This window comes from Salmo trutta, chromosome 18 (genome assembly GCF_901001165.1).
Source record: "Salmo trutta chromosome 18, fSalTru1.1, whole genome shotgun sequence".
NCBI lineage: Eukaryota > Metazoa > Chordata > Actinopteri > Salmoniformes > Salmonidae > Salmo > Salmo trutta.
The window spans coordinates 29,574,885-29,646,973 of record NC_042974.1 but is presented as its reverse complement, the minus strand read 5'-3'; the positions used below and the strand labels follow the sequence as shown (position 1 = coordinate 29,646,973).

Sequence of the window (72,089 nt, the reverse complement as noted above, 5' to 3'; positions counted from 1 at the left end):
CCAGCCAACTTCCACCGACTAGCAGCACTGTAGAATCTATTACATTACAACGGAACGACTTGACTAGTGTAGTGTTAGTGAGCCAGCTACATAGTTGTCTTTGCATCTAAGATAATTGTGTAGTTTAGAGTAATTATTAGTAACTAGCCAGCCGCGACGCCAGACTTAGTCAACACACCTAGTCTTCATTAACCCACTGCTAGCTAGCTAGCCAACAGCTAGCCAACCGTTACCGACTAGCAGCGCTCTAGACACTAATACTTTACAACGGAACGACTTGATTAGTGTAGTGTTAGTGAGCCAGCTACATAGTTGTCTTTGCTGTCTTTGCATCTAAGATAATTGTGTAGTTTAGAGTAATTATTAGTAACTAGCCCGCCGCGACGCCAGACGTAGTCAACACACCTAGTCATCATTAACCCACTGCTAGCTAGCTAGCAAACAGCTAGCCAACCGTTACCGACTAGCAGCGCTGTAGATACCAATACTTTACAACGGAACGATTTGACTAGTGCAGTGTTGGCTAGCTAGCTACATAGTTGTCTTTGTCATAGCTTGATAATTGTGTAGTTTAGTAATTACCGAGGTTAGCTAGCCAGCTATTGCCGTCCCCCACGACGCCATTTTTTCCAAACCCAGCCAACTAGTAACACTGTAGAAACTAAATACATTACAAAGGAACGTCTTGATTAGTGTTATGTTAGCTAGCTACAAAGTTGCTTTTGTATCATGACAAGGTGTAGTACTGAAACTATCGAGGTCACCTAGCCAGCTACACCTAGCCAGCTACACGGTCAAACAAAGTCAACAACGCAGCCACTGCTAGCTAGCCTACTCCACCAGCAGTACTGTATCATTTTCGTCATTTTAGTCAATAAGATTTTTTGCAACGTAAGCTTAACTTTCTGAACATTCGAGACGTGTAGTCCACTTGTCATTCCAATCTCCTTTGCATTAGCGTAGCCTCTTCTGTAGCTTGTCAACTATGTGTCTGTCTATCCCTGTTCTCTCCCCTCTGCAAAGGCCACACAAACGCTTCACACCGCGTGGCCGCTGCCACTCTAACCTGGTGGTCCCAGCGCGCACGACCCACGTGGAGTTCCAGGTCTCCGGCAGCCTCTGGAACTGCCGGTCTGCGGCCAACAAGGCTGAGTTCATCTCAGCCTATGCTACCCTCCAGTCCCTAGACTTCCTGGCGCTGACGGAAACATGGATCACCACAGATAACACTGCTACTCCTACTGCTCTCTCCTCGTCTGCCCACGTGTTCTCGCATACCCCTAGAGCATCGAGCCAGCGGGGTGGTGGCACTGGAATCCTCATCTCTCCCAAGTGGACATTCTCTCTTTCTCCCCTGACCCATCTGTCTATCTCCTCATTTGAATTCCATGCTGTCACAGTTACCAGCCCTTTCAAGCTTAACATCCTCATCATTTATCGCCCTCCAGGTTCCCTTGGAGAGTTCATCAATGAGCTTGACGCCTTGATAAGTTCCTTCCCTGAGGATGGCTCACCTCTCACAGTTCTGGGTGACTTTAACCTCCCCACGTCTACCTTCGACTCATTCCTCTCTGCCTCCTTCTTTCCACTCCTCTCCTCTTTCAACCTCACCCTCTCACCTTCCCCCCCTACTCACAAGGCAGGCAATACGCTTGACCTCATCTTTACTAGATGCTGTTCTTCCACTAATCTCATTGCAACTCCTCTCCAAGTCTCCGACCACTACCTTGTATCCTTTTCCCTCTCGCTCTCATCAAAAACTTCTCACTCTGCCCCTACTCGGATGGTATTGCGCCGTCCCAACCTTCGCTCTCTCTCTCCTGCTACTCTCTCCTCTTCCATCCTATCATCTCTTCCCTCTGCTCAAACCTTCTCCAACCTATCTCCTGATTTTGCCTCCTCAACCCTCCTCTCCTCCCTCTCTGCATCCTTTGATTTTCTCTGTCCCCTATCCTCCAGGCCGGCTCGGTCCTCCCCTCCTGCTCCGTGGCTCGACGACTCACTGCGAGCTCACAGAACAGGGCTCCGGGCAGCCGAGCAGAAATGGAGGAAAACTCGCCTCCCTGCGGACCTCGCATCCTTTCACTCCCTCCTCTCTACATTTTCCTCTTCTGTATCTGCTGCTAAAGCCACTTTCTACCACTCTAAATTCCAAGCATCTGCCTCTAACCCTAGGAAGCTTTTTGCTACCTTCTCCTCCCTCCTGAATCCTCCTCCCCCTCCCCCCCCTCCTCCCTCACTGCGGATTACTTCGTCAACCATTTTGAAAAGAAGGTTGACGACATCCGATCCTGGTTTGCTAAGTCAAGCGACACCGCTGGTCCTGCTCACACTGCCCTACCCTGTGCTTTGACCTCTTTCTCCCCTCTCTCTCCAGATGAAATCTCGCGTCTTGTGACGGCCGGCCGCCCAACAACCTGCCCACTTGACCCTATCCCCTCCTCTCTTCTCCAGACCATTTCCGGAGACCTTCTCCCCTACCTCACCTCGCTCATCAACTCATCCTTGACCGCTGGCTACGTCCCTTCCGTCTTCAAGAGAGCGAGAGTTGCACCCCTTCTGAAAAAACCTACACTCGATCCCTCCGATGTCAACAACTACAGACCAGTATCCCTTCTTTCTTTTCTCTCCAAAACTCTTGAACGTGCCGTCCTTGGCCAGCTCTCCTGCTATCTCTCTCAGAACGACCTTCTTGATCCTAATCAGTCAGGTTTCAAGACTGGGCATTCAACTGAGACTGCTCTTCTCTGTGTCACGGAGGCTCTCCGCACTGCTAAAGCTAACTCTCTCTCCTCTGCTCTCATCCTTCTAGACCTATCTGCTGCCTTTGATACTGTGAACCATCAGATCCTCCTCTCCACCCTCTCCGAGCTGGGCATCTCCGGCGCGGCCCACGCTTGGATTGCGTCCTACCTGACAGGTCGCTCCTACCAGGTGGCGTGGCGAGAATCTGTCTCCGCACCACGTGCTCTCACCACTGGTGTCCCCCAGGGCTCTGTTCTAGGCCCTCTCCTATTCTCGCTATACACCAAGTCACTTGGCTCTGTCATATCCTCACACGGTCTCTCCTATCATTGCTATGCAGACGACACACAATTAATCTTCTCCTTTCCCCCTTCTGACAACCAGGTGGCGAATCGCATCTCTGCATGTCTGGCAGACATATCAGTGTGGATGACGGATCACCACCTCAAGCTGAACCTCGGCAAGACGGAGCTGCTCTTCCTCCCGGGGAAGGACTGCCCGTTCCATGATCTCGCCATCACGGTTGACAACTCCCTTGTGTCCTCCTCCCAGAGTGCTAAGAACCTTGGCGTGATCCTGGACAACACCCTGTCGTTCTCCACTAACATCAAGGCGGTGACCCGATCCTGTAGGTTCATGCTCTACAACATTCGCAGAGTACGACCCTGCCTCACACAGGAAGCGGCGCAGGTCCTAATCCAGGCACTTGTCATCTCCCGTCTGGATTACTGCAACTCGCTGTTGGCTGGGCTCCCTGCCTGTGCCATCAAACCCCTACAACTCATCCAGAACGCCGCAGCCCGTCTGGTGTTCAACCTTCCCAAGTTCTCTCACGTCACCCCGCTCCTCCGCTCTCTCCACTGGCTTCCAGTTGAAGCTCGCATCCGCTACAAGACCATGGTGCTTGCCTACGGAGCTGTGAGGGGAACGGCACCTCCGTACCTTCAGGCTCTGATCAGGCCCTACACCCAAACAAGGGCACTGCGTTCATCCACCTCTGGCCTGCTCGCCTCCCTACCTCTGAGGAAGCACAGTTCCCGCTCAGCCCAGTCAAAACTGTTCGCCGCTCTGGCACCCCAATGGTGGAATAAGCTCCCTCACGATGCCAGGACAGCGGAGTCAATCACCACCTTCCGGAGACACCTGAAACCCCACCTCTTTAAGGAATACCTGGGATAGGATAAAGTAATCCTTCTAACCCCCCCCCCCCCCTTTAAAAGATTTAGATGCACTATTGTAAAGTGGTTGTTCTACTGGATATTATAGGTGAATGCACCAATTTGTAAGTCGCTCTGGATAAGAGCGTCTGCTAAATGACTTAAATGTAAATGTAAATGTAAAGGACAGATTTCCACCAGTCTAATGTCCATTGCTCGTGTTTTTTGGCACAAGCAAGTCTCTTCTTCTTATTGGTGTCCTTTAGTAGTGGTTTCTTTGCAGCAATTTGACCATGAAGGCCTGATTCACGCAGTCTCCTCTGAACAGTTGATGTTGAGATGTGTCTGCTACTTGAACTCTGTGAAGCATTTATTTGGGCTGCAATTTCTGAGGTTGGTAACTCTAATGAACTGTTCCTCTGCAGCAGAGGTTACTCTGGGTCTTCCTTTCCTGTGGCGGTCCTCATAAGAGACAGTTTCATTATAGCGCTTGATGGTTATTGCAACTGCACTTGAAGAAACTTTCAAAGTTCTTGAAATGTTCCGCATTGACTGACCTTCATGTCTTAAAGTAATGATGGACTGTAATTTTTCTTTGCTTATTTGAGCTGTTCTTGCCATAACATGGACTTGGTCTTTTACCAAATAGGGCTATCTTCTGTATACCACCCCTACCTTTTCACAACACAAATGATTGGCTCAAACGCATTAAGAAGGAAAACATTTCACAAATTAACATTTAACAAGGCACACCTGTTAATTGAAATGCATTCCGGGTGACTACCTCATGAAGCTGGTTGAGAGAATGCCAAGAGCGTGCAAAGCTGTCATCAAGGCAAAGGGTGGCTACTTTGAAGAATCTCAAATATTTTCTCGTCCTCCTGGTTTTGACCCTTGCCTGTCCTGACTCTGAGCCCGCCTGCCGCCGTGTACCATTTTGGACTCTGCCATGGCTATGAACTCTTGCCTGTCCCCGACCTGCCTTTTGTCTATCCCTTGGACTATAATAAATATCAGAGCTCAAACCATCTGCCTGCATCTGGGTCTCGCCTTGTGTCCTTATAGTGCAACACTGTAATCAAGGCAAGGGGTGGCTACTTTGAAGAATCTCAAATTTAACATATATTTTGATTTGTTTAACACTTTTTTGGTTATTACATGATTTCATACGTGTTATTTCATAGTTTTGATGTCTTCACTATTATTCTACAATGTAGAAAAAAGTAAAAATTAAGAAAAACCCTGGAATACCCATTCCAAACTTTTGACTGGTACTGTATAGTGTGCAGAAGGATTTTATCTAACAAAACGACTATGCGTGTTGTAGCTGGGCCCCTTGGTATTGCAAACAGAGGAATATTTTCAAAAAGTAAGTGATTATTTAATCGCTTTTTGTGATTTTATGAAGTCTGTGCTGGTTGAAAAACATGTTGATGTGGAGCGCCGTCCTCAAACAATCGCATGGTATGCTTTCGCTGTAAAGCCTATTGTAAAATCAGGCAATGCAGTTAGAATAACAATAATTTAATCTTTTAACCGATATAAGTCACTTGTATGTTCATAAATGTTTAATATTACGATTCTTTATTTGAATTGCGCACCCTCCAATTTCACCGGATGTTGTCGACAGGTGTCCCGCTGACGGGACGCCTAGCTCTAACACAATGTATTATTTACAATGAAGGACAGAGACCTGGGCCAACACTTTCACATCCATCATTCTACAGTCAGTAGGTCATCATCACATGGTTCAACTTCCTATACACATATAAAAATTATGAGTAGTAGGATTTTGCACCTTTTCCCTCGATGCTGAAGCAAACAACTGATTGCACAACTATGTCATCACACTAACCGTGCGGGTCTGCATCTCACACTTCCTTAAAACCTGTCTGGGATAGTGGGCAGTATTTTCACGGCCGGATGAAAAAACATACCCGATTTAAACTGGTTACTACTCTTGCTCAGAAACGTGAATATGGATATTATTAGTAGATTTGGATAGAAAACACTCTGAAGTTTCTAAAACTGTTTGAATGGTGTCTGTGAGTATAACAGAACTCATATGGCAGGCAAAAACCTGAGAAAATTCCAAGTAGGAAGTGGCCTGTCTGAGAATTTGTAGTTCTTCTTTTGATTCTCTATCAAAACTACAGTATCTGTGGCACTTTCTAAGGCTTCCATTGGCTCTCTAAAGCCTTCAGAAAGCGGATTGAGGCGTCTTCTGTCTCTGGGTAGAGTATAGTAGCTCAGTTTGTCAGTGGTCTGCCTGGTGACAAAGAGATTGGATATGCGTGTTCAGGTGAGCACGCTGTTTTTTATTTTCCTTTTTGAATGAATACACTATTGTCGAGTTGGAATATTATCGCTATTTTACGAGAAAAATTGCATAAAAATTGATTTTAAACAGCTTTTGACATGCTTCTAAGTACGGTAATGGAACATTTTGAATTTTTTTGTCTCGAAATGCGCTCGCGCGTTACCCTTTGGATAGTGACCTGAACGCACGAACAAAACGGAGGTATTTGGACATAACTATGAATTATTTGGAACAAAAACAACATTTCTTGTGGAAGTAGGAGTCCTGGGAGTGCATTCTGACGAAGATCAGCAAAGGTAATACTATTTTTCTAATAGTAATTCTGAGTTTAGTGTGCCCAGAACTTGGCGGGTGTCAAAATAGCTTGCCGTGATGGCTGAGCTATGTACTCAGAATATTGCAAAATGTGCTTTTGCCGAAAAGCTATTTTAAAATCTGACATAGCGATTGCATAAAGGAGTTCTGTATCTATAAGTCTTAAAATAATTATTATGTATTTTGTCAATGTTTATGATGAGTAATTTAGTAAATTCACCGGAAGTTTTGGGTGGGAATGCATGTTCTGAACATCACATGCCAATGTAAAAAGCTGTTTTTGGATATACATATGTAACAGTGTAGGTTCCGTCCCTCTCTTCGCCCCGGGCTCGAACCAGGGACCCTTGCACACATCAACAACTGACACCCACCAAAGCATCGTTACGCATCGCGCCACAAAAGCCACGGCCCTTGCAACGCAAGGGGAAACCCTACTTCAAGTCTCAGAGCGAGTGACGTCACTGATTGAAATGCTATTAGCGCGCACCACCGCTAACTAACTAGCCATTTCACATCGGTTACACATATGAACTTGATTGAACAAAACATGCATGTATTGTATAACATAATGTCCTAGGAGTGTCAGCTGATGAAGATCATCAAAGGTTAGTTCTTCATTTAGCTGTTTTTGGGGTTTTTGTGACATATATGCTTGCTTGGAAAATGGCTGTGTGATTATTTTGGTCTATGTACTCTCCTAACATAATCTAATGTTTTGCTTTCGCAGTAAAGCCTTTTTGAAATCGGACAATGTGGTTAGATTAACGAGAGTCTTATCTTTAAAATGGTGTAAAATAGTCGTATGTTTGAAAAATTGAAATTATTGCATTTTGAGGTTTTGTAATTCGCACCATGTGATCCCATTGCCTGTTGGCCAGGGGTTCCGCTGGCGGAACGGGGTTCCGCTAGCGGAACGCCTAGATGTAAGAGGTTTAACCCATTTCTTGACAAGAGCTCTACAGTCGTGGCCAAAAGTTTTGAGAATGACACAAATATAAATTTTCACAAAGTCTGCTGCCTCAGTTTGTATGATGGCAATTTGCAAACACTCCAGAATGATATGCGAATTACAATTAATTGCAAAGTCCCTTTTTGCCATGCAAATGAACTGAATACCCAAAAAACATTTCCACTGCATTTCAGCCCTGCCACAAAAGGACCAGTTGACATGTCAGTGATTCTCTCGTTAACACAGGTGTGAGTGTTGACGAGGACAAGGCTGGAGATCACTCTGTCATGCTGATTGAGTTCGAATAACAGACTGGAAGCTTCAAAAGGAGGGTGGTGCTTGGAATCATTGTTCTTCCTCTGTCATCCATGGTTACCTGCAAGGAAACACGTGCCGTCATCATTGCTTTGCACAAAAAGGGCTTCACAGGCAAGGATATTGCTGCCAGTAAGATTGCACCTAAATCAACCATTTATCGGATCATCAAGAACTTCAAGGAGAGCGGTTCAATTGTTGTGAAGAAGGCTTCAGGGCGCCCAAGATAGTCCAGCAAGCGCCAGGACCGTCTCCTAAAGCTGATTCAGCTGCGGGATCGGGGCACCACCAGTACAGGGCTTGCTCAGGAATGGCAGCAGGCAGGTGTGAGTGCATCTGCACGCACAGTGAGGCAAAGACTTTTGGAGGATGGCCTGGTGTCAAGAAGGGCAGCAAAGAAGCCACTTCTCTCTAGGAAAAACATCAGGGACAGACTGATGTTCTGCAAAAGGTACAGGGATTGGACTGCTGAGGACTGGGCTAAAGTTATTTCCTCTGATGAATCCCACTTCCGATTGTTTGGGGCATCCGTAAAAAAGCTTGTCTGGAGAAGACAAGGTGAGCGCTGCCATCAGTCCTGTGTCATGGCAACAGTAAAGCATCCTGCGACCATTCATGTGTGGGGTTGCTTCTCAGCCAAGGGAGTGGGCTCACTCACAATTTTGCCTAAGAACACAGCCATGAATAAAGAATGGTACCAACACATTCTCCGAGAGCAACTTCTCCCAACCATCCAGGAACAGTTTGGTGACAAACAATGCCTTTTCCAGCATGATGGAGCACCTTGCCATAGGGCAAAAGTGATAACTAAGTGACTCGGGAAACAAAACATTGATATTTTGGGTTCATGGCCAGGAAACTTCCCAGACCTTAATAATCCCATTGAGACCTTGTGGTCAATCCTCAAGAGGCGAGTGGACAAACCAAAACCCACAAATTCTGACAAACTCCAAGCATTGATTATGCAAGAATGGGTTGCCATCAGTCAGGATGTGGCCCAGAAGTTAATTGACAGCATGCCAGGGCAGAGGTTTTGAAAATGAAGGGTCAACACTGCAAATATTGACTCTGCATCAACTTCATGTAATTGTCAATAAAAGCCTTTCACACTTATGAAATGCTTGTAGTTATACTTCAGTATTCCATAGTAACATCTGACAAAAATATCTAAATACACTGAGGCAGCAGACTTTGTGAAAATTAATATTTGTGTCATTCTCAAAACCTTTGGCCATGACTGTACACTTGGGTGCGAAACTCACATGTCATCTCAGCAACACTATAGGGGCTTTGACGAAGGGACAGGAGTCGTTTAGCGGCATCCTTTCCGCAGACCAGGTGGTCGAAGACTTTCTTCATCTCCTCCATGAATCTGGAGTAGGAGAAGCAGATGGGGGACTGTCTCTCCCACTCCGCTGTGGCCCAGGAAAGTGCTGCTCCATGGAGGCAGCCGATCAGGAAGGAAATCTTGGCCCGTTCGCTAGCATAAGAGTAGGGCTGTTGCTCAAATACTAGTGAACATTGCACTAAAAAAACTCTGCAATCTCCAAGGTTGCCATCATAGTGCTCGGGAGTTGGAACAAACGGCTCCCAGGGCGGAAAATAAGGACTTGGGACTGGTTGTAAGCTCTGGGCAAAGGTTCGGCCCTGTAGGTCAGACAGACTCCGTGAAAACTCCTTGATATGCTCCAGAAGGGCTTTCAGGGCTTGGTCATGTTGCCCGAGCAGGGCGTCTTGGCCAGCGAGGGTTTGGTGGAGAGGATCTGAGTTAACTGGGTTCAAGTTGTTGGCCAGATCGTACTGTTACGCAGAGTGGAACAGGGAAACCCAAGAGCAGACTCAGACGAGGAGACTAGAATGAAGTAACCAAGGTATTTATTGAAACACAGGGGGAAGATGGAATGCAGGCCAGGGGAAGCGTGGGCGGGATGCAGGAAACCAGGTGCGGAGGCTGAGGCTGGAGCGAGAGGGGTTGGGACAGGGTAAGCAGGTCCGGAGGGAAATCCAAGGGAGCAGTTGAGTGGGGAATCCAGGGCAGAGTAGCAGAATGAGGAGACGTGGGACTGGAGACAGGAACCAGAGTCAAAGCTGGCAGGACTGTAGCAGAGAGAAAAACCGTGTCAGGCAAGGAAAACAGGCACAACAGGATAACAGGAGCTAAATAGTAACAAACGGCTAGAAACGTAGACTGACTGAGCAGAGATTACGATCTGGCAGTGTGGAAGTGGCAGGACTGAATATTTGTAGAGGTCTTGATTATGGAACAGGTTGCAGCTGGTGGGGATCTGCTCTGACTCCAGCACACCTGTCTCCGCCCACACAATCACACACACACACACAGAGAGAGAGAGGGAGAGGGAGAGAGCACTGGGGGAGTGGCGGCAAGTCAAGGAGAAACAGGATGAGCAGTAGAGGGCGTGGCAGGAGCTGATGTAACATGTTCGTTCCTGACGCCGTCCGCTCCACGGTCCTGGAGTGGGCCCACTCCTTCAGGCTTGCCTGCCACCTGGGCTCCCGTCGGACCCTGGCTTTGTGCAACAAGGCGTTTGGTGGCCTACCATGGTCCCTGACGTATCCAGATTCGTCGCCGCTTGCACGGTTTGTGCACAGAACAAGACTCTGGCTGGTCTCCTCAAACCTCTGCCTGTTCCTCACGATCCCTGGTCAAACATCTCCCTGAACTTCCTCACGGGTCTTCCCCCGTTTGATGGCAACACCATCCTGACTATGGTGGATTGGTTTTCCAAAGAAGCCCACTTCATTCCTCTCCCCAAACTACCCTCTGACAAAAAGACAGCCCAGCTCATGGTGCAGCACGTCTTCTGGATCCATGGTCTAACTGTAGACATGGTCTCCGACCAGGGTCCTCAGTTCTCGTCCCAGTTCTGGAAGGCGTTCTGCACCCTCATTGGGTCGTCGGCCAGCCTGTCCTGATGGTTCCACCCCAGTCCAATGGCCAGTCAGAGCGAGCCAACCAGGACCTAGAGACTACTCTGCTCTGCCTGGTCTCTGCCAACCCCACCACCAGGAGACAGCAGCTTGTGTGGGTCGAATATGCCCGCGACACCCTTCCCTGCTCTGCCACAGGTCTAACACCTTTTGAGTGTTTGAGGTATCAGCCCCCGCTCTTCCCTGAGCAGGAAGAAGTGGTTGGCATACCTTCAGCCCAGATGTTTGTCTGCCACTGTCGTTGTACCTGGAGGAGAGCTCAGCCCGGCCCTCCTCAAGACCACCTATCGACGACAAGCAGATTGCCACAGGAACCCGGCTCCCCGGTATCGGCTAGGGCAGAAGGTATGGCTGTCCACCCGGGATCTGCCTCTCCAGGTTTAACCTCTTGCAGAGCGCCAAATTCAAAAACAGAAATACTCATTATAAAAATTGTTATGCATCGGTTTAAAGATTACCTTCTTGTCAATCCAACCACGGTGTCAGATTTCAAAAAGGCTTTACGGCAAAAGCATACCATGCGATTATCTGAGAACAGCGCCCAGCAGACAAATCATTACAAACAGTTACCAGCCAAGTAGATGAGTTACACAAGTCAGAAATAGCGATAAAATGAATCACTTACCTTTGATCTTCATATGGTTGCTCTCACAAGACTCCCATTTACTCAATAAATGTTCATTTTGTTTGATAAAGTCCCTCTTCATATCCAAAAACCTCAGTTTTGTTTGCGTATTTTGTTCAGTAATCCACAGGCTCAAAGGCAGTCCCAACAGGCAGACGAAGAATCCAAAAAGTATCAGTAAAGTTCATAGAACATTGTCAAACCATGTTTATAATCAATCCTCAGGTTGTTTTTAGTTATAATAATCAATAATATTACAACCGGACAAAAGCTTCAATATAAAAGGAAAACAAGAAAGGCGCGCTCTCGGTCGCGCGTATGAAAAACCTCTGGGACACTGCAGTGTCCACTCATTCAGAGTGGTCTTACTCCCTAATTTTTCAGAATACAAGCCTGAACCAATTTCTAAAGACTGTTGACAACTAGTGGAAGCCATAGGAAGTGCAATTTGAGTCCTAAGTCAATGGAATCTGTGTAGGCAGTCAATGGAAAACTACAAACATAAACAAATCCCACTTCCTGGATGGATTTTTCTCAGGTTTTTGCCTGCCATTTCAGTTCTGTTATACTCACAGACATTATTTGAACAGTTTTAGAAACGTTGTTGTGTTTTCTATCCAAATCTACTAATTATATGTATATCCTAGCTTCTGGTCCTGAGTAGCAGGTAGTTTACTTTGGGCACGCTTTTCATCCGGAGGTGAAAATAGTGCCCCATACCCTAGTGAGGTTAACTCATGTCTCATTAAACTCATGTCTCACAGCCCTTTGTCTCCTGTTTCCAGGCCCACACCTGTCCCCCGTCTCAACGACGGGCAACCGGCATACACTGTGAGCCGTCTCCTGAGGGTTCAACCTCGGGGCAGGGGGTTCCAGTACCTGGTTGACTGGGAGGGTTAAGGTCCAGGTAGGTTCCCCGCCAGGGAATTCTGGACCCAGGCCGTGGATTTCCAATGCCGGCACCCTAGTCAACCAGGTATGCGCCCAGGTAGGACGCCAGGTGGCACTTCTGGGGGGGTACTGTCACAACCTGATCTGTTTCACCTGTCCTTGTGCTTGTCTCCACACCCCTCCAGGTGTTGCCCATCTTCCCCATTATCCCGTGTATTTATACCTGTGTTCTCTGTTTGTCTGTTGCCAGATCGTTTTGTTTTGTCATGCCTACTAGCATTTTCCCCTCTGCTCCTGTCTCTCAATTGTTCCGGTTTCCTAGTTTTCCTGGTGTTGACCATTCTGCCTGCCCTGATCCTGAGCCTGCTTGCCGTCCTGTACCTTTGCCCCACCTTTCTGAATTACTGACCTTTGCCTGCCCTGACCCTGAGCCTGCCTGCCGTCCTGTACCTTTGCCCCACCTATCTGGATTACTGACCCCTGCCTGCCCTTGACCTGCCTTTTGCCTGCCCCTGTTCGATTAATAAACTGTTGTTACTTCGATGTTGTCCTGAAACGTGATAGTGGGGGCACTGTGTATAATGTTGAGTCATGAGAGTGCATAGACACACAGGCTTCTTGCCTAGTTAAATGAAAAATGAAAAAAATAAAAAGAAGCAGGGGTTGGAACCATTACAGGGAACAGAACTGAAAATCCAAAAATAACTAATGAAAGTGATCTCTAGTGTTCTGGAACATAACCGTTATTTTAAAATCTAGAGAACCGGTTCATAGTGTTATTTTTTGTTCCAAAAATATTCCTAATGTCTAATATATAATTCTATAATGCGGTGAAGTTATAATGCTAGCAATAGCCTAAACACTTTCCAGTTCACGTCATGTCATGATGTTCAGCGCTTCAAACAAAGCCCCTTCCATGTCCACCGGGGAAATTTCAGTCGCATCTCACACTTGCACTTATCTTACCAATCCATAGCAAGCTTCTCTATCTGTGCTAATTAAAAACTATGTTGATTTCACAAGTTCAAAAAAGAACGAAAATGAACTATGGACCGTTACTTTTTTTTGGTTCAAACCGGTTCAGACCTAGGGGTTCTGTTTGGAATGGAATGATTGGGGAAATAATTTCGGGTTCCAACCCCTGATTAGAAGTTATTCTCAAGACCATACCAGAATCTGATTATCTTTTTGTTCAAACTGTACAGGACACTTTCAAAGGCCCTCTGTGCTGGAGAGAGTTCTAAAGACACTGAGTCTGAGCTTTCGAGACCTCATTCGAGACCTCACATGAAAGTTGTGAGTTTTGTATCCTTTAAACTAAATAAAATGAAAGAATGACGAGCCCGTACTTACTCTGAGGGTGGACTCTGGAGAGGGTTTCAGTAGTTGTAAACATGACAAACAATATTTTATCACTTTTTGTCAATTTAGACAGACCGCTAATAGTTTCAATAAGAATAGCTTATTTTATTGTGAATGTTAAATTAAACAAGTGACCTTACATTTTAGGAAACTGTATGAGGCATTTAGATTTTCAAATGTATTTCTAGTAATTCACGCAAGAATAACTCCCTTCACCTGTTGTGAAATTCATATAAATATTAATAATTTCCAGATACATTCTAATTATAGAATTTAAAAAAATACATTATGACATCCCATCTTCCACACAGCCCACCCAAGTTTTGTAGTATGGGCACCGCTACTGAGGAGGTGGTTCTTGTATGCTGGTTGTTGATTTTGTTAAATGTTCAATACCTTTTTTATGTGTGATTCCACACAGCCCACCCAAGTTTTGTAGTATAGGCACCGCTATTGAGGAGGTGGTTCTTGATTTGGTTAAATGTTCAATAAATGTTTTATGTGTGAGTATTTTATGCTCCTCTGCAATAAATGTAACATAAGAAGCTAAGTTGTGCCCTGTTGCAAACATACCTACAAATAGTTTCAGTTCTCTGTCACTACAAATCTTTCCATCAAACAAATGGCATAGTCGCGCAAAGTAGGAGTGCTGCAGCTCATGGAATATTTATAACTGTCTGTGTGAAGGTTCGCCGTGCACACCTTATCTCTTCCCCAGCAGTGTGCTGGATGTCACCAGGGTGAGAGGGGAACAACCCCAGACCAAGCAGAACTCCCAGGACTCTGTACAGTTCTCGGCCCACTCAGCTGGCCTGAGTCCTGTTCACTAGCACCCCAGGGTCCTAGGTAAGTATGCCTCAAAGCATTTCTCAACACCTCAAATATACCATCACTGCATAATTTACACTGAAGTTCAAGTCCCAAGAACCAACTGGTCGAAAATTTCAAATCTACTTCTTTCTGTAGGAAAAAGCTCATATAGTGTAAGAACCAGTCTTGCTGTAGTTGTTTCTGATGATCACATGAATAATTACAGCAGCTCTGAGGCCCAGTGGCTTCATATTGTATTAAGCTGTGATGTCCTGATACTGCTGCTTGTTTTGTTTTGGGGAGGGAGGGAGTGCCTTACAGTATGAAGGATTACCATGGTGCAATTGATTTAAGTGAAATGAAATACTTTGTTCCCACAACCTGAGGCTTTGTTCAAATTTCCTTAATTGTGAAGGTGAAGCCCAAATTATTGACAGTCTTTGTTTGCACTGAGAGGATCCGCCAGCCAGCTTTTGTAGCCTTGAGCATATGCCAGAGCAAGTATGTCTTTTAAATTGGTCTGTCTAGACCAGTATTAACCTTGTAGCCTCCCAGTGAGCAATTACAGGGCACTGTGCCAGACTTTGTTTCCACTATTCCCCTCGCTCGTTGCTTCCCCAGACCTTCATGGACCAGGATCTTTTGGGCCAATGGGACCTCTCTTGTATCAGGCTGTACAGGTGTTATATGAAGGTGTTATTGTATTTTTCATGAAGAATCAATTGGTCACTATTAGCCATTTCAAACTAAAGAATTTCAAGCATGTAAATGTACAGCGTCGCTGCTGGCAGTGCTGGAGCTTTAGAATTGAGTCAAATGTGAGAACTCAAGATGGCACTGATAGAGATGGCAGCTTCGCTTCAAGTCCATAGGAAACTGTGCAGTATTTCGTTTTTTTATGTATTATTTCTTACATTGTTAGCCTAGAAAACCTAAAGTGTTATTACATACAGCCGGGAAGAACTATTGGATATCAGAGAAACGTCAACTTACCAGCACAACCAGCACTACGACCAGGAATACGACTTTCCCAAAGCGGATCCTTTGTCTGCACCTTCCAGGGCATTTGAACTGATTCCAGAGGCCGACCCAAAACAACGCCATCGGAGGAGACGGTGCCGGAGCGGTCCTCTAGTGAGTCTTCGGATGCGCGCACACCACCCACCGCTTCCGAGTATATTACTCGCTAATGTCCAGTCCCTAGTTAACAAAGTTGAGGAAATTAGGGGAAGAGTTGCTTTCCAAAGAGATATCCAGGATTGTAACATACTGTTTCACGGAGACATGGCTAGCTGGGGACAGCATGTTCAGCCAACGGGATTTTCAGTGCATTGCGCCGACATGAACAAACACCTCTCTGGTAAGAAGAAGGGCGGGTGTGTATGTTTCATGATTAACAACTCATGGTGTAATTGTAACAACATACAATAACTCAAGGCCTTTTGTTCACCTGACCTAGAATTCCTCACAATCAAATGCCGACCGTATTATCTCCCAAGAGAACTCTCCTCGGTTATCGTCCCCCCCTCGCAAGCGGATACCAAGACGGCCATCAAGGAACTTTACTAGACGTTATGCAAACTGGAAACCATATATCCTGAGGCTGTATTTATTGTAGTTGGGGTTTTAACAAAGCTTATCTGAGAACAAGGCTACCTAAATTCTATCAGCATATCGATTGCAGTACACGAGCAAGTAACACACTCAACCACTGCTACTCTAACTACTGCGATGCATACAAGGCCCTCCCCTGCCCTCCTTTTGGCAAATCTGACGATGACTCCATATTGTTGCTCCCCTCCTATAGGCAGAAACTAAAGCAGGAAGCACCCGTCCTTAGGTCTATCCAATGCTGGTCTGACCAATCGGATTCCACACTTAAAGATTGCTTTGATCACGTGGACTGGGATATGTTCCGGGTAGCCTCAGACAATGACATTGACGTATACGTGAGTTTATAAGAAAGTGTGATGTTGTACCCACTGTAACTATTAAAGCCTTTCCTAACCAGAAACCGTGGATTGATGGCAGCATTTGAGCAAAACTAAAAGCACGTACCATCGCATTTAATCATGGCAAGGCGACTGGAAACATGACCGAATGCAAACAGTGTAGTTATTCCCTCCGTAAGGCAATAAAACAAGCAAAGCGTCAGTATAGAGACAAAGTGGAGTCGCAGGGTCTACAGACAATCACGGATTACAAAAAGAAAACCAGCCCCGTTGCGGACAGCGATGTCTTGCTCCCAGACAAATTAAACAACTTCTTTTAGGACATCTCCGGGGCCCGCTGATGGACAATACAGTGCCACCGACACAGCCCGCTACCAAAGACTGTGGGCTCTCTTTCTTCATGGCCGACGTGAATAAAACATTTAAACGTATTAACCCTCGCAAGGCTGCTGGCCCAGATGGCATCCCTAGCCGTGTCCTCAGAGCACGCGCAGACCAGCTGGCTGGTGTGTTTACGGACATAATCAATCAATCCTTATCCCAGTCTGCTGTCCCCACATGCTTCAAGATGGCCACCATTGTTCCTGTTCCCAGGAAAGCAAAGGTAACTGAACTAAATGACTATCGCCCCGTAGCACTCACTTCTGTCATCATAAAGTGCTTTGAGAGACCAGTCAAGGATCATATCACCTCCACCCTACCTGTTACCCTAGACCCACTCCAATTTGCTTACCGCCCCAATAGGTCGACTGACGATGCAATCGCCATCACACTGCACACTGCCCTATCCCATCTGAACAAGAGGAATACCTAGGTACGAATGCTGTTCATTGACTACAGCTCAGCATTCAACACCATAGTACCCTCCAAACTCATCATTAAGCTTGAGACCCTGGGTCTCAACCCCACCCTGTGCAACTGGGTCCTGGACTTCCTGACGGGCCGTCCCAGGTGGTGAAGGTAGGAAACAACATCTCCACTCTGCTGATCCTCAACACTGACATTGTGTGGGGCAGCCTCTCCTGTACTCCCTGTTCCACCACGACTGCGTGGCCATGCACGCCTCCAACTCAATCATCAAGTTTGCAGATTACACTACAATGGTAGGCTTGATTATCAACAATGACGAGACAGCCTACAGGGAAGAGGTGAGGGCCCTCGGAGTGGGGTGTCAGGAAAACAACCTCTCACTTAATGTCAGCAAAACAAAAGAGATGATCGTGGACTTCAGGAAACAGCAAAGGTAGCACCCAACTATCCACATCGACGGGACAGCAGTGGAGAAGGTGGAAAGTTCCTTGATGTATATATCACCAACAAACTGAAATGGTCCACCCACACAGTGTGGTGAAGAAGGCGCAACAGTGCCTCTTCAACCTCAGGAGGCTGAAAAAAATATGGCTTGTCACCGAAATCCCTCACTAACTTTTACAGGTGCACAATCAAGAGCATCCTGTCAGGCTGTATCACCGCGCGGTATTACAATTGCACCGCTCATAACCGCAGGGCTCTCCAGAGGGTGGTGCGGTTTGCACAATGCATCACCAGGGGGCAAACTACCTGCCCTCCAGGACACCCGTTATCACAGGAAGGCAAAAAAGATAACCAAGGACAATAACCACCCGAGCCACTACCTATTCACCCCGCTACCATCCAGAAGGCGAGGTCAGTACAGGTGCATCAGAGCTGGGACAGAGAGATTGATAAACAGCTTCTATCTTAAGGCTGATAAATGGAACACTAGTCACTTTAATAATTCCAATTTACTAATGTTTACACAACTCGCATTACTTATCTCATATGTATATACTGTATCCTTCACTATCTATTCTTTACTATCTATTGCATCTTAGCCGCTCTGTCACTGCTCATCCATATATTTTATACTTATATATTCTCATCCCATTCCTTTACTAGATTGTGTGTATTAGGTTTTATTGTGGAATTTGTTAGATATTAGGTTTTGTTGTGGAATTTGTTAGATATTTCCTGTTAGATACTACTGCACTGTCGGATCTAGAAACATAAGAATTTCGCTACACTCGCAATAACATCTGCTAACCATGTGTGTGTGACCAATAAAATGTGATTTGATGTTTGGCACATCAGCTAGAGGTTAAGCTGTTATGCTAGGTGTTTCTTACGGACCAATTGGATTGGGATCAACCTGCCCTCAGAACGCCACAATGACCATCATGCTTAGTTGACCATGAGAATGGGCTTTTTTGTTTTCCCTCACCTGCACAAATTTGTTGGACTATTTTTGAAGTGAGGGGGAAATTTGAGAGCTAGTGTGACGTCCCGTAACCATTGTGTGGGGCAGTAATTGAGGATTTGGGCCTCAATTACTGGCACAATTTCCACTTGGAGCACAGCTGAAAGGTGAAATCTCCCAGGATTGTGTAGGAAATTCAATGTAAGTGACTTTTCTTTCTGCCATATTGTTTACATGCATGCAACTTACCTCCAAAAGCCTGTATGAGGATAAAGTGTCCTGTGTTAGATTTATCTTGCAGGGTCCTCAAGGGGATCAGACTTCATCTAAGACCGATTGGCTCCGCACATTCTACAACATTGTTGGAAGAGGTAGTCACTTTGTAAATTTTATTTAACTGCAGACTTCCCCTCAACAATGGCCTTGCAGACAGAGGGAGCCGTGGACAAGGGGACTTTGCATGGACCAAGGACTCGGAATTGTGCAGACTGACATGTTTTCTTATGGCCCTCCATTTTTGTCATGTTGAAGGAAGATAAGGTTAACTAAGACTTAACTCAGATAACGCCCAATGAGATGAGTGTCATTGAGCAGCAGACCTTGCTTGAGTAAGCCGCTCTACGTGTTGGACAGACAGAAAGCGAGACAAAGAGAAAGTAGAGGGATGGAAAGAGAGAGAGAAAAAATAATTCTTTAGTAATAATAGATATTATAGCAGAAAATGGTGCCACAGGCTGAGATTCAAACAATCTTTGCACTGTGATCCTGATTCCAAATGTGTAAAATATTTCCTTGTTTCCAAGTGTTAACTGTCAAGTACACATGTATATATATATATATATATATATATATATATATATATATATATATATATATATATATATATATATATATATATATATATATATATATATATATATATATATATATATATATATATATATATATACACACACACATACACACAGTACCAATCAAAAGTTTGGACACAACTACTCATTCAAGGGTTTTTCTTTATTTGTACAATTTTCTACATTGTAGAATAATAGTGAAGACATCAACACTATGAAATAACACATATGGAGTCATGTAGTAACAAAAAGGTGTTAAACATATCAAAATATATTTTCCAAAGTAGCCACCCTTTGCCTTGAAAGCTTGGTAGACTCTTGGCATTCTCTCAAACAGTTTCATGAGGTAATCACTTGAATGTGTGATCTGTGTAAACGTCTAGATCAAACCCCCTGCTCTGCCACAAGTGATGGAGAATGTGGGAAATCTGACAACGTGGTCAGACCAGGGTTGACGTTTATGCAGTATCATCATGAACGCTGGAAGAACAGCGTCTACAGAATGTCTGCCTTCTTGAGGAAGTCAGGAAGCTGCGAGAAGAAACAGACCGAATTGCATCACATTCAGTTTTTAATCAAGCTTTCGGAGGATAACGACATCGAGACCTACCTCTGCACGTTCGAATGGATAGCACTCCGGGAAGGATGGCCCAAGGCGAAGTGGGTAAGTCTGCTGGCCAAGGCGAAGTTGGTGAGTCTGCTGGTCCTGTTCCTGTCCGGAGACGCCAAAAAGGTGCATTATGGCCTCAACACCGAACAGGCAGCTAACTACGACTGTCTCAAGAGGGAGGTACTCAGCCGCTACGGTTACAGCCTGGCTCGTCGTGCCCAACTGGTCCACGACTGGAGGTTTGTGGCCGATGCTTCCCCCCAAGCCCAGGTGAGCAACCTACTGCGCATCACCAGAGCATGGCTCCTAACCGACGTAGCCACCCTCCCCGATATTGACAATGTGGTCATGGATCGCTTCTTCACGACATGAAGAGGGCGGCGAGCCTACGCATGCCCCAGACCTTGGAGGACCTTTTGGGAGCCGTGGAGACGCCCCATTATACCGAGGCCCTGCTGAAGAGGACACAGGCCAAGTCTGAAAGCTGTCGGAGGGGACGGAAGGACGACCCCACCACGTACTCCCCAATCTGACAGTCAGCCAGGCTAAAGGACTGCAGACCCGCAGAGAGACAGCCTGGGGAGAGTTGGTTGACCCACCGCCGATGACCCTAGGTAAATGGAGACCAAAGGAGGTGTTTTGAGTGTGGTGCCTGGTGACACATTGCATGGCATTGTCCGGGTCGATAGTAGTCAAAGCCATCAGCGGGCCCCAGAGATGAGCTGGGCCACGCAGTAAACTATGTGACCTCCTGTTGGACCCACAGCAAACCACCAGCACGCATGGTCCCGTTGAATGTCGACAGTCACGACACCCATGCGCTGTTGGATTCCGGGAGTGTGTTTACGCTCGTACAAGCGTGTCTGCTGGCCCATCCGAGCGACCGTGGTGAGGAGATGATGGTCTCCTGTGTCCATGGCAACACCAACTGCTATTCGACTGGGCAGGCCTACATCGTGACGCCACAAGGGAGCTGCCAGATGGTGGTTCCTGAGTTGCCGGTACCCCTCCTCATGGGACGAGATTGTCCGCTGTTCACGGCACTGTGGAAAAGAGCACGAACCGGCGATCAACAAGCAGACACGGAGCAAGCAGTTGCCAACCCCGTGTCTACGGACCCGGAACCAACCTCACCTGGTGAACAACCGGAGGAGGAGCCCATGCTCCCCCACCTCAAATTTCAAGGGACCTGCTGAGACACCTGAGAGGACAGTTCGGGACCGCCCAGTGGGAGGGTCCGAACTTGAAATCGGCCGAATAAATGCTGTGGAAGGTCATCGTGCGGGACAGGGAGAACTGGGACCGGCTACTACCCCACCTAATGTTCTCGATCCGAGAAGTGCACAGGACCACTGGTTTTTCCCCTTTTGAGCTCCTCTACGGGAGGAGACTATGCAGTCTTCTGGATCTCGCCAAGGAGGTGTGGGAAGCCCAGCCGACCCCCTTTACGCAGCGTGGTGGAACACAGAGAAGACGAGGGAGCGGATAACAGCCTTATGGCTAGTAGTAAGGGAACATATGGAGAAGGCCCAGCGCGCCCAAGCCAAGGTCTACAATCGGGGTACCCAGCCCCGAGAGTTCCATGTGGGTGACAAGGTGCTCGTTTTTGAAGTGCGTCAAGGTGGAACTGGACGCACTCAGGCAAGCCGGGTTGACAGCGAATGTCAAGAAATGCAATTTGGCGTTCGAGGATGTGGAGTACCTAGGGTATTTGATCGGATGGGGGAACGTCAAGCCCCAGGAGAGGAAGGTCCAGGTGGTTTGTGACTGGCCCGTTCCCCGCATCAAGACATGGCAAGTCCTACCGAAAACAGTGAAGTGGTCGGATGAGGCCGAAGCGGTGTTCAGGCGCCTGAAGGAAGCCTTGTGCTCCCATCCGATTCTCGTGACGCACAATTTCCAAGTACCGATGCTGGTGCAGACGGATGCCTGCGACACGGGACTAGGGGCCGTCCTGTCCCAGGTACACCCCATCATGTACGGAAGCCGGAAGTTGATACCTGAGCAAAGAAGTACTTGATTTTTCGAGAGTGTCTAGAGGTGAAGTGGGCGCTAGATACTCTTAAGTATTACCTGTTGGGCACCCACCCACCCTGGTCACAGACCATGCTCCTCCGGCCAGGACTAATTGAGGCTGATTGAGGCTGGTGAGTAATCAAGGGGCTGAATGCTCACCAGCCATACGGGGCCCATAAAGGTGCCAGGAGTGCAGCACACCGGAGGGTTGGAGGTAGCGCGAGGTTGCTACCAGATAACGTCCTCACAGTCTGCTAGAACCGAGGGGCTAGGTGTTCTACCCCAGGGGAGACGGCATTCCCCAGAGCCCAGAAGGCATTAACCCAGAAGAGGTCTCATGGAGGAGACTGGTTTCTTTTCTTTTTCTTTATTGTTCTAAATAAACACCCTTGAAACTGAGGCATCACACTTGTGTCCGTGCCTGATCTGTGTAAACGTCTAGATTAAACCCCCTGGTCTGCCACACCAGTCATATGAAATCCATAGATTAGGTCCTAATCAATTTATTTCAATTGACTGATTTCCTTATATGGACTATAACTCAGTAAAATCTTTGAAATTGTTGCAGGTTGCGGTTTTATATTTTTGTTCAATGTAGAAGTCACCGACAGTATCACCGACTATGGCAAGCTGATACTTGCTCTCCTTGGAGCTGCTGTTTTCAGCCCGTGGACAGCTCAACGGTTCAGTGTTGAAACCGAGTCGATGACCTGGTCAATACCTTTCCCTGCTTCCTTTTCAGCGATCTGCAGTCTGACATTGATTGACAAGCAGTAAATATTCTGCCGCTCAGGCCGGCCATGTAATTAACCGGAGCCATGCTGTGTCCCTATTTTCTATTTTGGCGAGAGCCATCTTTACCGCTCTCAATTTCTGTTGCCATCAGCCAATACAATGCAACTTTTTGTTGTTTTTCCCCCTAGAGGGATTGGCATTTAGGAATCCCCTTTTTAGTGTGTTTAGGAAACACTTAATTTAGCCTATTTTGTCAGTCATTTCATTTATTTTCCAAACAGAGTAATTGCCTGGTAGGGAGCCATGGCTGCTCAGGGCCAATGTACAGGGCTGCTTTGTCTGGCTAACCACACTCATTGATTAGAGGATGTCTGTAAATATCCCGTGTGCTCCCTCTCTCTTTCTTTCTCTCCTTCCTTGGTTTGTTTGGAGGTTCAGTAGATGGCTGTATGAACACACATAATATTCTCAAATGTTTAGCAACAATTTCTACTACATACATACCGTAGTAGATGAAGCAACGCTGAGCTAAGCACTTTGAGACCAAGTGAAATACAGTCTATTATGATACTTACAATCTTTTTTTGTAAGTTGATATTTCAATTTAAATGCAATTCTACTCATGGTAAAATGTTGTAATTACACAGGTATGCTTGATAATAGGAGTAATTGTGCTTTGTGCCATGTGCAGCTATTACAGATAGCTTACGTAGGCCTACGTAAATCAACGTTATCGTTTGAGTTGAAAAGAGGCATGAATGAAGGAAAACTCCCTTGACAGGCTCATTGATGTAGGCCATAAGTGCTCCAACACAGTTGTGTGCTGGTTCTCCCTGTCTATTGGTGCACAAAGCAGCTTTGAACTCTCTACTTCCCACTGGAACAACTGCCCCCTCTGTTACACTGGCGCAGGGGATGCCACAACTGTTTAGACCGGTGGTTTTGTCTTTAAAAAGGACTTAATTTCCTCTAAAAACTGTATTGTGGGGTTGGATGAGAATATGACAAATTATGAAGGGGCCCTTTCTCAGTGTGTTGGCTTTACTTGGTAGTCAGCATTGAGTTGCTGTATGCTTTAGGCAGTTTAGCATTCCTTTGCGTCGGCTCTTTCAGACTCATCTGTCATCCTCTCAACATTGCTTAAAAATATGTTTCCTCTATAATAACTTATATCAGCACTAACATGTTACATAAAGACATTGAGTAATAGTGAGTGCAACTAATATAAAATATTTTTCTGTCAGTATAAAACTATTCCAGTACTCCTAATTCCAGGATTTCTACTCGGGGTCCACCTGCTTTAAGCTTAAATGCCCAATGCAGCTAATTTAAATCTCAATATTAAATCATTTCTCTGTAACAATTATTATTGTTATAGATTTCCATTAAAATGGGCAAATGTATCTTTCTAGCAAAAAAACTATTTCTCAAGCCAGAATTTTGCTAGGACTGTCTGGGAGTGGACTGAGTGGGGAGAGGGAAACAGAAAATCCCACTTATCCAAACCTGCTGATTGGAAAGTGTGGAGATTGTATTTTAAATCAGCAACTATCAGGAATTAACACTGATCACACGTTTACAGTATTAGTTTCATGAGCTGTTGTACAATATGATCTAAAACACAGAAAAAAAACAAATTTGGACTGCACTGGGCCGTTAAAAGTGTTGAAATCCTTGGTCTTGCTCAGTGTCTCATCTATACTGAGCAAAAACTATAAATGCAACATGCAACAATTTCAAAGATTTTACTGAGTTACAGTTCATATGAGGAAATCAGTCAATATAAATAAATTAATTAGGCCCTAATCTATGGATTTCACATGACTGGGAATACAGATGCATCTGTTGGTCACATAAACCTTTAAAAAAATGTGCATTCAAATTGGCATTGATAAAATGCAATTGTGTTCGTTGTCCGTAGCATATGCTTGTCCATACCATAACCCCACCCCATACTGCCAAATTCTCTAAATTGACATTGGAGATAGCTTATGGTAGAGAAATTAACATTAAATTATTTGGCAACAGCTCTAGTGGACATTCCTGCAGTCAGCATGCCAATTGCACTCTGCCCCAAAACTTGAGACATCTGTGGAATAGTGTTACATGACATAACTGCACATTTTAGAGTGGCCTTTTATTGTCCCCAGTGTGAGGTGCACCTGTGTAATGATCATGCTGTTTAATCAGCTACTCGATATGCCACACCTGTCAGGTAGATGGATTACCTTGGCAAATGACAAATGCTCACTAACAGGGATGTAAAAAAATGTATACACAAAATCTGAGAGAAATAAGGTTTTTGTGCGTATAGAAAATGTCTGGGATCTTATATTTCAGTTCATGAAACTATTTATCTTCATACAAAAGACCTGCATCTGTCAATGCTGCAGTCAGCTCTCTGCTGAAGGAAAGACCTCGGAATACAAAGCCTGTCTGTTGTCCACACTACATTATACCAATAATGGAAAAATATTCATAAACCACACCAAAAACTATGGTTATGGTGACCACAGATGTATTTAAAAATATATATATATTCTTTGGAATTTGAAAATCTGTGTTTAAATATCATTTTCAGTTTATTTCAGAGTTTGCCACGCAAAAGTATTTTGATCAATTCAGTTTTGTTGCTAGGCAGACCAAGACTTCCTTTGGTTAGAGTGAAACCCATTTACACTAAGTGAAGGCTGAAAATCCATTCAAAAATGTAATGGTGTATCATTTAAATAGATTGTATGAGCTATTCATTTTATGTCCTGTAATTACATTATATTGATGTGAACATAAATAGAAAATGTCATTTGGAATAAAAACATGATGTTTTTTGTTTAATCCCCGAGAATATTATGTAGATGACTGCTCCTCCGTTTCTCCAACAAAGAGAGGAGATGTGTGTTGTTTTCTTGAATCTGCAGACAGGAAGAAAAAAAAAGGGAAATAAGTTGAATGGACAACAAAGACTTTAAAAAGGCCAAAGAGAAACTAGCCCCTGTATGACAGTCTATTGAACGAGTTCTGTAGAGGTCTGTGTACATTGAACATGCCCCTCCTTGCTCCAGGCCCCTCTATTCTAGGTCTGTGATGTTTTCTACTGCTTTGACAGTACTAAAAATATATATTCCACAGAGCCAGAACCAAACAGTATACCAGAGTCCTGTATATGCAATTGGTGCACAAGTTAATTCTTTATTTTATACAAAGATGAACTCGCTTTTCAGCAATTGTCTAATGTCCCTGTCCCTTTTTTGTGTGTGTGTGTGTGTGGGGGGGGGGGGGGGGGGGGGGCAGCGTAATTATGTGGCCAATTAACAGAACCAAGGTAGATATTTTTTTGCCAGCTCCTTCCCCCCCCCTTCATGATTCCTGACACACAGCTTCCTTTCACAGGCAGGGAGAGATGTGTTCTCACCAGCCAACCCATTACTGCCTCTCCTCCCCATAGCTTTGTCTAGCCTCCTCTTTCTACCGGCTGAAAAGACAAGAGAAGAAAAAGCCATACCCAGTATTCCCTGCTGGGCCAATTCTTCCTCTATAGAAATCAGACGGTTGTATTTAGTCAGCCGCTCTCCACGACTCAGACCTCCCAGTTTGACATACCCAACTCCCAGGCCTACGACCTGAGGGAGAGAGCGAAACGCACAATGACAACAGTTTACAGGCATAGAGCGCCAACATGCAACTGCTCATCAGCAAGGGAAAGACAAGACGCCGTCAGTTAGCTTTGTTGTAGTGTGAGTACACAATGACAGGCAAACTGTTTATGATATCTCTTCAACAGAGGTTATTGGGCCTTGTAAATACACACACTTGTATTGTCAAACTCGTGTAGAACAGAATACATACATAATTGCTGAGTTACTGCAATTGATTGTGGGTTGTTCCACGAAATGAGTGCCTTTTGCGTCCCTTGGATATTTTAAGAAGAAATTGCGTGCAAATATTTTATTAAAAAAAACCTTGTTATATAAAATTAAATGCCCTTTAATATAGACCACATTGAATATTCAATAAATCAGATTTTTTATATAATTAGACTTACTAAAGAGCCCAAATTCTGCATTTTGAAATCTCTGTGACTTCTAGGAAGATTTTAACCCAATTAACCCAAACACTTCTCCAAGTTTTCACCATCATTCTAAAGCACTAGTTATTTAGATGGGATAAAAATGTTTCAACAACTTTTTTGTGAAACTTGGATTCAATTGTTCCTCCCGTTGCACACCGGGAGGAGAGCTTCCATTCCCCATGTTACAAGGGGATTTATGGCTGATTTAAGATAAAGTTGTCAACCCTGTTATGGTCAACCCCGTTATACTTATTAGGCACTTACTATAGTTCTTTTTTTATTTATCCTCTTGTGAAGGAAAAATGTGTTTTTCAAGAAGTTGAACGTGCTTTTTATGACAGAAAGTAAAAAAATTGGTATAATAAAATGTTAAGAAATCATCAAGTTCCACTACGTAGCCCTTTACACTTGTACCCGTATACAGGTTGAAAATGGCAGATTTGGGCACTGGTAAGCTCCTAAATTGGAACGCAGTGGCTGTACAGTAACAAGCTATACATGACATCAGAGCTCAGGCTCTACGCTTCATTCACAGCATTCTTGGGTTTTGACTGACAGCCGTTCTGAACTTGGGCACAGCACGCGACAAGATGTTGCCCCAATCCCTCCGACTAATTGGTCAACTTTTGCATTTTTTTTGTAGTCTGAGTCAGGGAACTGCTGTAAAGTAAGATGACTCGTTGTATTCTGAAAGATGAGACGTTGAGGATTATAATAAATACCGCTTTGAAGTCATACAAGCAGCCAAACACCCGTGAGTCCAAACATGCACTTCACATTTCCATATCATAAAACTCATGTCATATACAGTGGCAGATTTTTTTATCCCTGTGTTAGATGTACAGTTACAAGATGACATGGTGTCATAACCTGAATGCACTCATGACTCCTTTCTAAACGCACCAAAATAACGATCTGTTTTTTTAATTGCCCCGTATGATCCTATTTCATAACTTAGCTAGTCATGTAGGCAATAGAACAAGCTTTCAAATTATGCCTACCTGACCCAGATTGCGATTTATAATGGGCTGTTTTTGGATTGCATAAACAACAGTAATTGTGTGATGGCTGAGATGCAGGGTTGTGTTCCAAACAAAACAACTACAAGCGTGCTTGTTCTAGTTCCTCAACGACACAGCTAGGAGAGCTCAAAAGCACTTTGTAGTTGTAGACTTCTTTGAGTCATAAAAGTGCATTGAAATTACTTAGGAACTGTGCACACTTTGGAGAGGTGTGTGTGACCACTTGGAGACACCAGTTAGTCCTCTCACTTTTTGTCTTATGTCGCACCTGCCCCACATTTTCCAGGAATATTCGTATCATGTTACTGAATGTATCCAGTGTATTTTCAGATGTTGTTATTAGCTAATGCGGTGAAAAGTACAGTAAATGTAAAATGCACATAAAATCAACAGTGTAATGTTTGGATTCAGTTTTGTGTCCCAGCTGAAATGTTGTGTCCTCAACTTTGGTCTAAAACGGTTCCCTTTCAATTGCTACCATGCTTATGCATATTATTATCATATTTCTTCTGTAAGAAACATTTCAATTGAGCCCTATACATATATGCCAATTCCCACGAGTGTAAAGGGTTAAAAAGGCACCTAATTGGTGGAACGACCCTTGTCAGACTTACAAAAGAGTTTCAGTCAAACAGATTGATAGATAAAGACACAGAGAGAGATAGACATGTAAACATATAGATGTAAAGAGACACACAAAGCCAGGGAGTAGATGACTAAACCTCACCACATCGGAGAGGGCGTCGTCACTGCAGGGCTCACCGCACGTCGTTCCAATTATCACTGCACCTGACATACAAAAGGTGACACACACAAGTCATTTACTGTACATGACCAGGTCAATTAATCAACTCTTTACACTATCTGTCATTACAGGGGTTCGTTCCCTCTTGAAATACACTGCATTCCCCAAAATAAACATGAACAAACTAACAAACCTTAGTTTCATATAGAAAAACATTCATTTGAGTGAGATCGTAAGAACAAAGGTAATCTCCGAAACCCGGAACTAAAATCTTGCGAAATTGTGTCAGATGCTCGGTTAAATCCTGAGGGGAGACATGTTAGAAAATATACTAACGAGACTAACGAAGCCCTCTAAGTGGAAACTATCGCGGTGAATCCCAAACAATCCCCTCGGCCCTACCAGAGATACTTCATATAAAGGTTGCGTTCCTCTGCTCAGACATTGCATGCATCAACCAACGGTTGCATGCCACGTCATTCGACTGTACCGTTGGGCACCAGATTGCTATAACATATGATGTGGTTAGCTGATACTTAAAATACCAATCCAGACTAGGGTTGAAAGGCGGGAAACCGGTTACAGAGATAATACCAAGAATTACCGCCCAAACAACTCCCTTTTCCCAGGATAAATCACTTAGAGAAACCGGTAAATTATAATAAATTATTTATATGAACAGCGTGACGTGAAATGGAACTGTTACATTTTATGCAATGTCTCAATCTGGATTCTCTAAGGCTTTCTGTCTGCTCTCTGCATGATCAATCATCAATGCTCAGGGTGGGGACAGACTGCCCATCTCAGAATGGAGCACAGTTCACAATGCATGTCAACCTATCATCTCATCATGGTAACTTTTTTTCATGTGACAGGTGGGCCTACATTTGCTGCAGCATAGTCTATGCTACAGTAATATAAAGACCGAATGCGTCTCTAATGTACACATCTCCATCTGGCTTTTCGGGGTCACATTATTTGTTTAATTTTAAAGATACATTTTTTTAAACTGCCTATCACTCGAATATCATTGCTTTAAAGTAGTGCACGTGCAAGCACTCTTGCAGCATTTCTCTATCCATCAGTAATGGACAATCCTGTTCAATATATACACACACACATACACATACACATACACATACACATACACACACACACACACACACACACACACACAGTACCAGTCAAAGGTTTGGACACACCTACTCACTCCAGGGCTTTTCTATATTTTTACTATTTTCTACATTCTACATTGTAGAATAATAGTGAAGACATCAAAACTATGAAATAACACACATGGAATCATGTAGGAACCAAAAAAGTGTTATACAAGTCAAAATATATTTTATATTTGACATTTTTCAAAGTAGCCACCCTTTGCCTTGATGACAGCTTTGCACACGCTTGGCATTCTCTCAACCAGCTTCACCTGGAATGCTTTTCCAACAGTTTTGAAGGAGTTCCCACATCTGCTGAGCACTTTTTGGCTGCTTTTCCTTCACTCTGTGGTCAAACTCATCCCAAACCATCTCAATTGGGTTGAGGTCGGGGGATAGTGGAGGCCAGGTCATCTGATGCAGCATTCCATCACTCTTCTTCTTGGTCTCATTCATATATATATATATATATATATATATATATATATATATATATATATATATATATATATATATATATATATATATACATACACATACACATACATACGCTGCATTCGGAAAGTATTCAGACCCCTTAACAGAGATGTTAGTTCGGGTTCAAGTCCGGGCTCTGGCTGGGCCACTCAAGGACATTCAGAGACTTGTTCCGAAACCACTCCTGCATTATCTTGGCTGTGTGCTTAGGGTTGTTGTCCTGTTGGAAGATTAACCTTCACCCCAGTATGAGGTATCTAAGTGCTCTGGAGTAGGTTTTCATCAAGGATCTTTCTGTACTTTGCTCCGTTCATCTTTTCCTCAATCCTGACTAGTCTTCCAGTCCCTGCCGCTGAAAAATATCCCCACAGCATGATCCTGCCACCATCATGCTTCACCAAAGGGGATGAGTGTGACGCTTGGCTATCAGGCCAAAGAGTTCAATCTTGGTTTCATCAGACTAGAGAATCTAGTTTCACATGTTCTGAGAGTCCTTTAGGTGCCTTTTGGCAAACTCCTAGCGAGCTATCATGTGCCTTTTACTGAGGAGTCGCTTACTTCTGGCCACTCTACCATAAAGGCCTGATTGGTGGAGTGCTGCAGAGATGGTTGTCTTTCTGGAAGGTTCTCACATCTCCACAGAGGAACTCTGGAGCTCTGTCAGAGTGACCATTGGGTTCTTGGTCACCTCCCTGACCAAGGCCCTTCTTCCTTGATTGCTCAGTTTGCCTGGACGGCCAGCTCTAGGAAGAGTATTGGTGGTTCCAAACTTCTTCCTTTAAGAATGATGGAGGCCACTGTGTTATTGGGGACCTTCATGGCTGCAGACATTTTTTGGTATCCTTCCCCAGATTTGTGCCTCGACACAATCCTGTCTCGGAGCTCTACAGGTAGGTTTTTGCTCTGACATGCACTGTCAACTGTGAGACCTTATATAGACAGGTGCATTTCCAAATAATTTCCAATCAATTGAATTTTCCCCAAGTGGACTCCAATCAAGTTGTAGGAACATCTCAAGGATGTTCAATGGAAACAGGATGCACCTGAGCTCCATTTTGAGTCTCATAGCAAAGGGTCTGAATACTTACGGAAATAAGGTATTTCAGTTTTTATTTTGAATACATTTGCACACATTTCTAAAAACAATTATTGCTTTGTCATTATGGGGTATTGTGTGTAGATTGTTTTTATTTAATCCATTTAAGAATAAGGCTGTAACCTAACAACATTTGGAAAAAGTGAAGTTGTCTAAATACTTTCCGAATGAACTGTACATGTATTGGATAACGATACAATCATTTGGGCTTTTTTGGGCTTGTGCTCATAAAATGTCTTTAATGTAGGGTTCATAAAAATGTATTTAATGTATGGCTCATCAGGCTCAGGTAGCATCAGGCTTGAATGTTCATTTAAAGCTCTTATCAAATCTAGACATAGGCCTATTTATGTGCTTAATATGCTTGTGAATGACACTTCCGGTTTTGGAGGGAAATACAAGGTTACCCGGGAGAAAGGTGATTTATTTACAGGATGGAACATTTGTAAAATACCGGGAAAATATTCAACCGTAATCCAGATGTTGCAAGATCTGGCATGTGTCCGCAATGCCTGGGCAGAATGCGCCCAATGACGAGATACTTGTGTCTCCACCCTAACAATGGAATTCGTTGTCCACAGAGTATTATTTGTATATTTTTATGAATATTCGATGAGGGGTGTTGATGTCAACTCCTTGTATTCTATGCTAGCCTCATGAACATGCATAGACCATCTCGAATTTCAACAGGACCAACTACGATAGTGTTTTTTCTCAGAGTTTCTGGCACGTCGCGTTCATCACACGTATATCAGTACACTCATAACAACCTAAGCATTATGAAACTTCTATTAGATCCAATAAGCCTCATGACTAAACTCAACATTATCATTGCCCCGATACAAAAACTCCACATTTGTATAATTTCACCCAGTCATTTCACCCGTTTTATGTACTACGCCATTAAATTGTGTACTACATCATCCATTTCGTATGCTATGTTACGTCCTGCAAAAATTATAATGATTATTTATAATTTTTATTCGTATGATATGTTACGAATTTGTTGTGCTTCAGTTCCTGGAGTGCATCTCTAACATGGACAGATTTTGGGCCCTTACCAACTCATTGTCACGTGTTGCTGACGGAACTCCAAGGGTGACTTCAAGAGTAGCGAGGGGATCAAATAAACCCAGCAACTTCGGAACGCACTCGTGATTCGAATGATGCAATTCATGTTCCACATTTAAATAATAACATTTGCATGAAATTCTAATTCCCCCTGTCATTTTACAATATATAAATCTCAGTTACAGTGAAATGTTTTACTTGGGATGCATTTATTTTGTTACATGTATCAAGCCTCTAAATCAGACAAACAAAATACACGTGGCTCATTAATTAGACTCGCCTTTCCATTCTGTTGTATTAAATTGCGCAAAACAACAAACATATCACAGTGCATGTTGGGATAGTATTTGGCTCTGGAGCCAGCAGATGGTCTAATTAACCCCTACCCCCTCAATAATGTTCACTCCCTCAGCTTTGAGAAACTTGTGCATACGGCAGAGGCGCGCGTGAAGGAAATGGAGGGTCGACAGGCGAGGGGAATGGGAAGGGACTGATTTGCGATTCATCCCAATTAGTCGTCCCATCCCAATCTCTTGACAAATGCTAAAACCATTTATGTTACGCACATCTGTCCACGAGAGATTAGAACAAAGGTAAATCGACTGAACATAATCTTTGGTCCCATGACCTATTACGGTATAAATATCATGGGGTTGCATCATTTGACAGATAGCTGGCTCTCGCGGATGACATTGATTTGGCTCCCTGTGATCTAAGGTTCAATTCGCGAGCATGCAAAAGGGGAAATCTTCCCACTAAGCATTTACCGATGTCTTTATCTTTTTTTTGTGCAGTCCGGACCGGTCTTGATTTCAACTTCCACAGACATCCAGTCCGGACCAGCCTTTTGGCCCAAACATAGACGTCTATAATTCGTTCAGATTGGGCCTGGTCTGTACCGGACCAAATCTGAACCAATCATAGACATCTACAGGTAATTGCCAAAATAAAGGATACACTAACATAAAGTGTCTTAATAGGGCGTTGGACAACCATGAGCCATGACAGCTTCAATGTACCTTGACATAGATTCTACAATAGTGAAGGGCATGAGTTATCGAGTACACAAACGGATGTCAAAACACGATCTTTAACCAGAGACTACATATTTTTGCTTTGTGGCTGCCCGAAAGAGCAAGTGAAATTTGGTCCCTATTCTGTGTCTGGAGCTCTATTGGAAGGATGTGACACCATTCTTCCACAATAAATTCCATAATTTGGTTTTATTGATGGAAAATGCTGTCTCAGGCGCCTCTCAAGAATCTCAAGTGTTCAATTGGGTTGAGATCTGGTGATTGAGATGGCATATGGTTTACATCATTTTCATGCTTATCAAACCATTCAGTGACCACTCGTGCCCTGTGGATGGGGGCATTGTCATCCTATGGGGCCATAGCCATGGTAGCAAAAATAATGGCCTGCCCAGCATTTTTATACATGACCCTAAGCATGATGGGATGTTAATTGCTTAATTAACTCAGGAACCACACCTGCGTGAAGCACCTGCTTGCAATATGCTTTGTATTCCTCATTTACTCAAGTTTTTCCATTACTCTGGCAGTTACTCTGGCAGTATGTTTCACAAGTTGACAGCACAGTACAGTACTGTACAGTAAAGAAAAGTAGAGTAGAGTACAGTACAATACAGCAGAACATATTAGAGTACAGTAAATAAAATAAAAGTAAAATAGTGTACTATCGTACCCTGCTATACTCTAATGTACTCTACTCTGCTGAACTAAACTGTACTATACTGAATAAAACTGTCCTATACCGTACCATAATGTACTGAATAAAACTACTGTCCTGTACCATACCGTACTGTACTGTACTGAATAAAATTCTACTGTCCTGTACCATACAATACCGTACATTACTGAATAAAACTACTGTCCTGTACCATACCGTACTGTACAAAACTCTACTGTCCTGTACCATACCATACCGTACATTACTGAATAAAACTCTACTGTCCTGTACCATACCGTACATTACTGAATAAAACTCTACTGTCCTGTACCATACCGTACATTACTGAATAAAACTCTACTGTCCTGTACCATACCGTACATTACTGAATAAAACTCTACTGTCCTGTACCGTACCGTACTTTACTGAATAAAACTCTACTGTCCTGTACCATACCGTACTGTACTTTACTGAATAAAACTCTGTCCTGTACCATACCGTACTGTCCTGTACCATACTGCATCGTACTCCACTGTGCTCTACTCTCCTAAACCGTCAGGCACTGTCCTGTGATGTTCAAACTTATGAAACATAGCCTAGACGTCTCTGATTAGTTCAGATTTGGATCTGATCTGCACCGACCAAATTTTGTTTGGGGGCGGAGCTCATTGGAATAATAGTGTTTGTTTCCATTCTTAGGCTTGAGTGCGGCTGCTCGGCCATGGAAACCCATTTCAATAAGCTCCCGACAAACAGTTCTGTGCTGACGTGGCTTCCAGAGGAAGTTTGGAGTGTTGCAACCGAGGATAGACGATTTTTACCTGCTAGGCTCTTCAGCACTCGGCGGTCCTGTTTTGTGAGCTTCTGTGGCCTACCACTTGTTGCTCCTAGACATTTCCACTTCACAATAACAGCCCTTACAGTTGACTAGGGCAGCTCTAGCAGGGCAGACATTTGACAAACTAACTTGTTGGAAAGGTGGCATCCTGTGATGGTGCCACGTTGAAAGTCACGGAGCTCTTCAGTGAGGCCATTCTATTGCCAATGTTTGTGTATGGAGATTGCTTGGCTGTGTGCTCAATTTTATACACCTGTCAGCCATAGGTGTGGCTGAAACAGCCGAATTCACTAATTGAAGGGGTGTCCACATACCTTTGTATATATGGTGTACATTATGTAACTGTTACTGAGAATGTTGTTGTAGTTGAAGTGGTCTGTTGGTTTATTCTGGATGTTTGACTACTATGAACGTCATCGCTGCTTTTGAAAAAGCTAACATAAGTCCATGTGACAGATATAATACATATTCTGTTGCAATCTTCAGCTAGCTCCTCTTTCTTATATTAAGAGGCTTGAAAACGTATTGTTGTGATATAATGCTTACTTCAATGAGAATGTATGGCCATAGAATTAATGACCGGGAAAAAAACGTATTTTCAACGTCCGGAAAATATGTATTTTCACCTTTCATTCAGCACCTAAAATGCACTGGATTTCAATGTCTGGTAAATATGTATTTTCAACATCCGGAACATGCGTCTTTTCGACATACGTAGAATACGCCATTGCACCTTTTATTCAGCACCTAAAATGCACCCGACTTCAACATCGGGAAAAGACGTCTAAAAGATTCATCCAACAGAATCCATCAGAGCAACCATGTATGTCAGCGTGAGTGAACTCCCCCCATCCCTTAGTAAAAATGTTTAGTTCCATCTCTGTGGTATACACAGTGTCTATTCAGTTTTGATGTTATGAAGTCAATTAATTTAGGTCAATCTGGCCAATATGTAGGCTAATTCCACTAGGATGGATTTGACATTCCCTCCATAAAACTATGCATACTATACATTTGACTTACAATAGGACAATGAGTCATGTATTAGTAAGCGATAGCTCTATGTAAAACTGACTCCATCAGTGGCTCCCTTACCTTTGTTCTCTGTGGTGACGTGGATCAGGTCGGTGACTGTGGTCTCATTGCTCTGATTGAGGATATACCCTCTGACCCCTGGAAGAGATGGGGCGTCTTCCCGTGAGCTGTGACACTGGGGCTTGGAGGAGATGTCAGAGAGCAGGCTACACGAGGCTCCAACCACACTGCTCAGTCTCTCCCACTGCTCCACATCCTTACACAGGGGTCACATACCATGAGCTTTCACAAGCACATTTGTACTCACCAACGCATGTCTTTCATTTACTGCGGTACTGTGTTCAGAGCTGTGTTCCCGTCTTACCTCTTTTCGCAGAGGATCGATCAGGGCTACGACTGCTGGGTATTTACTAATCAAAGCCTCATACATGTCCACTAGTTCATCAGGAGACTTGGGTGTTCCTGTAATAACTTCATACTTTCCTTTTGGCTGTAGAGGAGCAAAGACAGAATGAATACATAGAATTGTACTCATTGTGCAAGGGCACACTGCATGTTTTAACATTCTGTTTACATACATAGTCCATTAGGTTGTGAGCAGCACAGTTTACTGCTAAATGGATCCCCTTTCCAAGTGCCAATCCAAGATTGTTAGATGCTTCGGTAATTAGATCGAGAGGCTGCTCAGGACGCTCATACCCAACAACTAAGGCTCCAGAGTCAGACACTGTTGGCAGTACAGGCTGGAAAGAGAGAAGGGATGTTTGGTCAGCCGTCATAAATGCACACAAAGTGTCATTGTTAATAATATACCTATATCTGTGGAGAGAAGTGCTGAATCATCTATTTGCAGTTTGATAGTGCAACTAGTGCTTAACCATAAACAGATGGCATTGAATTGATTCAAGCCTTGAAAAATGTACGTTTTCATGTAATGTGTACAGCGCCTTCAGAAAGTATTCACACCCCTTGACTTTTTCCACATTTTGTTGTGTTACAAAGTGGGATTCAAATGGATTTAATTGTCATTTTTGTCAAGGATTTACACAAAATACTCTGTAATGTCAAAGTGGGAAAAAAATATGAAAAATAAAACACGAATATATCTTCATTAGATAAGTATTCAACCCCGAGTCAATACATGTCAGAATCACCTTTGGCAGCTATTACAGCTGTGAGTCTTTCTGGGTAAGTCTCTTTTTCTAAGAGCATTCCACACCTGGATTGTGCAGCACTAGCCCAAATTCTTCAAGATTTGTCAAATTGGATGTTGATCATTGCTAGACAACCATTTTCAGGTTTTGTAATAGATTTGCGAGCAGATTTAAGTCAAAACTAACTCGGCCACTCAGGAACATTCACTGTTTTCTTGGTAAGCAACTCCAGTGTAGTTTTGGCCTTGTGTTTTATGTTATTGTCCTGTTGAAAGGTGAATTAATCTCCCAGTGTCTGGTAGATAGCAGACTGAACCAGGTTGTCCTCTAGGATTTTGCCAGTGCTTAGCTCCATTCCATTTTTTTTTATCCTGAAAAACTCCCAGTCCTTAACGATTACAAGCATAACATGATGCAGCCACCACTATGCTTGAACATATGGAGTGGTACTCAGTAATGTGTTGTATTGGATTTGCCCCAAACATAACATGTTGTATTCAGGACAAAAAGTCAATTGATTTGCCACATTTTTGCAGTATTACTTTAGTGCCTTGTTGCAAACAGGATGCATGTTTTGGAATATGTGTATTCTGTACATGCGTCCTTTCACTCTCAATTAGGTTAGCATTGTGGAGTAACTACATGTTGTTGATCCATTCTCAGTTTTCTCCTATCTGTATCTTTGTAGTGACTGGGTGCACACTACCCCACTATGCTCAAAGGGATATTATATGTCTGCTTAAAAAAAATATATATATATATATAAAAATCTCCCAATAGGTGCCCTTCTTTGTAAGGCATTGTAAAGCCTCCCTGGTCTTTGTGGTTGAATCTGTGTTTGAAATTCACTGTTCAGCTGATTCACCTCACAGATAATTGTATGTGTGGGGTACAGAGATGAGGAAGTCATTCAAAAATCATGTAAAAACTATTATTGCACACAGACTGAGTCCATGCAACTTATGTGACTTGTTAAGCAGTTTTACTCCTGAACTTATTTACAGTAGTCTTGCTAAGGGGGTTTGACATTTCAGGTTTTCATTTTTAATTAATTAGTAAAAAAGGTTAAAATCATAATTCCACTTTGATATTATGGGGTATTGTGTGTAGGCCAGTGACATAAAATCTCAATTTAATCCTTTTTCAATTCAGGCTGTAACACAACAAAAGTTGGAAAAAGTAACATATTCAGTCTTAGAAATAAATCAAAAGATAACATATCTAAACTCAGCAAAAAAAGAAACGTCCTGTCACTGTCAACTGCGTTTATTTTCAGCAAACTTAACATGTTTGTATGAACATATCAAGATTCAACAACTGAGACATAAACTGAACAAGTTCCACAGACATGTGACTAACAGAAATGGAATAATGTGTCCCTGAACAAAGGGGGGGGGTCAAAATCAAAAGTAACAGTCAGTATCTTCAATAAGTACTGCAGTGCATCCCCTCCTCATGGACTGCACCAGATTTGCCAGTTCTTGCTGTGAGATGTCACCCCACTCTTCCACCAAGGCACCTGCAAGTTCCCGGACATTTCTGGGGGGAATGGCCCTAGCCCTCACCCTCCGATCCAACAGGTCCCAGATGTGCTCAATGGGATTGAGATCCCGGCTCTTCGCTGGCCATGGCAGAACACTGACATTCCTGTCTTGCAGGAAATCACACACAGAACGAGCAGTATGGCTGGTGGCATTGTCATGCTGGAGGGTCATGTCAGGATGAGCCTGCAGGAAGGGTACCACATGAGGGAGGAGGATGTCTTCCTTGTAGCGCACAGCGTTGAGATTGCCTGCAATGACAACAAGCTCAGTCCTATGATGCTGTGACACACCGCCCCAGACCATGACGGACCCTCCACCTCCAAATCGATCCCGCTCCATATTACAGGACCCGGTGTAACGCTCATTCCTTCAACGATAAACGCGAATCCGACCATCACCCCTGGTGAGACAAAACCGTGACTCGTCAGCACATTTTGCCAGTCCTGTCTGGTCCAGCGACGGTGGGTTTGTGCCCATAGGCGACGTTGTTGCAGGTGATGTCTGGTGAGGACCTGCCTTACAACAGGCCTACAAGCCCTCTGTCCAGCCTCTCTCAGCCTATTGCGGACAGTCTGAGCACCGATGGAGGGATTGTGCGTTCCTGGTGTAACTTGGGCAGTTGTTGTTGCCATCCTGTACCTGTCCCGCAGGTGTGATGTTCAGATGTACCGACCCTGCGCAGGTGTTGTTACACATGGTCTGCCACTGCGAGGATGATCAGCTGTCCGTCCTGTCTCCCTGTAGCGCTGTCTTAGGCGTCTCACAGTACAAACATTGCAATTTATTGCCCTGGCCACATCTGCAGTCCTCATGCCTCCTTGCAGCATACCTAAGGCATGTTAACGCAGATGGGCATCTTTCTGTTTTTCAGAGTCAGTAGAAAGGCCTCCTTAGTGTCCTTGACCTTAATTGACCTTAATTGCCTAGCGTCTGTAAGCTGTTAGTGTCTTAACGACTGTTCCACAGGTGCATGTTCATTAATTGTTTATGGTTCATTGAACAAGCATGGGAAACAGTGTTTAAACCCTTTACAATGAAGATCTGTGAAGTTATTTGGATTTTTACTAATCATCTTTGAAAGACAGGGTCCTGAAAAATGGATGTTTCTTTTTTTGCTGAGTTTATGTCCACCAAAATGTATTTGCTTTCTTTTCTAGAAGGTAGAGTAAGAAAGACAACATGTACTGTAGACCCTGACTCAATTGTGAGTCATAAGACACAAATAGAGCCCTATACTATACAGTAGATCCAATATACAGGGATCTGCCGCAATGTTCCTTACCCCTGTTTTTGAAGCAGCATTCATTATTTTCATCATCTCCTTTTGAAGCTTAAGGACCATTGTAATGATCTGTTGGGGGAGTTCACAGATAGTTTAAAGAAACATGTATCTAAGACAATGTAATACCAAATCTTGGCAGAGAAAACAATCAGGAACATTGGTTGACTTAACCTCGACACTCTCAAGACTAGTATTCAGTAAGTCCTGTATGGTCGTGTGCGCTGTAGTTGGTAGAGCATGGAGCTTGCAACACCAGGGTTGTGGGTTCGATTCAAGCGTGGGACCAGAACGAATGTATGCACTCTGGTGTATGCACTCGAATGTAAGTCGCTCTGGATAAGAGGGTCTGCTAAATTACTTTAATGTGTAAGTGTCCAGATAGAACACAAAGAATAAACTTGAGTTTTGATGGACTCTCCCAGTAATACTGGGCAGATCGAGAACAAAGTGTGTAACTTGAAATTGGAGAATAAAGGCTGAAAATATGTTGTGGTTGAGTGTCAATACTTGTTTGAGTCTTTGTCCAGCTTTAGGGATGACAATGACTTCCTCCAGTAAATTGAGTTTTCCTGGGGACATCTTGCCACAGCTCAACAAAGTTACCAAGGGCACAGGGATGTGCATCTCTTTTGGACACGGCTGTTAAAATAAAGAAAAAGCATAGTAAAGCATTTGGTGTTTTACAAATGTGACCCATTTCAAGAAGCGAGGCGTATGTCGCACGCCACTACTTCACAGGAGAGGCATTTGAACGTTTTTTTATTTAAAAAAATCTAAATGCGTTTTTTGGCAGAAATGCCTTCTGGAATATAAAAGACTTGGTAAGGTATTATTGAACACTTTAGTCACAGTAGCAGATTGTGGACATTATATGCCCAAGTCAAGAGAAGATGGTAAATAATATTACTCAGCACTTCTGACACTTTTTAAAAACTACTCACTACATGTTTTGTATGACAACTAGATGAAATTGCCTCCCTATACCCACACATACTGTATAGTATCTGGTATTGCCTTTAGGCCTATCATTACTGATCAATGACCTATTTCACATTGCATGACATTGCATGGTGTGTTTGTATGTGTGCAGGTATGTGTGTTGAAGGGGGGGCTCACTGACTTGTTGGTTTCTCAGAGCTTTGATGTACTTGTACAGCGGAATGCATTGTAGTAGAGCCCCAGTCTTGGCCACAGCCAAGGACACTGAACCAATGGCCATGCTGCCAGGCAGGACCAGCTCTGAGGGCTCTGGAGGCGGAATGGGCTTCTCTGTGCTGTTGCCTTTTTTGCCTGGAAAACCAGAAACAAACTTTATCTGCCTCAATGTTGTTACACAACTTGAGGAAGAAGAATTTCCCCCAGTGACTGACTGAGAGGCCAGGCCTCCCACGTGGACTCTCTTACAATACACGGTGGGCTTTATCTGTCACTAGAGAGAGGGGAGGAGACGGTTTACCACAGGGGGACCACTAGGAAAATAAGCAAGAGAGATGAGTGCATTGGACCAGCGCTTCAACCAAAACTTCTCTATGGAGCTGAGACCTAATACTGGCAGAGCTCTTAATATAACACCTCTCAATGTGTCTCCCAGGTGGAAACTTCAGTGTAACACTTGACCTGCACATAACCTCTGAGCACCAGTCTGTTTCTTTATGCATACTTAAAACATACACAGGGTCCCGTTGCTGTATTTTTATTGAGAACAAGCTAATGTTTTGAAAGAAAAGCATCCAGTGTTAATATGATGCGTGATGTCAGATTATCTGGCAGGCTGGCCCAGGGGAGAGGTTCGTTACCTTTGTCTCCACCCTTCTTGTCTTTGGGGGGTGCGGTGGGAGGGGATGCCTCAGGCACAGGCACACTAGGTGGCTGGTTCTCCTTCTCTCTGTTCCGAATGTCCTGGTCCTCCAGGTAGCGGGCCATGAAGAAATCACTGCCACACAAAACAAACACCACTTGGCCTTCATCCATAGGAGCAGCGTAGAGTTATCAAAAGCAGCATGCATGACCCTATTGGTTTGATCAGGACAAGGGCTTATTTTACCCTTGGATGAGCCATTGTATAGTAGGAGAAATGTCAGATATCGACCAAAGAGGTACTGATGGAGAATGGAACACACTCCTTATGTGACACCAGAATTACCAGAGCATTGCATTTGAGAGAGCACAGCAAACTATGTTCTGTCTCTGCTATTACAAAGCCACCATAAAAAAATTGAATTATTTCTGAATTAGGTACAGAGTAAACAAGCTTGCTTGAATGGCTATGTAAAAACAAAGCACAAGGTCTTATTTTCAGTTTATACATTTTAAACATGGAGGCTAATATTTTTGGAGGCTGTCATGTAAAGCTGGGAAGAACAACCGAAAATTATCGACACCGACAAACCAACCACTTATCGTAGACATTTTGCTGATGGTGTTCATTACGATAAATAGCCTATTTGAATAAATAACCCTACGAGAGAAATGTGAAGTTTGAAATGAAAAACAGTTTGCTAATATGGGTGATTGTTAATGGGACAATTGATAGCTACATCATTCAAAGTAGTAGGTGTAGTTTTAAGGGTAATATAAATAAAATAACTGTGGTGAACAGTTATAATTCAGTGAATGTATTGTGATATGGATTTTTGTCCATATCGCCCAACTCTACTGTCATGCTAATACCACATGACCTAATCCACTGTGTGTATGATCATAACTAACAGGAGGCAAAAGGCTCCAGTCCATCCCAAACTATGTGCAAAGGCAACCCTGCTGTTACTTCAATGAAATAGAATAGGTTGAGCTAAACTGACCGAGACGCGCCTCCAACAACACATAAAACCTCACATAATTCTTCCCAAAAACAGACAATTTCTCTCAACCAGTGGCATGTGGGCTTTTTAAGTGAGCGCTGTTGCCGCCATGAGATAAGCAGTGCCCACTTTGTCAAAAACAGGGATGCAAAATATTTATCATGTCCATTCCCAGTGTGCATCTCCAGGGTGCTGTTAGAGAGACGCATCACTGCAGCGCTCCACCAACATTCTGTCAAAAAACTAATCTAACAGAAATAATATAGAAGATATAGCATATCGTAGAAAGAGTATGGGCCCTTTTCTGTAGTCTACAGGCTGGAGATAAAATGAATGACAATAGCCTAACCTACAGTTGAAGTCGGAAGTTTACATACACCTTAGCCAAATACATTTAAACTCAGTTTTTCACAATTCCTGACATTTAGTCCTAGTAAAAATTCCATGTCTTAGGTCAGTTAGGATCACCACTTTATTTTAAGAATGTGAAATGTCAGAATAATAGTAGAGAGAATTATTTATTTCAGCTTTTATTTCTTTCATCACATTCCCAGTGGGTCAGAAATTTACATACACACAATTAGTATTTGGTAGCATTGCCTTTAAATTGTTTAACTTGGGTCAAACGTTTTGGGTAGCCTTCCACAAGCTTCCCACAATAAGTTGGGTGAATATTGGCCTATTCCTCCTGACAGAGCTGGTGTAACTGAGTCAGGTTTGTAGGTCTCCTTGCTCGCACACGCTTTTTCAGTTCTGCCCACAAATTTTCTATGGGATTGAGGTCAGGGCTTTGATGGCCACTCCAATACCTTGACTTTGTTGTCCTTAAGCCATAACTTTAGAAGTATGCTTGGGGTCAATGTCCATTTGGAAGACACATTTGTGACCAAGCTTTAACTTCCCGGCAGATGTTTTGAGATGTTGCTTCAATATATCCACATAATTTCCCTTCCTCATGATGTCATCTATTTTGTGAAGTGCATCAGTCCATCCTGCAACAAAGCACCCCCACAACATGATGCTGCCACCCCTGTGCTTCATGGGTGGGATGGTGTTCTTCGGCTTGCAAGCCTCCCCCCTTTTCCTCCAAACATAACGATGGTCATTATGGCCAAACAGGTCTATTTTTGTTTCATCAGACCAGAGGACATTTCTCCAAAAAGTATGATCTTTGTCCCCATGTGCAGTTGCAAACCGTAGTCTGGCATTTTTATGAATGTTTTGGAGCAGTGGCTTCTTCCTTGCTGAGCGGCCTTTCAGATTACCTCAATATAGGACTTGTTTTACTGTGGATATAGATACTTTTGTACCTGTTTCCTCCAGCATCTTCACAAGGTCCTTTGCTGTTGTTCTGGGATTGATTTGCACTTTTCGCATCAAAGTACTTTCATCTCTAGGAGACAGAACGCGTCTTCTTCCTAAGCGGTATGACGGCTGCGTGGTCCCATGGTGTTTATACTTGCGCACTATTGTTTGTACAGATGAACGTGGTACCTTCAGGTGTTTGGAAATTGCTCTCAAGGATGAACCAGACTTGTGGAGGTCTACAATTTTTTTTCTGAGGTCTTGGCTGATTTCTTTTGATTTTCCCATGATGTCAAGCAAGGAGGCACAGAGTTTGAAGGTAGGCCTTGAAATACATCCACAGGTACACCTCCAATTGACTCAAATTATGTCAATTAGCCCATCAGAAGCTTCTAAAGCCATGACAATTTTCTGGAATTTTCCAAGCTGTTTAAAGGCACAGTCAACTTAGTGTATATGTACAGTCGTGGCCAAAAGTTTTGAGAATGACACAAATATAAATTTTCGCAGTCTGCTGCCTCAGTTTGTATGATGGCAATTTGTATATACTCCAGAATGTTATGAAGAGTGATCAGATGAATTGCAAAGTCCCTCTTTGCCATGCAAATGAACTGAAACCCCAAAAAACATTTCCACTGCATTTCAGCCCTGCCACAAAAGGACCAGCTGACATCATGTCAGTGATTCTCTTGTTAACACAGGTGTGAGTGTTGACGAGGACAAGGCTGGAGATCACTCTGTCATGCTGATTGAGTTCGAAAAACAGACTGAAAGCTTCAAAAGGAGGTTGGTGTTTGGAATCATTGTTCTTCCTCTGTCAGCCATGGTTACCTGCAAGGAAACACGTGCCGTCATCATTGCTTTGGACAAAAAGGGTTTCACAGGCAAGGATATTGCTGCCAGTAAGATTGCACCTAAATCAACCATTTATCGGATCATTAAGAACTTCAAGGAGAGCGGTTCAATTGTTGTGAAGAAGGCTTCAGGTCGCCCAAGAAAGTCCAGCAAGCGCCAGGACCGTCTCCTAAAGTTGATTCAGCTGCGGGTTCGGGGCACCACCAGTACAGAGCTTGCTCAGGAATGGCAGCAGGCAGGTGTGAGTGCATCTGCATGCACAGTGAGGCGAAGACTTTTGGAGGATGGCATGGTGAAGAAGGGCAGCAAAGAAGCCACTTCTCTCCAGGAAAAACATCAAGGACAGACAGATATTCTGTAAAAGGTACAGGGATTGGCTTGTCCGGAGAAGATAAGGTGAGTGCTACCATCAGTCCTGTGTCATGCCAACAGTAAAGCATCCTGAGACCATTCATGTGTGGGGTTGCTTCTCAGCCAAGGGAGTGGGCTCACTCACAATTTTGCCTAAGAACACAGCCATGAATAAAGAATGGTACCAACACATCCTCTGAGAGCAACTCCTCCCAACCATCCAGGATCAGTTTGGTGACAAACAATGCCTTTTCCAGCATGATGGAGCACCTTGCCATAAGGCAAAAGTGATAACTAAGTGGCTTGGGGAACAAAACATCGATATTTGGGGTCCATGGCCAGGAAACTCCCCAGACCTTATTCCCATTGAGAACTTGTGGTCAATCCTCAAGAGGCGGGTGGACAAACAAAAACCCACAAATTCTGACAAACTGCAAGCATTGATTATTGATGGCCTTTCTAGGGAGTTCTTCCCTAACCTCTCCTTTGCATTGCTTGCTGTTTGGGGTTTTAGGCTGGGTTTCTGTACAGCACTTTGAGATATCAGCTGATGTAAGAAGGGCTATATAAATACATTTGATTTGATTTTTGATTTGATTATGCATGAATGGGCTGCCATTAGTCAGGATGTGGCCCAGAAGTTAATTGACAGCATGCCAGGGTGGATTGCAGAGGTCTTGAGAAAGAAGGGTCAACACTGCAAATATTGACTCTTTGCATCAACTTCATGTAATTGTCAATAAAAGCCATTGACACTTGTAATTGAACTTCAGTATTCCATAGTAACATCTGACAAAAATATCTAAAGACACTGAAGCAGCAAACTTTGTGGAAATTAATATTTGTGTCATTCTCAAAACATTTGGCCACAACTGTACATTTATGACCCCCTGGAATTGCAGTGAATTATAAGTGAAATAATCTGTCTGTAAACAATTGTTGGAAAAATTACTTGTGCCATGCACAAAGTAGATGTCCCACCCGACTTGCCAAAACTATAGTTCAACCAAATTTGTGGAGTGGTTGAAAAACAAGTTTTAATGACTCCAACCTAAGTGTATGTAAACTTCCGACTTCAACAATATAAATGTCACCCAATCAAATAAAAAATGAGCTGACGTGTTGACAAACAACATATCTTAAAAACAGGACAGGTCAAAGTAAAATGGACAATATGGAATGGACAATCAGGCTACTCACAACTGCTGTCCTGTCATCCCTTGGGCTAAATTGTCATGATCAGTGGTTTCAAGTTTGTCTGTCAAGTTTGTCTGTCAATTTTTTACGAGCTGATCATAGCGAAAAACAAAATACTTCTGCATTTCCCGCTGTGTAAACACATTGCAAATAGGCTCAGTAAAACTCCTCCTGATAAAGTTGGGTAGCTGATATTAAGAGCTTAAATAGACAAATTGATTAGTCACAGGAATCAGGATTAATAAAGCCAATGCAAAAGCCTATTTTACAAACAGTGGGCCTACCACATCCATGCAATATATTGGCATTCATACAATTCCATTGTGGCCTACACCTCAGTAATTCATTTAAAAAAAATTTAACTAGGCAAGTCAGTTAAGAGCAAATTCTTATTTTCAACAACAGCCTAGTAACAGTGGGTTAACTGCCTTGTTCAGGAGCAGAGCGACAGATTTTTACCTTGTACAGCTCATGGATTCAATCTTGCAACCTTTCGGTTACTAGTCCAACGCTCTAACCACTAGGCTACCTGCCGCCCCAAAGCACGAGCAACGTCTTTTTTGGGTGTTTTACAAATGTGACCCATTTCAAGAAGCGAGGCATACGTCGCACGTCACTACTTCACAGGAGAGGCATTTTAACCTTTTATTTTTTTTTTTTATCTAAATGTGTTTTTTGGCAGAAACGCCTTCTGGAAAATTTAAACTTTCATGTGCCTTAATAACAAACTTGTATGCCATCTGTAAATACAAATAAAATGGTTATATTAAGAGCCTAGTTGGTTTAGCCAAGAAAAAAGACAGGAACCTTCCCACCAGCCATGATTGTCTGAGATAATGGCTGGGCTGAACATGCCGAAAGATGAGTTTGGATTGGTCTGCATGTAGCATGCTTTCGTCTATAACATGAGCCGCTCAGTATGTGTAGATAATCCTTGCTACCGCGGCTTTTTTGAAAGATATAATGTTAGCCATAGAGAACTGCAGAATTTAGCAGGCGCTACCGACAAAGTGGGAATCAGTGGGGAAAAAGTTATTTTTGCACACGGTTGACCGGAGTGACAACCTTGTTTGGTTCTCAGAAGGCAGGCCGACCTCCGCCCCCTCATTCTCAGTCTTTTCTTCACACAAATGACAGGGATTTGGGCCGTTCCTGAGAAAACATTAATTCCTTCACGTCGGACTCATTAAAGTAAAAATCTTCTTCCAGTTTGAGGTGAGTAATCGCTGTTCTGATGTCCAGAAGTTATTTTCGGTCATAAGAGACGGTAGCAGCAACATTATGTACAAAATAACTAAAAAAAAAAAGTTACAAACAACGCAAAAAAACGAACGAAATAGCAGTTTGTTAGGAGCACGTAAAATGTCAGCCATCCCCTCCGGCTCTCCAATAGGTGTACCAAAACGTTCAAGGGCCATTTTCTCAAAAGTGGGGTTACAAGTTTATCAACTTTAAAAGAAGAATTACTTTCCCATTGTTCCTCAACTGCAGTGTAAGATATACCGGCCTTGATTTCCACGTCCACGGACGTTGGTTTTTGGTTCGGGCCAGACCAAATCTGAATCAATCATAGACTTGTAGCCTTGATTTAGAACACACATAGAGTCTATAAATGACGTCTTTTCAACATTCATTCAGAACCAAAAATGAACCTGTTTTTAACATCCGGAAAATACATATTTTCAACGTCTGGAAAATACTTATTTTCACCTTTCATTCAGAACCTAAATTTAACCTAACTTCAACGTCTGGAAAAATATGGATTTTAGATGTCTTTTCAACATAATTTTGCTTACTGGGGCTATTGGCAATTTTTGGCTAAGATCATATAATTTCAAACCTTGCTTATATTTGGGGTGGCAGGTAGCCTAGTGGTTAGAGCATTGGACCAGTAACTGACGAAAAGTTGCTAGATCGAATACCTGAGCTGACAAGGTAAAAATCTGTCGTTCTGCCCCTGAACAAGGCAGTTAACCCACTGTTCTTTGGCCATTATTGTAAATAAGAATTTGTTCTTAAATGACTTGCCTAGTTTAATAAAAAAAAACATTTGTATGCAGTATTTCTCTATTATGCGTGGCAATACTTTGAAACAGATTTCCCAAATTAAATTCACTTGGAGCTGCTTTCCTGGTGTTTTTAGTCTTTTATGTCTAACAATCAAAATTCACAAAATGTACACAAAAAAAGAAACTTGGGAGGGTCAAATAAAACCACCCGTGGGCTGCCAGTTGGAGAACCCTGATATGCAGTGCATTCGGAAAGTATTTAGACAACTTGACTTTTTCCACATTGATACGTTACAGCCTAATTCTAAAATTGATTAAATAATTTTTTCCCTCATCAATCTACATACATAATGACAAAGCGAAAACAGGTTTAGATTTTTTTTCCAAAAAACAGAAATACCTTATTTACACAAGTATTCAGACCCTTTGCTATGAGACTCAACATTTTGCTGTTTCCATTCATCATCCTTGAGATGTTTCTACAACTTGATTTAAGTCCACCTGTGGTAAATTCAATTGATTGGACATGATTTGGAAAGGCACACACCTGTCTATGTAAGGTCCCACAGTTGACAGTGCATGTCAGAGCAAAAACTAAGCCATTAGGTCGAAGGAATTGTCTGTAGAGCTCCAAGACAGGATTGTGTCGAGGCACAGATCTTGGGAAGGGTACCAAAACATTTCTGCAGCATTGAAGGTCACCAGGAACACAGTGGTCTCCATCATTCTTAAATGGAAGAAGTTTGTAACCACCAAGACTCTTCCTAGAGCTGGCCGCCCGGCCAAACTGAGCAATCGGGGGAGAAGGGCCTTGGTCAAGGAGGTGACCAAGAACCCGATGGTCACTCTGACAGAGCTCCAGAGTTCCTCTGTGGAGATGGGAGAACCTTCCAGAAAGACAACCATCTCGGCAGAATTCCACCAATCAGGCCTTTATGGTAGAGTGTCCAAACTGAAGCCACTCCTCAGTAAAAAGGCACATGACAGCCCGCTTGGAGTTTGCCAAGATTGACCAGAGAAACAAGATTCTCTGCTTTGATGAAACCAAGATTGAAATCTTTGGCCTGAATGCCAAGCGTCACGTCTGGAGGAAACCTGAAAAGCCAGAGCCTAGACTTGAACCCGATCTAACATCTCTGGAGAGACCTGAAAAATAGCTATGCAGCGACACTCCCCATCCAAACTAACAGAGTTTGAGAGGATCTGCAGAGAAGAATGGGAGAAACTCCCAAAATCAGGTGTGCCAAGCTTGTAGCGTCATACCCAAGAAGACTTGAGGTTGTAATCACTGCCAAAGGTGCTTCAACAAAGTACTAAGTAAAGGGTCTGAATACTTATGTAAATGTGAAATCAGTTTATATATATATATATATATTGTTGAGGGTAAAAAAATTATTTAATCCATTTTAGAATAAGGCTGTAACGTAACAAAATGTGGAAAAAGGTTCTGAATACTTTCCAAGGCACTGTATACACTGAGTGTACAAAACATTAGGGACACCTGCTCTTTCCATGACATAGTTTTAACCTGGATTCAACAGGTGAATCCCTTATTGATGTCACCTGTGTAGATGAAGGGGAGGAGACAGGTTAAAGAAGGATTTTTAAGCCTTGAGACAATTGAGATATGGGTTGTTTATTTGTGCCATTCAGAGGGTGAATGAAGAACATTTTTTTAAGTGCCTTTGAAGGGGGTATGGTAGTAGGTAGCAGGCGCACCGGTTTCAGTGTGTCAAGAACTGCAATGCTGCTGGGCTTTTCACACTCAACTTTTTGCAGTGTGTATCAAGAATGGTCCACCACCCAAAGGACATCCAGCCAACTTGACAACTGTGGGAAGCCTTGGAGTCAACATGAACCAGCATCCCTGTGGAATGCATTTGACAACTTGGAGAGCATACCCCGACAAATGTAGGCTGTTCTGAGGGCAAAAGGGGTTGCAACTCAATATTAGGAAGGTGTTTCTAACGTTTTGTACACTCAGTGTATACCAAATCAAGACTTTTTCAGAAACAACCCAGCTGAAAATTGTACAGTGGGGGGGGAAAGTATTTGATCACCTGCTGATTTTGTATGTTTGCCCACTTACAAAGAAATGATCAGTCTATAATTTTAAATAGTATGTTTATTTGAACAGTGAGAGACAGAATAACAACAACAAAAATCCAGGAAAACGCATGTCAAAAATGTTATAAAATGATTCGCATTTTAATGAGGGAAATATGTATTTGACCCCTCTGCAAAACATGACTTAGTACTTGGTGGCAAAACCCTTGTTGGCAATCACAGAGGTCAGACTTTTCTTGTAGTTGGCCACCAGGTTTGCACACATCTCAAGGAGGGATTTTGTCCCACTCCTCTTTGCAGATCTTCTCCAAGTCATTAAGGTTTCGAGGCTGACGTTTGGCAACTCGAACCTTCAGCTCCCTCCACAGATTTTCTATGGGATTAAGGTCTGGAGACTGGCTAGGCCACTCCAGGACCTTAATGTGCTTCTTCTTGAGCCACTCCTTTGTTGCCTTGGCCGTGTGTTTTGGGTCATTGTTATGCTGGAATACCCATCCACGACCCATTTTAAATGCCCTGGTTGAGGGAAAGAGGTTCTCACCCAAGATTTGACGGTACATCGTCCCTTTGATGTGGTGAAGTTGTCCTGTCCCCTTAGCAGAAAAACACCCCCAAAGCATAATGTTTCCACCTCCATGTTTGACGGTGGAGATGGTGTTCTTGGGGGTCATAGGCAGCATTCCTCCTCCTCCAAACACGGCGAGTTGAGTTGATGCCAAAGAGCTCAATTTTGGTCTCATCTGACCACAACACTTTCCCCCAGTTGTCCTCTGAGTCATTCAGATGTTCTTTGGCAAACTTCAGACGGGCATGTATATGTATTCTTGAGCAGAGGGACCTTGCGGGCGCTGCAGGATTTCAGTCCTGTGTTACCAATTGTTTTCTTGGTGACTATGGTCCCAGCTGCCTTGAGATCATTGACAAGATCCTCCCGTGTAGTTCTGGGCTGATTCCTCACCGTTCTCATGATCATTGCAACTCCACGAGGTGAGATCTTGCATGGAGCCCCAGGCCAAGGGATATTGACAGTTCTTTTGTGTTTCTTCTATTTGCGAATAATTGCACCAAATGTTGTCACCTTCTCACCAAGCTGCTTGGCGATGGTCTTGTAGCCCATTCCAGCCTTGTGTAGGTCTACAATCTTGTCCCTGACATCCTTGGAGAGCTCTTTGGTCTTGGCCATGGTGGAGAGTTTGGAATTTGATTGATTGATTGCTTCTGTGGACAGGTGTCTTTTTTACAGGTAACAAGCTGCGGTTAGGAGCACTCCCTTTAAGAGTGTGCTCCTAATCTCAGCTCGTTACCTGTATAAAAGACACCTGGGAGCCAGAAATCTTTCTGATTGAGAGGGCGTCAAATACATATTTCCCTCATTAAAATGCAAATCAATTTACAACATTTTTGACATGCGTTTTTCTGGATATTTTTGTTGTTATTCTGTCACACTGTTCAAATAAACCTACCATTAAAATTAGACGGGTCCTTTCTTTGTCAGTGGGCAAACGTACAAAATCAGCAGGGGATCAAATACTTTTTTCCCCCACTGTATGATTTCATGTTTGTGTCACTGACGCAATACCCTTTAGACAAGGGTATCTAATTCGATATTGCAGCTCTGCCAAGAGGAGAGAACGACAGCAGTTCAGCAGAGGACAATACCATGCTAGGCTTTGGCATCTTGGCACAGTCTGCGCTGGGGGCAGGGGTAAAGCTAAGCAGTGACCCCTCCTCCCTCTAACCTAGTGCCCTCGTGACTCCGCAGGGATGCCAATCTCGGTGAGATCATATTATGTGATCATTACAGCTAATGCTGACACTTGGAGAAGTGCCATGCCTTTCAAATAATCTAATATGCATGCACTGTTATAGAAGTTTTGGCATTACAAGCTATGCCATCCAACTTGAGGAGAAAAATACTCCTAAGACAACTGGAATTTGCCTTTTTTTCCAGTTAAGAACAAATTCTTATTTATAATGACAGCTTACACCGGCCAAACCCAGACGACACTGGGCCAATTGTGCGCCACCCTATGGGACTCCTAATCACAGCCGGTTGTGATACAGCCTGGAATGGAACCAGGGTGTCTGTAGTGACGCCTCTAGCACTGAGATGCAGTGATTTAGACCGCTGCGCCACATGGGAGGCATAAGGATTTGCTGGATGGAGATTCAAGTTCTTTATTAATTAATACATTTGTCTGGGAACATTAATCAGACATTTGATATATTTCACTAGGATTTAACACAAGCTACTTCTTATCTGCAGTCCCGGTTTAATTTATTTAATTTTGATTGTTATTGATCTAGTTTTGTCTTTTGGGGCATTCTATAAAATAACTAGAATGATATTGTTAATTAACTAGAAGATACTCTTAAAACGTTGCAGCTGTGATATACTATTTAATTACATTAGATACTTTGTGGACACTAAAATAGTTTAGGCTCCATTGAATCAATGCATTTCCTTAAGTCTAGACCACATGTCAAACACGAGGCCGCAGGCCGAATCCAGCCCGACACATCTTTCTAGTGACACACGCAATGATTTGTGTTGTCAAATAATTTTGGCCCGCTTCCATATCGCCCCTGATGCTCTACACTACAAGTCACAACAAGTACTGCCAAAGTGCTGCATGCCAAAAGGCAGTGCATTGCCACAAACACACCCCACTCCTCCCAGACCTACACAATCTAATCTTCTACCGGACCGAAACTTTAAACATGTTGTAAGCTAAATGTTCATGCCAAGTTTCTGTTCCAACAGGTCATTGCTGAAAATGTAATCTTGGTTGTCAAAAAATTATAAATAAAGGATTCGCACGGGGAACATAGGACACACAGCGAGTATAAATAAGTAAACAGCTGAGTCATCTACTTTATGGAATTACAGCCTGATGCACTTGCATTGGGTGAATGCAATGTCAATTGCGCTGCTTTCGTGTGTCCGGTTTACAGCGCGCAGTGGAGGGAAAGTGTACAGACAGATGCCAAAAACCTAGCTAGGCTACTAAAATGTTGCAGTCTGGCTTCATTTTTTTTTAAAGCTTGACAACGAATAACCAACCCAGGCCTATTACAGCAACATTTGAGCAGTAGCCAAGGCTGGCTACTCAACTACAAGTCATATTGAGCACACCATACAGCAATGCTGCATTCAACCTATGATTGCTATGATTCATTCATTCAACACTGACCTTGACTTAATTTAACCCTCCTGTTGTGTTCGTTTCTTGTTAATTAATTATGTGTTCCCGGTCCAAAATGATCGCCCCATTATAGCTGATTATAAATCCATAATAATACATATATTATCACCTAATGTCGTGTTAGATCTTTTTATCAACTTAAGTTCTTGTGAACATTACAAGCTTTGAACTTCTATTTGCCATTTATGGCCTATAGGCCTCATTGACCTGAGCTCATACAACTTGTTTTTGAGTAAAAAAAAAGCATAATGTATGGATTATTTTGACTATAACAAATACTCAGATGAAACATAGTGCTATTTATCACAGACTACTTTGTGTCAAAGTTTAACAAGGACTCTCTCCTCACCAGTGTCATCAAAGATATGATCAAGAGCCTCACATACAGTATATCGTTCAGTCATTGTGCTGCCACAGAATGAATTGTGAGCAAGGCCTCAAAAAATCTTTATATACCAGAGCTGCAAGAAAAGTTGTATATGTTATTGAAACAATGTTGCGATTGTTTGTGAGAATGCCAACAGGTGTGGTTCCCATGGGGGAAAGATTCTATTGGGAAAGGTTCCCGTGGGGGTTGCCATGGAAGCCAAGAAGGGGAGTGAGGTGTGTGTGTGCTCAAACACACATGCATGTGGGGGTCTTCTGGGATAGGAAGTGTGTCCATCTGCTGAATGGGCATGTGACTGAAATAAATGTTATACACTAATTGTAGTCTCATTTCTAATGACCGGTCTGGGAACACCACAGGTGTACAAAAGTTAATTAAAACACCCCAAATCTTATGAAAATCATCTAAAAGTATTTTGTGTGTTCAGATGCCCTGAGTGGACAAAGTCATGGAACCTTATGACAATCAGATCAAATGATCAACATTTTTCAAAACTTGTAAATCGGTCCAAATCTACAGGAACAGAGCAGGAGGGTTATTATTAGACCTGGGGGTATTTCGGCAAGGTTGTTTTTATAGTTATTAGTTACATATCCAACAATACCTGTAAAAAAAAAGTACTATTTCTACACTCTGCTAATAATATCTGATAATCATTCATCACCAATATCTTGACTTTCAGTATTGACAACTACTGGTTTCGCAAACATATCTGTGCACAGAACTTTAGAGAGGATGCGTACCTAAGTATTTTATCCACTCCTGTCTGGTCGCAGGGATCAGAGCCCTTTAGGATTGTGTTCAGTGATTCATGGATCCAGTGGAGAGCGGCCATCACAGAATCCCTCCTCTTATCATTGTTGATATTGGTCACACCACTTGGGTCCTGGAAACTGTTGTCCAGGACCTCACTGTGGCTTGATATCACCGCAGAACATGTCGTCTAAACACAAAGACAACGGGGGGGGGGGGGTTAGCAAGAAAAAGCAGTGGGTGGACAATGTGAGGCAAAACCTACTATGATGCCTTTTAGAAGAATGATGATGCTGTCTACTACATAATCTACTATAGTCCTAGGAATACCATGATACAGTGCATTGCAAAAGTACTCATCCCCCTTGGCATTTTTCCTATTTGTTGCATTACAACCTGTAATTAAAACTGATTTTAATTTGGATTTCATGTAATGGACATACACAAAATATTCAAAAGTGAAATGAAAAAAAAACGACTTGTTTAAAAAAATTCTAAAAAATAAAAACGTAAATGTTGTGCGTGCATATGTATTCACCCCTTTTGCTATGAAGCCCCTAAATAAGATCTGGTGCAACCAATTACCTTCAGAAGACACATAATTAGTTAAATTAAGTCCACCTGTGTGCAATCCAAGTGTCACATGATCTGTCAAATAATCTCAGTATATATACACACACCTGTTCTGAAAGGCCCCAGAGTTTGCAACACCACTAAGCAAGGTGCACCACCAAGCAAGCGGCACCATGAAGACCAAGGAGCTCTCCAAACAGGTCAGGGACAAAATTGTGGAGAAGTACAGATCAGGGTTGGGTTATAAAAAAATATCCAAAACTTTGAACATCCCACAGAGCACCATTAAATCCATTATTAAAAAATGGAAAGAATATGGCATCACAACAAACCTGCCAACAGAGAGGGCCGCCCACCAAAACTCATGGACCAGGCAAGGAGGGCATTAATCAGAGAGGCAACAAAGAGACCAAAGAAAACCCTGAAGGAGCTGCAAAGCTCCACAGCAGAGATTGGAGTATCTGTCCATAGGACCAATTTAAGCCGGACACTCCACAGAGCTGGGCTTTAGGGAAGAATGGCCAGAAAAAAAGCCATTGCTTAAAGAAAAAATAAGCATGTGGGAGACTCCTCAAACATATGGAAGAAGGTACTCTGGTCAGATGAGACTAAAATTGAGCTTTTTGGCCATCAAGGTCAACTCTATGTAGTGAGGGCCAGCCAACGAGAGCAGTGGTGGGTAGTATATTGGGCTTTGGTGATAAAACGGATGGCACTGTGATAGACTACATCCAGTTTGCTGAGTAGGGTGTTGGGAGATATTTTGTAAATGACATCGCCGAACTCAAGGATCAGTAGGATAGTCAGTTTTACGAGGGTATGTTTGGCGGCATGAGTGAAGGAGGCTTTGTTGCGAAATAGGAAGCCGATTCTAGATTTAATTTGGGATTGGAGATGCTTAATGTGAGTCTGGAAGAAGACTTTACAGTCTAACCAGACACCTTTGGTATTTGTAGTTGTCCACATATTCTAGGTCAGAACCGTCCAGAGTGTGATGCTAGTCGGGTGGGAGGATGTGGGCAGCAATCGGTTGAAGAGCATGCACTTAGTTTTACTAGCATTTAAAAGCAGTTGGAAGCCACCGCAGGAGTGTTGTATGGCGTTGAAGCTCGTTTGGAGGTTTGTTAGCAGTGGTCCAAAAGGGCCAGATGTATACAGAATGGTGTCATCTGCGTAGAGGTGGATCAGAGAATCACCCGCAGCAAGAGCGACATCATTGATATATACCGAGAAAAGAGTCGGCCCGAGAATTTAGCCCTGTGGCAACCCCATAGAGCCATAGAGACTGCCAGAGGTCCGGACAACAGGCCCTTTCGATTTGACACACTGAACTCTGAGAAGTAGTTGGTGAACCAGGCGAGGCAGTAATTTGAGTAGCCAAGGTTATTGAGTCTGCCGATAGGAATGCAGTGATTGACAGAGTTGAAAGGAGGAAGGAGAAGCGGGGGGTTGGGCAAGTTGCTGCAGGGGGTGCTGAGGTGTTGGCTGGGGTAGGGGTGGCCAGGTGGAAAGCATGGCCAGCCGTGGAGAAATGCTTATTGAAATTATCGATTATCGTAGATTTATCGGTGGTGACATTGTTTCCTATTCTCAGGGCAGTGGGCAGCTGGGAGTAGGTACACTTATTCTCCATGGGCTTTACAGTGTCCCAAAACCTTTTGGAATTAGTTAAAATTAATTTCTGCTTGAAAAAGTTAGCCTTAGCTTTCCTAACTGACTGAGTATATTTGTTCCTGACTTCCCTGAAGAGTTGCATATCGCGGGGGCTATTCGATGCTAATGCAAAACGCCACAGGATGTATTTGTGCTGGTCAAGGGCAGTCAACTCTGGGGTGAACCAAGGACTTTATCTGTTCTTATTTCTACATTTATTGAATGGGGAATGCTTATTTAAGATGGAGAGGAACGCACTTTTGAAGAGCAACCAGGGATCCTCTTCTGACGGGATGAGGTCAATATCCTTCCAGGATGGCCAGGTAAGTTAGAAAGGCCTGCTCGCTGAAGTGTTTTAGGGAGCGTTTGACAGTGATGAGGGGTGGTCGTTTGACCACGGACCCATTACGCATGCAGGCAATGAGGCAGTGATCGCTGAGATCCTGGTTGAAGACAGCAGAGTATTTAGAGGGCAAGTTGGTCAGGATATCTAAGAGGGTGCCCATGGTTACGGATTTTGGGTTGTACCTGGTAGGTTCCTTGATCATTTGTGTGAGATTGAGGGCATCTAGCTTAGATTGTAGGACGGACGGGGCGTTAAGCAAGTCCCAGTTTAGGTCACCTAACAGTACGAACTCTGAAGATAGATGGGGGGGCGATCAATTCACATATGGTGTCCAGGGAACAGCTGGGGGGTCTTTAACAAGTGGCAACGGTGAGAGACTTGCTTCTGGAAAGGTGGATTTTTAAAAGAAGAAGCTCAAATTGTTTGGGCACAGACCTGGATGGTATGACAGAACTATGCAGGCTCTCTCTGCAGTAGATTGCAACTCCGCCCCCTTTGGCAGTTCTATCTTGTCGGAAAATGTTATAGTTAGGGATGGAAATGTCAGGATTTTTGGTGGCCTTCCTAAGCCAGGATTCAGACACAGCTAAGACATCCGGGTTGGCGGAGTGTGCTAAAGCAGTGAATAAAACAAACTTAGGGATGAGGCTTCTAATGTTAACATGCATGAAACCAATGCTTTTACGGTTACAGAAGTCAACAAATGAGAGTGCCTGGGGAATGGGAGTGTTGCTGGGGGCTGCAGGGCCTGGTTTAACCTCTACATCACCAGAAGAACAGAGGAGGAGTAGGATAAGAGTACGGCTAAAGGCTAAAAGAACTGGTCGTCTAGTGCGTTCGGAACAGAGAGTAAAGGGGGCAGGTTTCTGGGCACATAAGGATATATTCAAGGCATAATGTACAGACAATGGTATGGTAGGATGTGAGTACAGTGGAGGTAAGCCTAGGCAGAGTGATGATGTGAGAGGTTTTGTCTCTAGAAGCACCATTTAAGCCAGGTGCGGTCACCGTATGTGTGGGGGGTGAAACAACAGGACTAGCTAAGGCATATTGAGCAGGGCTGGAGGCTCTACAGTGAAATAAGACAAAAATTACTAACCAAAACAGCAATAGACAAGGCATAGTCCAGTGAGTAGCTAGGCGAGCTGGAGGCACGGAGATTCAGACAGCTAGCAGCAGGCTAGCAGATGGGCCTCAGGGGGACATCGCAACGGGGAAGCCTCTTGAAACCCCCTCGGACGGTTACGTCGGCAGACCACTCGTGATGGATCGGCGGGGCTCCGTGTCGGCAGCAAAGGGTCCAGGCCTATTGGCAAAAGAGGTATTGAAGCCCAGGGATTTTCTGATGGATTTCTTCAGCTAGCCAGGAGATGGGCCTAGCTCGAGGCTAACTGGTGCAAGCTTCGGGACAAAAAAAAAAAAAAAACAACACTCGGACGGTTATGTCGGTAGACCAGTCGTGATGGATCGGCGGGGCTCCGTGTCGGCAGCAAAGGGCCCTGGCCAATTGGCAAAAGAGGTAATTGAAGCCCAGGAATAGCTTGATAGATCTCTTCGGCTAGCCGGGAGTTGGGCCTAGATTCGAGGCTAGCTCCAGGCTAACTGGTGCTTGCTTCGGGACAGAGACGTTAGCCAGGAGTAGCCACTCGGATAGCAGCTAGCTAACTGTGATGATTTGGAGTAAAGGTTCAGAGCTTGCGGTAGGAATCCGGAGATATGGTGGAGAAAAGCAGTCCGATATGCTCTGGGTTGATATCACGCTGTGCAGGCTGGCAGCAGTTGACCGGGCTGAAGCTGGCAGATGTCCCAGTTAATGGTGATGCTAACTAGCAGTGGCTAACTGACTACTAGCTAGTAGTTAGTTAGCTGGCTAGCTTCTGAAGGGGGTTACAGTTCTAAAGTATAAAAAAAGCAGATCCATAACGCATTGGGTGAGGCGGGATGCAGAAGAGTATGTTCAATCCGTTGATGGAAAAATGAGATTAAAAATATATACGAAATATATACAAAGAAAGAAACAATATATACAAGGGACGGGACAAGACATACCCCAAGAGACTTGCAGCTGTAATTGCTGAAAAAGGTGGCTCTACAAAGTATTGACTTTGGGGGATGAATTGTTATGCACGCTCAAGTTCTTAGTTTTTTTGTCTTATTTCTTGTTTATTTCACAATAAAACATATTTTGCATCTTCAAAGTGGTAGGCATGTTGTGTAAATCAAATGATACCAGCCCCCCAAAAATATATTTTAATTCCAGGTTGTAAGGCAACAAAATAGGAAAAATGCCAAGGGTGAATACTCCTGTATACAGTAACGGTCTGTTACAAGTTGTACCATAATAAACAGAGACTTTACTCCTTGTGCGAACATCAAATGGAAACCATAAAGTTCTGAATGTCACTTCCATAGAGATATGCCCCATAAATTGCACTATGGTCACACCAATATCAAAAAATTATATCATACGTCTATTTATATCGGGGGAATTCCGACCCGAGTTAAGTGCGCATAAATGGAACATAATTCACTTTTTATGCACTTTTATCTCTACGCATATTCTGACCTTGAGTTTAAGGATGAGAATAGCATGCTATCACCATCATATATCATTCACTTAGGATGGAGATCAAAGAAATTAAGGTGTGGCGGAGGTGTGTCTACAGATACGCCATAATCTGACCTTGAATTAAATCCCTCATAATACCTCCACCTTTACACAATGAATAAGGTCGAGCAACCTGTCAGTTCCAAGTGGAACAACATCTACTTTATTTTTTCATTTAGAAAGAACACCATTCTCCATGAACTGTAATTTACAAATTGATAACATCTCTTGATAAGAGCTAAATAAATAAGCCGTTTGGATAATGGGATTGTAAATATAAATGACAATTGTTTTAGATCTATTTTAGGCCTATCTTATGATAGCTGGAAACAAATGTGAAACCAGTCATATAGCAGCAAACTGAAGCATATCAACATATTAACTTTTCCACAGTGAATTATATGAAATGCTGGCCTTATAACTTGCAAAGATGAAACTTGGAGACACAAGCTATAGGCTTCTGTAGCCATGCGCATATGACCGTATAGCGCCAAACATACCGAGTTTATTTATGATTTCTAGAATGTTTAAATGATATACCCAGACTTTTTACTGTATGCTTTACAATTTCTATCGTGTTAAATATTACCACTATCGGTAGCCACCGTCAGTTCTACCCACATACATTTATAACTGTCACTTTAGTGTTAGTTTCCTAACATTTTTCATCTTTCCATTACATCGTTTGTTTACCTTTCTTTCCTCTGTCACGTTCGTGTGGTAGTTCCTGAGGATCGCTAGCAACAGTGGATCTTATTAGACTAATGTATTACAAATTGTGCAATAATTTGGGACATGTAGCCTATTTGAATTATTATATAACGCAGACCATACATAGCAGTTTAAACCTGGAGCCTGGGGTACACTGTTCACGACGACTGGACCGCTGTCATCACAGTTCCGTGATTAGGGAGGATTATTAGGGTAGATTGATAGGACTACTGTTCAACCCGTTGTCCACTTTTATCACCGTCCAATATTTCATGGATTTAACTATTTAATATGGCAACTTTCTGGATGAATCGAAACACCGTTTTTTTGATTCACCAATATATTTTGTGCATAAAGGCTGTACAAACCTGTTTTTTATTATTATTCATAAATACTTTCCTAACCCTAAATAAAATAGATCAGAGTATTTTTAAATCTACCAATTGGTGCTGAAAAGGAGACGAATATGAGTGTATTTAGGCATTCATGGCTTTTCCTAATATGATCCCTAAAATTCTGAACTGTTCTCTCCATATATTCTAGTGAGTCTTTCGAAAAAATTATAATTAAAAGCTACACCAAATTTAAAGGAATGGCTTTAGATAAATGTACTGAAAACCCTATTGAATGAAAACTCCATGAGAACATCTGTTGTCCGGTAAGCGGGAGGGTTTCAGCAGTTCGATTACATTTATACAGCATGTGCAAGGGAACCACGCCTGCAAAGCCCTTTACCTACCTACACAAGGTAAGTCTGAATACCAACTAAGAAGTATGAAGGAAAGGCACATGAAAGGCATACATTTCCTAAGTCTGAATCGGGCCCAATGTCAACAAACAATAGAGATTTGTTTTGGTTCGATTAGGGGGGAAATATTTTGAAATTTAACCAGTGTTACAGTGTAATAAGTCAAACAAAAACAGCATCTGTCAAAAGCATTGCACTCTGACTGAGTTAACATGGCTCAAGGTGTGAAACAATCCAAATGTTTCACTGTGGCAGGACAGTGAAATAAAGGTTTGTTTGGATTTGTGCCTCCCTCTGCCTCGGCTGCCATCTTAGAGTGGTCCCAGACTGTGATGAGCACTAAGGCAGGCAGCGCTGACACAGGCACCTCCCACTGACCTGAAGCCAGCAGCGTGGTTAGAAGGTGGAATATCTGAGTTAATTATCCACTCTTATTTCTCTCTCTCCCTTTAGGTTCAGCCACTAGCCTCGCTGTTCCCTGTTATGGCAGATTACCATCAGCCATCTCACTGTATCTGCCAAGTGGGCATTGTATAATCCAAGAGCATCACTCTAAAGGCTGCTAAAGGGCCCAAATTTTTCTCTGTCGACTGTGAGAGAGGTTTCCTGTGTCGAATCTATACTGAACAAAAATATAAACGCAACATGTAAAGTGTTGGTCCCATGTCTCATGAGCTGAAATAAAAGATCAGAAATGTTCCATACACACAAAAAGCCTATTTCTATCAGATTTTGCGCACAAATTCTGTGCTTGGGACAATAAAAGGCCACTCTAAAATGTGGAGTTGTGTCACACAACACAATGCCACAGATGTCTCAAGTTGAGGGAGTGTGCCAAACATACCCTCGTAAAACTGACTATCCTAAAGATCCTTGACTTCGGCGATGTCATTTACAAAATAGCCTCCAACACTCTACTCAGCAAATTGGATGTTGTCTATCACAGTGCCATATGTTTTGTCACCAAAGCCCCATATACTACCCACCACAGCGACCTGTATGCTCTCGTTGGCTGGCCCTCGCTTCATATTCGTCGCCAAACCCACTGGCTCCAGGTCATCTATAAGTCTTTGCTAGGTAAAGTCCCGCCTTATCTCAGCTCACTGGTCACCATTGCAGCACCCACCCATAGCACGCACTCAAGCAGGTATATTTCACTGGTCACCCCCAAAGCCAATTCCTCCTTTGGCCGCCTTTCATTCCAGTTCTCTGCTGCCAATGACTGGAACGAACTGCAAAAAAAAAAAAAAAAATCACTGAAGCTGGAGACTCATATCTCCCTCACTAACTTTAAGCACCAGCTATCAGAGCAGCTCACAGATCACTGCACCTGTACATAGCCCATCTGTAAATAGCCCATCCAACTACATCCTCCCCATTCTGTTATTTATTTATTTTGCTCCTTTGCACCCCAGTATCTCTACTTGCACATTCATCTTCTACACATCTATCACTACAGTGTTTAATTGCTATATTGTAATTATTTCGCCACTATGGCCTATTTATTGCCTTACCTCCCTTATCCTACATCATTTGCACACACTGTATATAGACTTTTTCTACTGTATTATTGACTGTATGTTTGTTCATTCCATGTGTACCTCTGTGTTGTTGTTTGTGTCGCACTGCTTTGCTTTATCTTGGCCAGGTCGCAGTTGTAAATGAGAACTTGTTCTCAACTAGCCTACCTGGTTACATAAAGGTGAAATAAAAAAATAAAAATGTAAAGTGTGCAATTGGCATGCTGACTGCAGGAATGTCCAACAGAGCTGTTTCCAGATAATTGAATGTTGTTTTAGAGAATTTGTCAGTACATCAAACCGGCCTCACAATCACAGACCCCGTGTAACCACGCCAGCCCCGTCACGTCCTGATCCTAGTAAGATGTAATTTTCTATAGTAGAGTAGGTCAGGGCGTGACAGGGGTGTTTTGGGTTGTTCTATGTTTTCTATTTCTATGTTTAAGTTCTAGCTTTTCTATTTCTATGTTGGGATTGTTTGGGTTGATCTCTAATTGGAGGCAGCTGATTCTCGTTGCCTCTGATTAGAGATCATATTTAAGTAGGGTTTTTTCTTCCTGGGTTTTGGTGGGTAGTTGTTTTCTGTTTAGTGTATGTCACCTGACGGAACTGTTGTCGGTCGTTTTGTTGTTTTGTTAAAGTATATTCATTAAAAGTAAATATGAGCACTATACACGCTGCGCCTCGGTCCCCTTTATACGACCCGCGTTACAAGCCCAGGACCTGCGGGATCGTCTGAGGAGGGGGAAGGGGGTGCTAAGGAGTATTTCTGTCTGTAATAAAGCCCTTTTGTGGAGAAAAACTACTTCTGAATGGTTGAGGCTGGCTCCCAAGTGGGTGGGCCTATGCCCTCCCAGGCACACCCATGGCTGCGCCCCTGCCCAGTCATGTGAAATCCATAGATTAGGGCCTTATTTATTTAATTTGGCTGATTTCCTTCTATGAACTGTACAGTAAAATCTTTGAAATTGTTGCATGTTGCGTTTATATTTTTGTTTAGTGAAAAACGGCTGGCCTCAGCACAGTCTGGTGGAAATGAACGCCCAGGCGTTGTAGAGGCGACTGTTTAGTAAAAACGGATAGTTCATGATTATGTTTCTTTGCCCAGACTAAAATACTGAAAAACTGAAATGGCAAGGGGCAGGGGTCAGTGGTTGTCCTCTGATGACTACCCTCCTAGCCTGCTTGTTTCCCCAGTTGCATCTTCACATTAGAGCTCCCTGAATGGCTGAAGAGCCCAGATACTGTCATGTCAAACATTACCATATTGGTAATTCCAATTGTCAACAATGCCCCATTTGATAGCAACAAATACATTTGAATAATATGACAGATGAACAAACTTTTCCTGTAATTGTGCTAGAAATTAGGTTACATTACACACCTACTGCCAGTGGTGTAAAGTACTTAAGTAAAAATACTTGGAACTACTACAAAGAGTTTTGGGAGGGTATCTGCACTTTACTATTTATACTTTTGACAACTTTTACTTCACTACATTCCTAATGCCAATGATGTCATTTTTACTCCATACATTTTCCCTGACACCCAAAAGTACTCCTTACATTTTGAATGCTTAGCAGGTCAGAAAATTATCTGGCTGACTGACTCAACACATGCTTAATTTGTAAATTATGTCTGAGTGTTGGAGCGTGCCTAAAAACTAAAAACTAGAAAATGGTGCCATCTGGTTTGCTTAATATAAGGAATTTGAAATGATTTATACTTTTACTTAAGTATATTTTAGAAATTCCATTTACTTTTGATACTTAAGTATATGTAAAACCAAATACCTTTAGACTTTTACTCAATTTGGATTTTACTGGGTGACTTTCACTTTTACCTGAGTCATTTTCTATTAAGGTATCTTTACTTTTACTCATGTATGACGATTGGGTACTTTTTCCACCACTGCCTATTGCAACTTCTACAGAAATGTATCACAGATTTGGCTATATGAATTGAACATTTGGGAAGTGAGTGGGATACTTCAATTTCCAACAAGGAGAAGATGCACAAAACTGAAAAGAACCTAGTACAAGGAAAAAGGAACTCGCTAGCTAGTTCATGAACTTACCTTTTCTTCGTTTTTGATGATGCAGAGGACCTGTGCCTGGAGGGATAGTTGACCCTTTCCATCATAAATTTCTTTCCCCAATAGTCTGCTTATCACAGGTGGCGATGATAATTTTGAGAAGTAATTTGCCTAGAACATTTCATAAAACGTGTAATAATAACAGCTGAAAGAAACAACAACCTGAATATTGGGACCACACCAGCCGGTGCACTGCAGTGCCACAGCCCAGCAGGATTACTGATTCAATTAGGCCTAAACAAGGGCATGATTTGGTCATCAGTGCTCAGTAACACTAGTGCTCGACTAGAGCCAAAACTAGCTAACGTTAGATAGCTGTTTTTTGTTTACATGGTAAGCTAAGACTAAATAACGTTACCCTTGAGTCAGCTACAGATGCTAACTTAGCTAGCCGACTAAACTCAACTCCACGATTTACGATGGAGTTGTGCAACTAGGGAGGACTGGAGCTCAGACATCACATACAATTTAGTTTTTTTTTTTTTAAACTACTAATTTCAGCACCCAAACACTTGCCCGCAATTACACATGACTTCTGGCTCTAGTAAGTTAGCTGATTGACTTAGCAAACTAGCTAGATAGAAAGCATGATAATATGATGGTCAGCAGTTCAGGAATCAATACATCATTGTCAATCATACCAGGTAACCATAAATATCATCGGGCTTATCAAAGAACATGTCGTTCAGGACACCCTCCATCTTCTGTGGGACGCCGTTCGCCCTATAATATTCAGCAGCTTTCATTTTTAAATCATAAAACTCCTGCTCTTCTTTGGAGACACGACTGTTACAATTTATAAATCCTTTATAAGACATAGCTATAACGTTCTGTCGGAGTGTTGTAGAGAAAATAAGGTTTGTATTCGCCACATCCAGAGAAACGAGCTACCGACTGTACTGTAACTACTGCGACTGTTCACTTACATGGCTACTACACCAAGCAAACTGTCAACAGAGCCTTGTCTTTGAGTACAAAACAGGTTGCTTAGCAACTTAAATGTGACCAGTGACCAAATGCCCACCAGAACTCGCTGGTGGGCATTTAAGCCCGGAACAGAGCCTGACAGGTAGCCTTGTCTCCCAGGCTGCGTGCCGCCCCAAGAGGAATAACGAGCCAAGGAACAATGCGCTATCAAGCCACATTCAAACAGCCAGAAATCTGAAGGCTAGAGGAAAAAAAATATTTGAGGCAAGTTTATACTGATATGTCCCAGATATTATATCAGACTGATTTGTTGTAGATGAACCATATTTGTGTGTTTTTTGGTAGCTTGCTTGCTTGCTCGCAGGCCTGCATAGCAAGCTCAGTTGGCTAGCTAGTCTTGTAAGCCAGGGTTTCCCAAAATCGGACCTGCCCCCTCTGGTTTTTGCCTTAGCACTACACAGTTGATTCAAATAACCAAAGCTTGATGAGTTGGTTATTTGAATCACCTGTGTAGTGCTAGGGAAAATAACAAAATGTGCACACACGGGGGCCCTAGGACCCAGTTCATGGAACTAGCTAGGTAGTCTTGTGAGCTATCTAGGTAGTCTTGTTAGCTAGTTAGCTGCCTAGTTATCTATGCTGGTTGTTAGCTTGCATAACTGATCTGTGTGTAATTATAACAGACACTTCATGTTTTGTGGTTAATATTTACATATACAGCGTTCCATTCCTGACAGGTTGATCAGATTAGCTTTTAGCCTCAGAGCTTGATCAGATTGTAGGCCGTTTCATGAGCAAAGCTCCTTGCTGGCATATAAGCAGTCAAAGTGCCTTATAGGCTAATGCATATGATCCAGTGGGTGAGCTCTATTCCTGCCAGGATAATCAGATTTAATAACAGCCTCAGAGGCTCATAAGTCAGGATGCTGCCATTAATGCCCCTTGTTGACTCAGTTAACCCCTTCCGTCCTCTCTGCCAGCTCCCTGTGCCACTCCAGACTAGCCAGGTCTCTCAACCTGGTCTCAGAGCATTTTGTATTATTCTGTACGTAAATCAGTGACACTCCATGTAGTATGATATGTTACATTTCGTATGGTTACATAAGACAGATGGTTACTTAGGACAAACATTTAAGTAAGGTGGTTGGTCAGGGTGGATGGGTATAACACGAACATCTAGCAACCCAAAGGTTGTAAGTTCAAAGGTTGTAAGTTCAAGTCTCATCACGGACAACGTCAGCATTTTAGATAATTAGCAACTTTTTAACTACTTACTACTTTTTATCTACTTTGAACTACGTAGCATGCTAGCTAATCCTAACCTTAAAACTTTTCACTAACCCTAACGCCTCGATCACACCGACAGCTTCATTGCGTTTTGGTACACCAGAAGTACATTCATTTCCAATGGAACGATGCTTTTGCCTTGCAGCATTGCGTTGCAGAGGAAGTTGCAGTGCATTCTGTGTGATAATATATTGGATTTAACGAACGTATGCATCAAAACTATGCGTAGACGGCTTGACAGAAATGGTAGCAGGCCTCCTGAGTGGCGCAGCGATCTAAGGGACTGCAGTGCTTGAGGCATCACTACAGATCCGGGCTGGATCCCGAGCTGTGTCGCAGCCGGCTGCGACCGGGAGAACCCATGAGGCAACATACAATTGGCCTGCTACCATTAGGGGAGGGTTTGTCCGGCCGGGATGTCCTTGTCCCATCGCGCTCTAGAGACGCATGCACACTGACACGGTCGCCAGTTGTACGGTGTTTCAGCCGACACATTGGTGCGGCTGGCTTCCGGGTTAAGCAAGCAGTGTATCAACAAGCAGTTCGGCTTGGCAGGGTCGTGTTTCGGAGGATGCATAGCTCTCCACCTTCGCCTTTCCCAAGTCCATACGGGAGTGGCAGCGATGGGACAAGACTGTAACTACCAATTGGGGAGAAAAGGGGGTTAATAAAATGGTAGCAGAAGGTGAATGTTGAACTTTTGTTGCACACATATCCAGTTGACACTGTCGTTGTGATTGAGGTGTAACCCTAACCCTTTTACTTAACTCCTAAACTTAACCCTAACTCCTAGCGTAGCTAATGTTAGCCAGCTAGCTAACGTTAGCCACCTAGCTAGAATTCGTAACATATCATACATTGTTTGCACAAATTTGTTTACATCCCTGTTAGTGAGCATTTCTCCTTTGCCAAGATAATCCATCCACCTGACAGGTGTGGCATATCATGAAGCTGATTAAACAGCATGATCATTACACAGTTGCGCCTTGTGCTGGGGACAATAACAGGCCACTCTGAAATGTGCAGTTTTGTCACACAACACAATGCCACAGATGTCTCAAGTTTTGAGGGAGAGTGCAATTGGCATGCTGACTGCAGGAATGTCCACCAGAGCTGTTGCCAGATAATTGAATGTTAATTGTTGTTTTAGAGCAGGTATTCCCAAACTGGGGTACGTACGCCAAATAAAAATGTGATTCATATTGATTAAATATTTTTTCACATTTTCAAACAGTGCATTTATATTTTCCAACCGGACTATACATTTGGGTGAGTTTTTTTTCCTCACCTGAGTAGCCTCGTTTCACTGCCAGAAATACAATTTTACCGTCTAGCGTTCAGCGAAATAACAACACAATGTCAAATACAGGTAGCCTAGTCAAATAATTAACATCCAATCATATTAACCGTTACTCTCTCGCGGGAAACCTTCACTCTTGCGCAGACATTTAGAAACGAAACATGACAATTTGAAAAATAAGGCCCCTGACCTCTTGTGTATTTTCTGCATTATGCAATGATATGGGCAGCGACCATGTAACGCTTTTACAACATACAGAAGTGTGCTGGTTATCAAGGGGCAAAGTATTGACACATTTTTTTGAATTGAGAGACAAGTTTAAAGTTCTCTTTACTGACCATCATTTTCACTTCTCTGACCACTTGCATGATGACGAGTTTCACACGACTGGCCTATCTGGGTGATGTTTGTTCTCGCCTGAATGATCTGAATCTAGGATTACAGGGACTCTCTGCAACTATATTCAAAACTGAGTCTATGATTAACAAGTTGGAGCTCTTTTCTGTCTGCATTAACAAGGACAACACACAGGTCTTACCATTGTTGTATGGTTTTTTGTGTGCAAATGAACTCAAACTTACGGACAATGTCAAAAGTGATATAGCGAAGCACCTGAGTGAGCTGAGTGCGCAATTACACAGGTACTTTCCCGAAACGGACGACACAAACAACTGGATTCGTTATCGCTGTCATGCCCTGCCTCCAGTCCACTTATGAATATCTGAACAAGAGAGCCTCATCGAAATTGCAACAAGCGGTACTGTGAAAATTTAATCAGAAGCCACTGCCAGATTTCTGGATTGGGCTGCACTCAGAGTATCCTGCCTTGGCAAATCGCGCTGTTAAGACACTGATGCCCTTTGCAACCACGTACCCTCACTAGCATGAAAACTAAATACAGGCACAGACTGTGTGTGGAAAATGATTTAAGACTGACAACAACGTCTTGCTCCCAGACAAACTAAACAACTTCGTTGCTCGCTTTGAGGACAATACAGTGCCACTGACACGGCTCGCTACCAAAACCTGTGGGCTCTCCTTCACCGCAGCCAACGTGAGTAAAACATTTAAACGTGTTAACCCTTGCAAGGCTGCCGGCCCAGACGGCATCCCTAGCCGCGTCCTCAGAGCATGTGCAGACCAGCTGGCTGGTGTGTTTACGGACATATTCAATCAATCCCTATCCCAGTCTGCTGTTCCCACATGCTTCAAGAGGGCCACCATTGTTCCTGTTCCCAAGAAAGCTAAGGTAACTGAGTTAAACGACTATCGCCCCGTAGCACTCACTTCCGTCATCATGAAGTGCTTTGAGAGACTAGTCAAGGATCATATCACCTCCACCCTACCTGACACCCTAGACCCACTCCAATTTGCTTACCGCCCCAATAGGTCCACAGACGACGCAATCACAATCACACTGCACACTGCCCTAACCCATCTGGACAAGACGAATAACTATGTAAGAATGCTGTTCATCGATTACAGCTCAGCATTTAACACCATAGTGCCCTCCAAACTCGTCATTAAGCTCGAGACCCTGGGTCTCGACTTTCTGACAGGCCGCCCCCAGGTGGTGAGGGTAGGAAACAACATCTCCACACCACTGATCCTCAACTCTCCCCACAAGGGTGCGTTCTCTCCCCTCTCCTGTACTCCCTGTTCACCCATGACTGCGTGGTCATGCACGCCTCCAACTCAATCATCAAGTTTGCAGACGACACTACAGCGGTAGGCTTGATTACCAACAATGACGCCTGTCTTTGCATTGAAAATAGCTGTGTGTAATGTTTTTTATCCGGCCGTGAAAATACTGCCCCCTTGCCCCAACATGTTGTAAATGACTATTGTAGCTGGAAACAGCAGATATCTTTTTTACGGATTATCTACATAGGCCTACAGAGGCCCATTATCAGCAACCATTACTCCTGTGTTCCAATGGCACGTTGTGTTAGCATATCCAAGTCCATTTTAAAAAGCCTAATGAATCATGAGAAAACCCTTTTGCAATTATGTTAGCACAGCTGAAAACTGTTGTCCTGATTAAAGAAGCAATAAATCTGGCTCTCTAGACTAGTTGAGTATCTGGAGCATCAGCATTTGTGGGTTCGATTACAGGCTAAAAATGGCCAGAAACAAAGACCTATCTTCTGAAACTCATCAGTCTATTCTTGTTCTGAGAAACTAAGGATATTCCATGTGAGAAATTGCCAAGAAACTGATGATCTCGTACAACGCTGTGTACTACTCCCTTCACAGAACAGCGCAAACGGGCTCTAAGAAGAATAGAAAGAGGAGTGGGAGGACCCGGTGCACAACTGAGCAAGAGGACAAGTACATTGGAGTGTCTAGTTTGAAAAACAGATGCCTCACAAGTCTTCAACTGGCAACTTCATGAAATAGTACCCGCTAAACAACCAGTCTCAATGTCAAGAGGCGACTCCGGGATGCTGGCCTTCTAGGCAGAGTTCCTCTGTCCAGTGTCTGTGTTCTTTTGCCCATCTTAATCATTTCTTTTTATTGGCCAGTCTGAGATATGGCTTTTTCTAGAACTTTAGAAGGCAGAGTTTTAAGCAGATTTAAGTCAATGTTGTATAGTGGCCACTCAGGAACATTCACTATATTCTTGGAAAGCAACTCCTATGTATATTTGGACTTGTGTTGTAGGTTATTATCCTGCTGAAAGGTGAATTCCTCTAGGAGTGTCTGTTGTAAAGCAGACTGAAGCAGGTTTTCGTGTAGGGGTTTTCCTGTGCTTAGCTCCATCCCATTTATTTTTTATGCGGGAAAACTCCCCTTTATTTACTGATGTCAAGCATACCAATTCCATTATGCAGCCACCATCATGCTTGAAAATAAGGCGGCAGTTACTCAGTGATGTGTTGGATTGGACCCACATAAGGCTTTGCATTTAGGCCCAAACTTTTTTTTTGTAGTATTACTTTAGTGCTTTGTTGCATACAAGATGTACAGTGAGGGAAAAAAGTATTTGATCCCCTGTTGATTTTGTACGTTTGCCCACTGATAAATAAATGATCAGTCTACAATTTTAATGGTAGGTTTATTTGAACAGTGACAGACAGAATAACGACATAAAAATCCAGAAAAACGCATGTCAAAAATGTTATAAATTGATTTGCATTTTAATGAGGGAAATAAGTATTTGACCCCCTCTACATCAGAAAGATTTCTGGCTCCCAGGTGTCTTTTATACAGGTAACGAGCTGAGATTAGGAGCACACTCTTGAAGGGAGCGCTCCTAATCTCAGTTTGTTACCTGTATAAAAGACACCTGTCCACAGAAGCAATAAATAAATCAGATTCCAAACTCTCCACCTTGGCTAAGACCAAAGAGCTCTCCAAGGATGTCAGGGACAAGACTGTAGACCTACA

General features: G+C 43.2%; 1 protein-coding gene across 1 annotated transcript; it reads right to left on the bottom strand.

Annotated features, from left to right (window-relative positions):
* Positions 1 to 25,361: 25,361 nt before the first annotated feature.
* On the bottom strand, positions 25,362 to 66,129 carry eno4 (enolase 4). The gene is made up of 13 exons (XM_029698280.1): positions 65,827 to 66,129; positions 65,168 to 65,296; positions 54,922 to 55,121; positions 41,796 to 41,932; positions 41,120 to 41,289; positions 40,507 to 40,638; positions 40,000 to 40,068; positions 36,598 to 36,762; positions 36,384 to 36,509; positions 36,080 to 36,275; positions 28,639 to 28,700; positions 26,323 to 26,440; positions 25,362 to 25,732 (listed from the first exon to the last, which is right to left on the bottom strand). Exons 1-13 carry the CDS (start codon positions 66,001 to 66,003, stop codon positions 25,668 to 25,670), a joined length of 1,746 nt encoding a protein of 581 aa, XP_029554140.1. The 5' UTR covers positions 66,004 to 66,129; the 3' UTR covers positions 25,362 to 25,667.
* Positions 66,130 to 72,089: the final 5,960 nt, after the last annotated feature.

Coding starts and splice junctions, on each gene's coding strand:
- eno4 (XM_029698280.1), bottom strand. CDS start 66,003: ATGTCTTATAAAGGATTTATAAATTGTAACAGTCGTGTCTCCAAAGAA. Junction 65,297..65,826: donor ATGATATTTATGGTTACCTG/GTATGATTGACA, acceptor GAAATGTTCTAG/GCAAATTACTTCTCAAAATT. Junction 25,733..26,322: donor GGCCCAGCAGGGAATACTGG/GTATGGCTTTTT, acceptor TCCTGTCTGCAG/ATTCAAGAAAACAACACACA.